General features: G+C 43.7%; 1 protein-coding gene and 4 pseudogenes across 22 annotated transcripts; all 5 read left to right on the forward strand.

Moving 5' to 3' along the window:
- The first annotated feature begins 21,656 nt into the window (after positions 1 to 21,656).
- LOC147973187 (uncharacterized) lies at positions 21,657 to 22,902 on the forward strand (annotated as a pseudogene).
- A 5,209-nt stretch (positions 22,903 to 28,111) lies between these two features.
- Positions 28,112 to 29,096, forward strand: LOC147973188 (uncharacterized; annotated as a pseudogene).
- Positions 29,097 to 38,735: 9,639 nt separating this feature from the next.
- Positions 38,736 to 43,763, forward strand: LOC125546303 (uncharacterized). 22 transcript variants are annotated; one of them, XR_015602804.1, is made up of 6 exons: positions 38,736 to 39,169; positions 39,390 to 39,458; positions 40,062 to 40,148; positions 40,448 to 40,652; positions 41,709 to 42,464; positions 42,843 to 43,763. XR_015602804.1 is itself a non-coding variant. In XM_087521953.1 (5 exons), the coding sequence occupies exons 1-4, from the start codon at positions 39,113 to 39,115 to the stop codon at positions 42,444 to 42,446; spliced, it is 288 nt and encodes a 95-aa protein (XP_087378079.1). In that variant the 5' UTR covers positions 38,739 to 39,112; the 3' UTR covers positions 42,447 to 42,464; positions 42,843 to 43,763. The 22 variants fall into 22 exon arrangements, 1 of the variants encoding a protein (XP_087378079.1); XR_015602799.1 differs by having other exon boundaries at positions 38,737 to 39,169; positions 40,057 to 40,148; XR_015602808.1 differs by lacking the exon at positions 39,390 to 39,458 and having other exon boundaries at positions 38,739 to 39,169; positions 40,057 to 40,148; positions 41,709 to 41,804; positions 42,399 to 42,464.
- Positions 43,764 to 46,027: 2,264 nt separating this feature from the next.
- LOC147973189 (putative ripening-related protein 4) lies at positions 46,028 to 46,743 on the forward strand (annotated as a pseudogene).
- A 1,797-nt stretch (positions 46,744 to 48,540) lies between these two features.
- Positions 48,541 to 49,151, forward strand: LOC125532213 (putative ripening-related protein 4; annotated as a pseudogene).
- The last annotated feature ends 22,938 nt before the right edge of the window (positions 49,152 to 72,089 follow it).

The raw sequence follows: 72,089 nt of genomic DNA on the forward strand, positions 1-72,089 counted from the left end.
CCTCGAGTAGGTAAATGATAAAAACAGAATTTTTGATGTGGAATGCTACCTAACATACTTCTCTAAGTAATTCTTCTTTATTTTGGCATAAATGTTCAGATCCATAAGATTCAAGACAAAAGTTTAATATTGACATAGAAACAATAATACTTCAAGCATACTAACTAAGCAATCATGTCTTCTCAAAATAACATGGCCAAAGAAAGTTCATCCCTACAAAATCATATAGTTTGGTCATGCTCCATTTTCGTCACACAAGAATGCTCTCATCATGCACAACCCTGATGACAAGCCAAGCAATTATTTCATACTTTAGTAATCTCAAACTTTTTTCAACTTTCACGCAATACATGAGCGTGAGCCATGGATATAGCACTATGGGTGGAATAGAATATAATGAGGGGGTTATGTGGAGAAGACAAAAAGGAGAAAGTCTCACATCAACGTGGCTATATAATCAATGGGCTAGGGAGATGCCCATCAATTGATGTCAATTCAAGGAGTAGGGATTGCCATGCAACGGATGCACTAGAGCTATAAATGTATGAAAGCTCAACAAAAGAAACTAAGTGGGTGTGCATCCAACTTGCTTGCTCACGAAGACCTAGGGCACTCGAGGAGGCCCATTGTTGGAATATACAAGCCAAGTTCTATAATGAAAAATTCCCACTAGTATATGAAAGTGACAAAACAAGAGACTCTCTATCATGAGGATTATGGTGCTAGTTTGAAGCACAAGTGTGGCAAAGGATAGTAGCATTGTCCCTTCTCTCTTTTTCTCTCTTTTTTTGGGCCTTCTCTTTTTTATTCCTCACTTGGGACAATGCTCTAGAAAATGATGATCATCACACTTCTATTTATTTACAACTCAATGATTACAACTCGATACTAGAACAAAGTATGACTCTATATGAATGCCTCTGGCGGTGTACCGGGATATGCAATGAACCAAGAGTGACATGTATGAAATAATTATGAGCGGTGGCTTTGCCACAAATACTATGTCAACTACATGATCATGCTAAGCAATATGACAATGATGAATGTGTCATGATAAACGGAATGGTGGAAAGTTGCATGGCAATATATCTCGGAATGACTATGGAAATGCCATAATAGGTAGGTATAGTGGCTGTTTTGAGGAAGATATAAGGAGGTTTATGTGTGACAGAGTGTATCATATCACGGGGTTTGGATGCATCGGCGAAGTTTGCACCAACTCTCAATGTGAGAAAGGGCAATGCACGGTACCGAAGAGGCTAGCAATGATGGAAGGGTAAGAGTGCGTATAATCCATGGACTCAACATTAGTCATAAAGAACTCACATACTTATTGCAAAAATCTACAAGTCATCAAAAATCAAGCATTATGTGCATGCTCCTAGGGGGATAGATTGGTAGGAAAAGACCATCGCTCGTCCCCGACCGCCACTCATAAGGAAGACAATCAAATAACACCTCATGTTTCAAATTTTTTACACAACGTTTACCATACGTGCATGCTACGGGACTTGTAAACCTCAACACAAGTATTCCTCAAATTCTCAACTACTCAACGAGCACGACTTTGATATTATTACCTCCATATCTCAAAACAATCATCAAGTATCAAACTTCTCATAGTATTCAATGCACTCTATATGAAAGTTTTTATTATACCCATCTTGGATGCCCATCATATTAGGACTAAATTCATAACCAAAGCAAATTAACATGATGTTTAGGACTCTCAAAATAATATAAGTGAAGCATGAGAGTTCATCTATTTCTACAAAATAAAACCACCACCGTGCTCTAAAAGGATATAAGTAAAGCACTAGAGCAAATGACAAACTACTCCGAAACATATAAGTGAAGATCAATGAGTAGTCGAATAATTATGCAACTATATGAAGACTGTATAACATTTAAGAATTTCAGATCTTGGTATTTTATTCAAACAGCAAGCAAAACAAAATAAAATAAAATGACGCTCCGTCAAAACACATATCATGTGGCGAATAAAAATATAGCTCCAAGTAAAGTTACCGATGAACGAAGACGAAAGAGGGGATGCCTTCCGGGGCATCCCCAAGCTTAGGCTCTTGGTTGTCCTTGAATATTACCTTGGGGTGCCTTGGGCATCCCCAATCTTAGGCTCTTGCCACTCCTTATTCCATAGTCCATCGAATCTTTACCCAAAACTTGAAAACTTCACAACACAAAACTTAACAGAAAACTCGTAAGCTCCGTTAGTATAAGAAAATAAAATCACCACTTAGGTACTGTGGTGAACTCATTCTAAATTCATATTGGTGTAATATCTACTGTATTCCAACTTCTCTATGGTTCATACCCTCCGATACTACTCATAGATTCATCAAAATAAGCAAACAACACAATGAAAACAGAATCTGTCAAAAACAGAACAGTCTGTAGTAATCTGTAGGTTTCGAGAACTTCTGGAACTCATAAAATTCTAAAATAAATTGGTGGACCTGAGTAATTTATCTATTAATTATCTTCAAAAAGAATTAACTAAATAGCACTCTCCAATAAAAATGGCAGCAATTCTCATGGGCACTAAAGTTTCTGTTTTTACAGCAAGATCAGCAAGACTTTCCCCAAGTCTTCCCAAAGGTTCTACTTCGCACAAACACTAATTAAAAGCATAAACCACATATAAACAGAGGCTATATGAATTATTTATTACTAAACAGGAACAAAAAGCAAGGGACAAAAATAAAATTGGGTTGCCTCCCAACAAGCGCTATCGTTTAACGCCCCTAGCTAGGCATGATGATTTCAATGATGCTCACATAAAAGATTAGAATTGAAACATAAAGAGAGTATCATGAATAATATGACTAGCACATTTAAGTCTAACTCTCTTCCTATGCATAGGGATTTTGTGAGGAAACAACTTATGGGAACAATAATCAACTAGCATAGGAAGGCAAAACAAGCATAACTTCAAAACTTTAAGCACATAGAGAGGAAACTTGATATTATTGCAATTCCTACAAGCATATATTCCTCCCTCATAATAATTTTCATTAGCATCATGAATTAATTCAACAATATAACCATCACATAAAGCATTCTTTTCATGATCTACAAGCATAGCATTTTTATTACTCTTCACATAAGCAAAATTCTTCTCATGAATAGTAGTGGGAGCAAACTCAACAAAATAACTATCATGTGAGGCATAATCCAATTGAAAACTAAAATCATAATGACAAGTTTCATGGATATCATTATTCTTTATAGTATACAAGTCATCACAATAATCATCATAGATAGCAACTTTGTTCTCATAATCAATTGGATCCTCTTCCGGAATAGTGGATTCATCACAAAATAAAGTCAAGGCCTCTCCAAATCCACTTTCATCAATATCATCATCATAAATAGGAGGCATGCTTTCATCATAATAAATTTTCTCATCAAAACCTTGGGGACAAAAAATATCATCTTCATCAAACATAGCTTCCCCAAGCTTGTGGCTTTGCATATCATTAGCATCATGGATATTCAAGGAATTCATATTAAAAACATGGAAATCATGCTCATCATTCAAATATTTAGTGCCAAACATTCTAATGCATTCTTCTTCTAGCACTTGAGCACAAATTTCCTTCCCATCATACTCACGAAAGATATTAAAAAGATGAAGCGTATGAGGTAAACTCAATTCCATTTTTTATAGTTTTCTTTTATAAACTAAACTAGTGATAAAATAAGAAACTAAAAGACTCGATTACAAGATCTAAAGATATACCTTCAAGTGCTAACCTCCCCGGCAACGGCGCCAGAAAAGAGCTTGATGTCTACTACACAACCTTCTTCTTGTAGACGTTGTTGGGCCTTGACGGTGTCCTGGACTAGGGGGTACTCACCACGTCGTCTCCCGATCAGTTAGATTGGGCCGAGAACCCCCATGGCCATATACTCATGGGCCAGTTCGGACAGCTGCCGCATACAAGGAAGATTCCACAAGACTTGGTGGTCAAGACAAGGACTCCTCCCCCACCGGCGTATTTGGCTAGGACTCTTGTTATCCTAGGCCTCTGGTGCATTATATAAACCATGGCCAGGCTAGTCGATAGAGATAGAAACAATCATACCATAGGCTAGCTTCTAGGGTTTAGCCTCTACGATCTTGTGGTAGATCAACTCTTGTAATACTCATATCATCAAGATCAATGAAGCAGGACGTATGGTATTACCTCCATCAAGAGGGCCCGAACCTGGGTAAACATCGTGTCCCCCGCCTCCTGTTACCATCCGCCTTAGACGCACAGTTCGAGACCCCCTACCCGAGATCCGCCGGTTTTGACACCGACAATGGTGCTTTCATTGAGAGTTCCGTTGTGTGATCGACAAAAAGATCGATGGCTCGTCTGCAGGTCAACTGCGATGCCGGCATCTTCATCGCCGGCTCGACTGGTCACCTTGGCTCGACCGAGGACCGTGCTCCATCTCCGATCATCATGTTCGGATGAGGGCCTTCATCAACATCAACTCCGATCTCTATCAAGATCATGGAGGAATCATCCATGGAGCTCGGGGGCTCAACGTCAACATTGCCCTCGGGCAACCGTGTTGTTTTTCCGAACAGCAAACTTGTATCCGCTGCCACCACCTCTTAGAGCATCACTTTAACGATCCCTTTGGTGGAATTGTGCGGAATTAAGTCTAAAACAACCATGCAAAATTTCGTTGAGTTCCGATGAAGGAATCTCCGGCAATCTACGATATACCAGAGCCCTGTCAAATCTGGACGAGAATCTGGACGAGCTTAGGGCGTGGTCTCCAGCACCTAGCTCGGACGTCTTTTGGAAGATTCAACCGTTGATCGGCTACTGAATTTCTATATCTAACACCCCTCAAAATTTCAGCTCGACCCGACTGTCCAAACTCCGGGAACCTTCCGATTAGTGCATCACTTTCCGGGTCTGTTTTCTGCGCGAATACGGATCCGACCCGAATTCATGTTTCTTTATGAACGTGATATGGGACAACCTTCTTAAAGGAAATTTCTCCTAGGGTATTGTGCGTTGTTTTTAAACACGTGCCCATAAAATTTTAAGCCTCCTCTGAGGTAATCTTTACTATCATGCTGGTGTCAAACCAGTCCGGCAATACTGCTCCACGGCTACCGACTTGCGCTAGACACGTCGTCGCCTTTTGAGCCGAGCTCAACTTCTTCGGATCATCATGTCGGCGAGCGAATAAGAGTTTGGAATCACCAAGGATAAATCACCACCAACATCACCGCCCCACGGAATACACGGAGTGGGAACACAGGCATCCCCTCATGGTCACTTCATCAAACCGGCATTGACCGCGTCACAAGTTACGACCTGCGTCAGCATGGCCACACCGTTGCTTCTTCAAGCTGATGTCCATCACGCCGAACTGCTTCAACACCTCGGCTGACACGGCAGCTGCAACTTCTCCTTACCGACCTACTCCATCTCCTCGGCTAGATCAAGGGCTTCACCATCTCTTCATCAACTTACTTCGGAGACTTCGGCGTCACCAGCCGACCAGCTTCATCACATTAGCTGGACCATGGGATTTTCCTCGGCGAGCCAAACTTTGCTAGCATCACCATGCCACCGCTTCATCACCCATCAGGCAATGGGTGTGCGGATCGGGCCCAAATTTTGGGAGTAACCTTTCTCGAGATTGCTACAGCAGATAAACGAGGTGTTATTAATCCTAGTATTTTTTCTTGCTTGGGTTTATTTTTCCCAAGGAATTATTACTCCGGTTTGTTTCATCATCTATACATAGGTCTATCAAATGGTGGGCCGCATGGTGGTTTGGTCAGTTTTCATATACAGTTCGGCGAATGCTGCATCTGGAACTCAGACCGGCCTGCGAATTCAGGCTTGGCCACGCCTTCACCGCGTCACACCGACGCCCTGCATCGACATGACTTCGGCGCCAGGCCACATCTCTTTCAATAAATTATTTTTGCGAAAAGCGATTATCCTTTTTGGACCGCACTATTTTATGTGTGTAGGTGATTGACTTCGACTGCGTCACATGGTCTCTTTGGAAAGCCGACGCCGTCGTCACAATCGGCGTAAATAGGCCCGCGTGATCACCATGTTGGTCGTGTTGTCATACCGACGTGTTCGGTTGCCTCGGGGACTTCAGCGTCGCCGAGAGAGCTCTACCTCATCGAGTGTTCGGCGCACAGGCCATATTTATTTTATTACTCACCTTGCATAAATTATTGATTATGCAAAAATTTATTATTATTATTATTATTCCTATTATCTCTGGCTTGCACTATTTTCTGTGCACATGTAGATAATCCGGGCAGCGCTGTCACCGCGGCGTACCGACGTACCACGTCACCGCAGCTGACCGGGGGCTTCGTCATCACTTCATTAACACAAGCTGGGGGCTTTGGCGTCACACAGCCGGCCTGCTCCGTCGCCGCGGTCGGACTGGGGTTTTCACCTCGCCCATCGAATATGTTGTGTCACCACTTCATCAAGCCGTGTTCTTTACTCGGACATCTCGGGACCGGCTTGGGGGCTGGGATCACGTCCCGCCACAATCTCGGCCTGCGTCATCAACATCGAGCACATTAACCAGCTAAGTCGCTTTCATGATCAAAAACTTTTAGTTTTAAATTTTGTTTGGTTCGACCAAGCATTATACTTTTCGGCACAAAGTTGTTTGTGACAAAGTTCCTTGTCAAAACTTTGTTTTGACTCGCATATTTAAATACCCCATTTATTTGGGGGCTCCCTTGATGGAGCTTTTCCTCTTGCATATGATTATACTTGTACGACTTCGTTCCTTGTTCGTGTATTACGCCACAATATGCACCATATTGACCTAAGCGATTTGCAAGCTGGGTTGCCTCGCTCCTGTGTTTACCCCTACGTTCCCGATTGTTCGGCTAGGGAGTAAAGGGAGCACCTCTGCGATTGTCACGGCCGGGTCATCCGAGCTCTGACCTCAGACTGGGTGAAGCCGAAAGCTAGCGCTCTTATTGTTTTCAATCATGGTCGGCACACAACGGAACTCATGAGTACAAAAAATCTATTGCACAAGTCTCATAGTAATAATGAGCACCGAAGAAAGGTATCGGTGGGGGTACTATTTTCTTCGAAGATGCTTCTTACACTTCGTTATTAATATAGCATAAGTTCCCTGGGCGCGCTTTATCTGTTACAGCCTTATGGCCTGATTGCCTGGTCATCGGAAACACCGTCGATACTCTCGACAGGCGGAGTACATGACACTTTTCGGCCCTTGGCCGAAGAGGGAGAAGCCGACGGTTGGTTAAGACGCGTTTAAAGTTCGGGTGAACACATATATGATATAAGTACTTCGGTACATACAATCATTATACATAAAATTCTTTTACCCAAGTCACTTGGGGGCTCTTAAAATTTATATATGAGCTGTAAATGTGTTTTCTTCTTGGTCGTTGTCAAAACACGACAGAAGCACAATTTTTTCTTTCTCTTCCAATTTTCGGATTGGCACCGAACACTTGATCTTGTTCGGACGTCATGTTTTTACTGGCGTTTTTTGGTTTTCCAAGCTTTTGGCACTTTTAAACTATATGTGTGTTTTCAGCACAAGTCTCGCAGTGCAACGCCGGACACCTTTAGAGATTCGGCAAAAACATTCTCGGATATTGCTATGTATGCATCGGTTTCGAATTGTGTCTTCGGTCAATAGTTGGGTTGCCCGGCTCCTGTGCTTGCCTCCTACGTTCCGCTTTGTTCGGCTAGGTGTGCAAAGGGAGAACCACTGCGATTGTGCTTCCAACTCACATGGTTAAGCACCTCAGTGGAGAAAGCCAAAAACCGACTGTCACAATAAGCGTAAACTGGTCAGCGATCCGATGACTGTGTTAAATGATGGGCCATTCATAACATTGGCTGAAGTGTTTACGGCTTGACCTCGACTGTCGCCGAACACTACCGGGGGCTAGTAACTGGCCTCCCAAACTCAATATTTTGCTCTTACATTAGAGCTGAGGTTTCATGATCATGCTTAGCATGACAACCCAAAGAAAGGAACCGATAGCGGGACTATTTTCTTTGGAAGACCTTTCTTATGTTAAACAGTAATATAACATATCTCTCTGTGTACCTTTGTTTATAAAACCGTATGGCCAGATTGCCTTGTTTGTCGTAAGTCTTTGCCCTCATAAAGGCTTTATAAAGTAGGACAAACACTCCTCGGCTACTGGCCGAGGAGGTGGAAACCGATGGTTGGTCATCAAAGTTTTGTACAATGCGGATCCGAGCATTAATGACGTAAAGTACTTGGATACATAGAGTCATTACACATAATTTGTGATTTTACTATGGATATCGATCCTTAATTTCGTCACCCATGCCCGCATTAAGGCTCGAGGGCTACTGGGATTCGGGATTATTATTTACAAATATTAAAGGGGCACATCGATCCCCTGATCTGGTGTTGCCACCCGACCAGTGTCTCGGGGGCTACTGCATTGCCTGTCCAATGCATAAAATTTTAAGTGCAATACATTTTCCGAGGAGATTTTGATCCTCAGGTTGGTCGGCCGCACCCAACCTAAGTCTCGAGGACTAAGCACGCCGCTTTGTGTGTCCCGAAGTATTCTGCCGAGCTAGGACTTGATCCTAAGGCCGATTTTGCAAATCAACCGGAGTCTCGGCGGCTACTGGGATCAGCGGTCTTATGTCATCCTTTAGGTGCATCTCGGGTTTTAGACCGACACACACCTTGAGGGCTACTGGCTATATATCTCGGCAAAGAATAAATTGCACCAATCAAAAATATAGACAAAAAATCGGCCCACAGTCGGGGTGGTGCACCACCTCGGAAGCAGTTCGACATAAAGCTCGGGCGCTAGTGGCTGGCTCCATAGAGGGCATTTCCGGCATTAAGCTCATCTAAACTCCTTCAACTTTTTTTAACCAAGGTGATTCATGACACCTCGGATATAGTCCGGCGTTGGAGCTCAGATACAGTCCGGCGATGGAGCTTGGACATAGTCCGGCGTTGGAGCTCGATACATTCCGGCGTTGGAGCTCGAAAGCGGTCCAGCGTTGGTGCTCGTCTACAAAAGATACCACAAATATAGCCCGGCGTTGGAGCTCGGACACAAGAGGACGCTGCCGCCCGGGAAGTACTTCAAACCCGAGGTGTGGCATAAAAATAACAAGGCATTGATAAAGGCCAGAAACTTAAAGGGGCTCCTCGGATACCCGACGTATAAACTCTTCGGATGCACGTTGGTGATCCTCAAGATCGAAGAAGATTTGTTGAACCAGTTTTCAAGACCGACGACCGAAGATGAAGAACTATTCAGAAGAATCGAGGAGTGTCCCCAACTTGAAGACCGGTTCAGGGGGCTACTAACGGTGTCCTGGACTAGGGGGTACTCACCACGTCGTCTCCCAGTCAGTTAGATTGGGCCGAGGACCCCCATGGTCGTATACTCATGGGCCAATTTGGACACCTTCCGCATACATGGAAGATTCCACAAGACTTGGTGGTCAAGACAAGGACTCCTCCCCCACCGGCGTATTCGGCTAGGACTCTTGTTATCATAGGCCTCTGGTGCATTATATAAACCAGGGCCAGGCTAGTCGATAGAGATACAAACAATCATACCATAGGCTAGCATCTAGGGTTTAGCCTCTACGATCTCGTGGTAGATCAACTCTTGTAATACTCATATCATCAAGATCAATCAAGCAGGACGTAGGGTATTACCTCCATCAAGAGGGCCCGAACCTGGGTAAACATCGTGTCCCCGCCTCCTGTTACCATCCACCTTAGACGCACAGTTCGGGACCCCCTACTCGAGATCCGCCGGTTTTGACACCGACAGGCCTACAAGTGCAGAGGTTTGTAGGACAGTAGCAAATTTCCCTCAAGTGGATGACCTAAGGTTTATCAATCCGTAGGAGGCGTAGGATGAAGATGGTCTCTCTCAAGCAACCCTGCAACCAAATAACAAAGAGTCTCTTGTGTACCCAACACACCCAATACAATGGTAAATTGTATAGGTGCACTAGTTCGGCGAAGAGATGGTGATACAAGTGGTATATGGATGGTAGATAAAGGTTTTTGTAATCTGAAAATATAAAAACAGCAAGGTAACTAATGATAAAAGTGAGCACAAACGGTATTTCAATCTGTTGAAACAAGGCGTAGGGTTCATACTTTCACTAGTGCAAGTCCTCTCAACAATAATAACATAATTGGATCACATAACTATCCCTCAACATGCAACAAAGAGTCACTCCAAAGTCACTAATAGCGGAGAACAAACGAAGAGATCATGGTAGGGTACGAAACCACCTCAAAGTTATTCTTTCCAATCAATCCGTTGGGCTATTCCTATAAGTGTCACAAACAGCCCTAGAGTTCGTACTAGAATAACACCTTAAGACACAAATCAACCAAAACCCTAATGTCACCTAGATGCTCCAATGTCACCTCAAGTATCCGTGGGTATGATTATACGATATGCATCACACAATCTCAGATTCTTCTATTCAACCAACACATAGAACCTCAAAGAGTGCCCCAAAGTTTCTACCAGAGAATCATGACGAAAACGTGTGCCAACCCCTATGCATAGGTTCATGGGCGGAACCCGCAAGTAGATCACCAAAACATACAGCAAGTGAATCACGTGATATCCCATTGTCACCACATATACGCACGGCAAGACATACATCAAGTGTTCTCAAATCTTTAAAGACTCAATCCAATAAGATAACTTCAAAGGGGAAACTCAATCCATTACAAGAGAGTAGAGGGGGGAAGAAACATCATAGGATCCAAATATAATAGCAAAGCTCACGATACATCAAGAGCGTATCACCTCAAGAACACGAGAGGGAGAGAGATCAAACACATAGCTACTGGTACAAACCCTCAGCCCCGAGGGAGAACTACTCCCTCCTCGTGATGGAGAGCACCAAGATGATGAAGATGGCCACCAGAGAGGGATTGCGCCCTCCGGCAGGGTGCCGGAACGGGTCTAGATTGGCTTTCGGTGGCTACGGAGGCTTCTGGCGGCGGAACTCCCGATCTATTGTGCTCCCCGATCGTTTTAGGGTATATGGAGAGATATATAGGCGGGAGAGATACGTTAGGGGAGCCACGATGGGCCCACGAGGGTGGAGGGCGCGCCCTCCTGCCTCGTGGCTTCCTCGTTGCTTCCCTTACGTGGACTCCAAGTCTCCCGGGTTGCTTTCCTTCCAAAAATAAGTTCCGTGAAGTTTTAGGTCAATTGGACTCTGTTTGATTTTCCTTTTCTCCGATACTCTAAAACAAGGAAAAAACAGAAACTGGCACTAGGCTCTAGGTTAATAGGTTAGTCCCAAAAATCATATGAAATAGCATATAAATGCATATAAAACATCCAAGGTTGATAATATAATAGCATGGAACAATCAAAAATTCTAGATACGTTGGAGACGTATCACGTATCTGTTTTTCCTGTTTCCAATCTTTACTATCAACTCTTGCAATTGTTAGTAAACGATTCTTACTCTCAGATGTACCATGATAACAACTACACTAGTACAAAATAGGATGTAGATAGACAAAAGATGGTTTATAGTATTTGTTCTTATGAAGAAAGAAAGAGTTGCTATAGAAAAGTACATGATCGCAGTCACCACTTAGTAGTGTGAAGTCATCTGCAATTAGAACTCACTGGCTAGTGCACTGCTTTAAGAAGATTGCAATTTTTGCTCATATTTGATTTTAATCTACTTGGAGACTTTGGAGGTGTCTATGCCATTGAAGCCCATGTAATCTTGGTGTGTCGTAGCAACAAACTTCTCAGCCCATGTAATCAAAGCCTAGGAATGGAATGAGCGGTGCGGCCCATAAAAGAACTAGCATTCAGTTTAGGCTACAAATGTTTGCAGCAAACATTCAGTTGCATATAGGACGTGTCTCTTTTGTTCCTACCATTGTTGTATCTTAATATTTCTTTCATTTACTACATCCTTGTAATCTAGGGAACCATATCTGCAAGCTTGAGTTTAGGCTATATATTTTTGCAGAGTTTATAAATCTATGTAGAATAATTAGGATTCAACAAGCGTAAACCTGTTACTTCCCTTGCCAGTTGAGGGAGTCCTGGATTAGGGGGTGTCCGGATGGCCGGACTATACCTTCAGCCGGACTCCTGGACTATGAAGATACGAGATTGAAGACTTCGTCCCGTGTCCGGGAGGGACTTTCCTTGGCGTGGAAGGCAAGCTTGGCGATACAGATATGCAGATCTCCTATCATTGTAACCGACTTTGTGTAACCCTAACCCTCTCCAGTGTCTATATAAACCGGAGGGTTTTAGTCCGTAGGACAACATACACAACAACAATCATACCATAGGCTAGCTTCTAGGGTTTAGCCTCTCTGATCTCGTGGTAGATCTACTCTTGTACTACCCGTATCATCAATATTAATTGAGAAGGACGTAGGGTTTTACCTCCATCGAGAGGGCCCGAACCTGGGTAAAACTTCGTGTCCCTTACCTCCTGTTACCATCCAGCCTAGACGCACAGTTCGGGACCCCCTACCCCAGATCCGCCGGTTTTGACACCGACATTGGTGCTTTCATTGAGAGTTCCTCTGTGTCGTCGCCGTCAGGCTTGATGGCTCCCACGATCATCAATGGCGATGCAGTCCAGGGTGAGACCTTCCTCCCCGGACGATCTTCGTCTTCGGCGGCTTCGCACTGCGGGCCAATTCACTTGGCCATCTGGAGTAGATCGAAAGCTATGCCCCTGGCCGTCAGGTCAGATTTGGAAGTTTAAACTACATGGCTGACATCCGCGGAGACTTGATCTTCGACGGATTCGAGCCACTGCCTAGCGCGCCGCACTGTCACGACGAGCATCATCTAGCTCTGCCGCCGAACAGTGCCCTGGAGGCCGCACTCGCATCGGCTTCAACCCTTAATTCGGAGCCAACTGCGCTGATCGAGGATGGTGGTTGGACGCCACCTCGGGGGCTGTGATCCCAATGGCGATTGAGCCGAACACTAGCCCCGTACTCTGCGAGACTCGTGACTCCAAGGAGCCGGACTCCGAACCCTCTGCGCCCCTGTCGATCGAATCCGATTAGGCGCCGATCATGGAGTTTACTGCCGCGAACATCTTTCAGCACTCGCCTTTCGGCAATATTCTGAAGACACTTAAGTCTCTCTCTTTATCAGGAGAGCCCTGGCCGGACTACGGTCAGCAAGGTTGGGGTTCGGACGATGAAGAAATTCAAAGCCCACCCACCACCCACTTTGTAGCCACTGTCGACGACTTAACCGACATGCTCGACTTCGACTCCGATGAAGGAGACGATGAAGAACCAGCGCCTATCAGGCCTTGGAAAGCCACCTCGTCATACGACATATACATGGTGGACACCCCAAAAGAAGGAGATGGCGATGGAACAGCGGAGGATGACCCCTCCAAGAAACAGCCTAAGCGCCGGCGTCAGCGGCACCGCTCAAAATCCCGCCGAAACAAATACGGTGATTCCAGCACGGGAGATTATAATACTCCGAAAAGTGCCGAAGAAAACCCCCTCCAGCAAGATTTAGCACAGGAGGATGGAGAAACCAGCCCTCATGAGAGAACGGCAGACGGAGAGGCCGAGGACGATAATTATATGCCTCCCTCCGAAGACGAGGCAAGCCTCGACGACGACGAATTCGTCGTGCCAGAGGATCCCGCCGAGCAAGAGCGTTTTCAACGCAGGCTTATGGCCACGGCAAGAAGCCTCAAGAAAAAACGGCAACAGCTTAGAGCTGGTCAAGATTTGCTAGTCGACAGATGGACTGAAGTCCTTGCGGCCGAAGAGCATAAACTCGAACGCCCCTCCAAGAGCTACCCAAAGCGCAGGTTGCTACCCCGATTAGAGGAGGAAGCACTTGATGCGGCCGACCGGCCACCTCATGGCCGCGACAGAGAGGCCTCTCGGCCCTCCACTCAAGTCGCACCCCGTACCAAGGCACGGGAATATGCGCCGGACTTACGAGATATGTTGGAGGACAAGACAAGGCAAACAAGATCGATCTACGGATCGCGTGGGCGCCCCACGGCTCGAGACGATAACCGTCACGCCGGCCACAAATTCGGCAGGGCCAAACACAGTAGACAAAGCTCATTGGAGCTACGTCGTGATATAGCCCAGTACAGAGGCACCGCACACCCACTATGCTTCACAGAAGAAATAATGGATCATCAAATCCCCGAGGGTTTCAAACCCGTAAACATCGAATCATATGATGGCACAACAGATCCTGCGGTATGGATCGAGGATTATCTCCTTCATATCCACATGGCCCGCGGCGATGGTTTCCACGCCATCAAATACCTCCCACTCAAGCTTAAAGGACCATCTCGGCATTGGCTTAACAACTTGCCAACAGGATCAATCAGTTGTTGGGAGGACCTAGAAGCCGCATTCCTCGACAATTTCTAGGGCACTTATGTGCGACCCCCAGATGCCGATGACCTAAGTCACGTAATTCAGCAGCCAGAGGAATCGGCCAGGCAATTCTGGACACGGTTCCTAACAAAGAAAAATCAAATAGTCGACTGTCCGGACGCTGAGGCCCTAGCAGCCTTCAAGCACAATATCCGTGACGAGTGGCTGGCCCGGCACCTTGGACAGGAAAAGCCGAAATCTATGGCAGCACTCACGACACTCATGACCCGCTTTTGCGCGGGAGAAGACAGCTGGCTTGCTCGTAGCAACAATATGACCAAGAACCCTAGTAATTCGGACACCAGGGACAGTAGTGGCAGGTCGCATCGGAACAAGCAGAAGCGCCGCATTAATGGCGACAATGCTGAGGATACGGCAGTTAATGCCGGATTCAGAGGCTCTAAATCCGGTCAGCGGAAAAAGCCATTCAAAAGGAATCCTAGGGGCCCGTCCAGTTTGGACCGAATACTCGACCGCTTGTGCCAGATACATGGCACCCCCGAAAAGCCGCCCAATCACACCAACAGGGATTGTTGGGTGTTCAAGCAGGCAGGCAAGTTAAATGCCGAAAATGAAGACAAGGGGCTGCATAGAGATGACGACGAGGAGCCCCGGCCGCCGAACAACAGTGGAAAGAAGGGTTTTCCCCCACAAGTGCAGACAGTGAACATGATATACGCAACCCATGTCCCCAAAAGGGAGCGGAAGCGCGCATTAAGGGACGTATACGTGGTAGAGCCAGTCGCCCCAAAGTTCAACCCATGGTCCTCCTGCCCGATCACCTTTGATCGAAGGGACCATCCCACTAGCATACGTCATGGCGGATTCACCGCATTGGTTCTTGACCCAATTATTGACGGATTTCATCTCACTAGAGTCCTTATGGACGGCGGCAGTAGCCTGAACCTGCTTTACCAGGATATAGTGCGGAAAATGGGCATAGATCCCTCGAGGATTACGCCCACCAAAACAACCTTTACAGGCATAATACCAGGTGTAGAGGCCAACTGTACAGGCTCAGTCACACTTGAAGTGGTCTTCGGATCTCCGGATAATTTCCGAAGCGAGGAGTTAATCTTCGACATAGTCCCGTTCCGCACTGGTTATCACCCACTGCTCGGGCGAACCGCATTCGCCAAGTTCAATGCGGTACCGCACTACGCATACCTTAAGCTCAAGATGCCAGGCCCTCGAGGAGTAATTACGGTCAATGGAAACGCCGAACGCTCCCTCCGAACAGAGGAGCACACGGTGGCCCTTGCAGCGGAAGTACAAAGCAGCCTCTCCAGGCAGTTCTCCAGTCTGGCCACTAAACGACCGGACACCGTCAAGCGCACCCGGAGTAACCTACAACAAGACCGCCTGGCACGATTCGAGCAGGCGTAGCAATGCGGCCCCAACTCCAACCCTCGCAAAAAGGCGACGCCACTACTTCGCGTACATAACTACGCTCTAGAGATACCATGGGTACAGGGGGAGGGGCACCATCACGGCACGCCCGAAACACGGCTTAAACCATACCAGGGGCTGCCGATTTTTTAATTTTCTCTTACTTTCAGGACTCCATCCTTCGGAAGGCCTGTTTGGCAGTTCAATTGCCGCATAAACGATGCAAGAACCAGGGAAGCAGACAAGCCACGCCGCATTACTGAACTCCCAGGTGGTCTCTATCACGAGCAGTATACCTGTTCCGCATACTATTCCGCAGCTTGCCCCTGGAACGGACATGTTAACTAGTCCAACCTTTCACTTATCGCATTATTTGTATCGTTCTGCTTTGATCGCAGCCCTTTTTACTAAACAATGCATAGCTTTCGTCTATTTTTGCATTACCTTTTTTCTTTATATGTTCCTTAACGACATGTTGCACCCGTACACGTTGGTACGGCCAAAATACGCCAGGGGCTTTAGTACCCCTCAATATGGTGTGAGAAGTCCGAACACTTTAACAAGTGCGACACCCCGAACTTATAGCATTATATGCATCGGCTCCGAATCATGTCTTGGGTCAATAGTTGGGTTTGCCCGGCTCCTATGTTTTGGTGCCTTACGTTCCGTTATATCGGCTAAGGTAGCACTAGGAGAACCACTGCGATTGTGCCCCAGTTGAGCTGGGTCGAGCACCTCAGTGGAGAAAGCTAAAACTGACTGTCATGATGAAGCGAGAGCTGGTCGCTGTTCGAGAGGTTTTTTGAGTCCCTAAAGACTTATGCCGCTTAGGGCGAGGAGCCAGCTCTGTCCGGCCAAGGCGTGGATAGCGCCCCGAACTCGGTCTTCCGAATACCAGGGGCTTCGCCGAAATTTAAAATTATAGAATTCTATGGCTAAGTGAGAGTGTTCACGCATTATAGTCTGATTGCCTTGTATGTTGGGCTGAGCACCTCCCTCGAAGGACCCAAACATGAGAAAAAGAGCGCTCAGGTTTATCCCCGAACACCCCAGCACTAGCGGCACGGGGGCAGAAGCCGATGACTCGCCATCTCTCAGAATTGATAAACAGCCGCACAGAAGGTAATATTTTAAATTCGAACAACATTGCTTAGCGCATATGAACAAGTTTTCAGCGCACAAGACAAAACGAGCAAGTTTCACTCAAAAATTACATCCCTCGAACATTCATCCGCCACAAGGCAGGCACCCTTCAGAACATCCTTATAGTAATTCTCGGGCTTGCGATGCTCTTTCCCCGGCAGTGGCCCGTCCTTCACAAGCTTCTCAGCATCCAGCTTGCCCCAGTGCACCTTAGCACGGGCAAGGGCCCTACGGGCACCTTCAATGCAGACGGAGCGCTTGATGACTTCGAGCCTTGGACAGGCCTCCACCAGCCGCCGCACCAGCCCGAAATAGCTCCCAGGCAGAGCCCCTCCAGGCCACAGCCGAACTATGAGGCCCTTCATGGCTTGTTCGGACGCCTTGTGGAGCTCGACCAGTTGCTTCAGCTGGTCGCTCAGGGGCACGGGGTGTCCGGCCTCAGCATACTGAGACCAGAACACCTTCTCTATCGAGCTGCCCTCCTCGGCTCGGTAGAATGCGGCGGCATCGGACACACTCCGGGGAAGATCTGCGAACGCTCCTGGAGAGCTCCGGATTCGGGTAAGTAACAAGTAACTCACGTTTATATGTTTGCTTTGCATAAAGAATGCCTTACTCGCCGCTATCTTCTTCACCTCATCCAACTCCTGGAGGGTCTTCTAGGATTCGGCCTTGGCAGACTTGGCATTTTCAATAGCCACCGCGAGCTCGGACGCTCGCGTCTTTGAGTCAAGCTCCAAACTCTCATGTTTTTCCATGAGAGCTTGGAGCTCTTGCCGTACCTTGCCAACCTCGGCCTCATACTTCTCCCGCTCGGTGCGCTCTGTGGCCGCCCTCTTCTCGGCCTCGACCAGCGCTTGCTTAAGGGTCGCCACCTCAGACGTGGCCCCTACAATAGCCACGGTAATCCTGTTATTTTTTGCAATTGCACCTTTTTATATATATTTAAAAACAAGGTATTTCTTACCTTCATTGTCCTCGAGCTGCTTCTTGGCACGCCCGAGCTCTTGCTCGGACTGCTCGAGGTTCTGCTTTAGTGTGTCCACTTCCATAGTCAGTGCGGCGGACGCAAGCAGAGAAGCCTGCATACGCATATTGACTCATTTTTGTTAGACTCCTGTGAATTTTATTTGATCCTCTATTCGGCTTTTCTTCCCGAACGCCAAACAGAGCATCAGGGGCTACTGTATATGCGGTAATATTATTTACACATTCTTTACTTACCTCAAAGCCTGTTAAAAGGCTAGTACAAGCTTCAGTCAGTCCGCTCTTGGCGGACTGAACCCTCTAGACCACCGCACTCATAATGGTGTGGTGCTCCTCGTCGATGGAGGCGCCTTGGAGTGCCTCCAACAGATTGTCCGGTGCCTCCAGTTGGACGGGGGTCACCGGCACGGTGGGCTTGCTCCTCTTGGAAGGAGATCCCCCGCCGGACTCTGGAACCTTTGAAGGTTCCGGAGCGATGTCCGGCCTAGAGCCGGACTTGGAGCCCTGGGGGGTTTCATCCCCTTTACTCCTGGAGTCCGGGAGGTCGCCTTGCGGCGCCTCCAGGACCACCTCCTCCCGGCTTGGAACCTGTTGGGACAAAACTTCGGTGTCGTCCGTAGGGCGCGGGGAGGAATCCGTCAGAAGCGAGTTCACATCCGACGAGTCCAGTGGGCCGCTCGATGACGCGTCGAGCCGGTCTTTGGGTGGGCTGCATAAACATATTCGACATAAGGGAAAGCTGTGCAATAAACGAATACTATGAATTACTCTAGTATCTGGATACTTATGATTTTGCCAGGGGCTTGGCCCTGGGCAGCCACTCCTCTCCACCGTCGTCGGCGTCGGTGGAGTAGTCCGGAGGAAGGGTTTTCCCCTTCTTGGACCCTCCGGCCTCCCCAGAGAGGGCGGCCTTCCTTTTCTTCTCTCCTCCCACTGGAGGGGGAGAGGTCTCTTCTTCTTGCTCCTCGTCTTCACGGGAGGAATGCGCCTCGGAACCGTCGGATGACGGATCCGACACCTCCTGGCGCCGGGCACTCTTTCGAGTCCCCGTGGCCTTTTTCTTGGCCTTATTCTCTGGCACCACATAGGGTGCCTGAACCAGCAGCTTCGCCGAGTGAGCGTCCGCTGGGCCTTCAGGCAAAGGAGCCGGACAGTTGATCTGTCCGGACATCACCTGCCAATCCTGTCAAAGGTAAGGGAGCTTAGATCCTGCATGGAGTCAAACTATGAAAAACTAATACCCTGTAAAAGGAAAAAACAGCTTACCATGAGAGCGTGACGCTGCGCACTGAATCCGCGATCCTCGGTAGCGGATGCGGGTGCCTCGGTGCCCTTGAAAAGCACCTTCCAGGCATCTTCGTACGTCGTGTCGAAGAGCCTACTCAGAGTTTGGTGCCACGCCGGGTCGAACTCCCACAGGTTGAAAGCTCGTTGTTGACACGGGAGGATCAAGCGGATGAGCATAACCTGGACTACGTTAACAAGTTTGAGCTTCTTGTCCACCAGGGTTTGGAAGCATGTTTGGAGTCTGGTCAGCTCTCCTTTTTTACCCCATGACAGGCCCGTCTCCTTCCAGGAGGTGAGCCGCGTAGGGGGTCTGGATCGAAACTCGGGGGGTGCAACCCATTCGGCGTCGCGCGGCTCGGTGATGTAAAACCACCCCGGTTGCTACCCCTTTAGGGTCTCCACAAAGGAGCCCTCGAGCCATAGGACGTTGGCCATCTTGCCCACCATGGCGCCTCCGCACTCCGCCTGGTTGCCGCGCACCACCTTCGGCTTGACATTGAAAGTCTTGAGCGATAGGCCAAAATGGGGGCGGATGCGGAGGAAAGCCTCGCACACGACGATAAACGCCGAGATGTTGAGGACAAAGTTCGAGGCCAGATCATGGAAATCCAAGCCGTAGTAGAACATGAGCCCCCGGACAAATGGGTGGAGAGGGAAGCCCAGTCCGCGGAGGAAATGGGGGAGGAACACCACCCTCTCATGGGGCCTAGGGGTGGGGATGAGCTGCCCCTTTTCGGGAAGCCGGTACGCGATGTCGTTAGACAGGTATCCGGCCTTCCTCAGCTTTTTGATGTGTCCCTCCGTGACAGAGGAGACCATCCACTTGCCTCCCGCTCCAGACATGGCTGGAGAAGGTTGAGGTGTGGAGTGCGGACTTGGGCGCTGGAGCTCGAGTGCGCAAGAATGGATAGGTGAAGGAGGAAGAAGGCGTAGGTGAAAAGGGGATCCTTATCCCCTTATATGGGTGGACGCAACTACATGTCCCCACCAGCCTGATAAAACTCGCTTATCTCCAAGCGCCGTAATCAATGGCGCGGTTGGGTTACCCACGCCCGTATTGATGAGAATCCCGGAATAAGGGGACACGATCTTTGCTTTAACAAGACGTGCCAGGGAAACCGCCTCGCATGACGCGCTGAGGTGGGATAATGAAGCGACTCGGATAAAGGCTTGGTCGTGGTGTGTCACATTACGGAATACGTCAGCAGATTAGATTTGTGTAAATATTACTCTCTACGGCAATATGTGGAAACTTATTTTGCAGAGCCGGACACTATCTTTGTGTTCAAAATCTTCTATGAAGTACTTGGAGGAGGAACCCGCCTTGCAATGCCGAAGACAATCTCCGCGCCGGACTCATCGTCATTGAAGCCTGGTTCAGGGGCTACTGAGGGCGTCCTGGATTAGGGGGTGTCCGGATGGCCGGACTATACCTTCAGCCGGACTCCTGGACTTTGAAGATACGAGATTGAAGACTTCGTCCCGTGTCCGGGAGGGTCTTTCCTTGGCGTGGAAGGCAAGCTTGGCGATACGGATATGCAGATCTCCTACTATTGTAACCGACTTTGTGTAACCCTAACCCTCTCCGGTGTCTATATAAACCGGAGGGTTTTAGTCCGTAGGACAACATACACAACAACAATCATACCATAGGCTAGCTTCTAGGGTTTAGCCTCTCTGATCTCGTGGTAGATCTACTCTTGTACTACCCATATCATCAATATTAATCAAGAAGGACGTAGGGTTTTACCTCCATCGAGAGGGCCCGAACCTGGGTAAAACTTCATGTCCCTTACCTCCTGTTACCATCCATCCTAGACGCATAGTTCGGGACCCCCTACCCGAGATCCGCCGATTTTGACACCGACACCAGTGAATTGACCGAATGAAATGAATGTAGTTTATATCTGATTGCTGTTGTTTATTCAAGGGAAAAGTCTCTTTGATTTTGGTCTTGATTCTAATTTTCCATCTTCTGCATGTATTGGAACGAACCATCCTACGATGTTTCTATTCAAATGTGTGTGTCGTCAGATTAAAATAATGATGAAATTCTGGTACTTATAATACTTATGATGAAATGTGTTTGACTCTTATTTTCATAGCCTGCCGCTTGGATCCTTGTTGGGGTGGACGAGTTACCTCCTTCTTGGGAACCTATTGCCACGCCAAACTTCGGTAAGCTACATAAGCTTCTTGGCATCTTGAGCTTGTTTCTTTACCGAAGTAGTATATCATACTTGATAGCTCTTGGTCATTGCACATCTTGGCACACTGATGATATAATATTCTAGATCATTATGTATGTCTTATGAATAGAGTTCTTATTTGTTCCTTGTTTACTCTGGTTTTAGTGCCAAGATGAACTCCGAGATTATCATAGAATTAGGAAGAGGAGAAGTGAGGATGATGAAGATATGATGTCCTTTATTCTGCCTGTATTGCATCGAATGCGTAATAGAGGGCCAGTCGAGAGAAAATAGCGACATAGCTCTATCCTATATGGCAAGAAGCGTGTTGACGATATCCTTAGAGGGCATGTTAAGAATTGCCTCGTAGCTTATAGGATGGAGCCACGTATCTTTCGGGCTTTGGCATCTTATCTTAGAAGAGAAAATTTGATATCCGATACAAGAATTAAGGTGGAGGAGAAGTTAGCCTTTTTCCTGTACATGGTGTCTCACAACGCGTCTTATGAAGATCTCCAGCTAGAATTTCAGCATAGTGGACAAATATTTCATGAGTACATCAATGAGTTCTTCAACATCGTCCCTGTCTTAGCTAGTCGATTTCTGAAGCCTCTGAACATTGATGAGCCACATCCAAAAATCTCCACCGACACAAGATTTTATCCTTACTTCCAGGTTTCCATTTTTAACGCTTCCACAATTCCTTTTCTTATCTAACTAAATAGTTCTTTATTGACCTGCAATCTTTGCTTCTAGAACTATTTAAGAGCCATTGATGGGTCACATGTTCCTATAACCGCAACACCTGGGATTGCAGCTCCATTTCGGAATAGGAAGGGTACCTTGAGTCATAATATTATGGTTGCATGCGACTTCGATTTAAAATTCACTTTCATATCATGTGGCTAGGAGGTTCGGCTACGGATGCGAGGGTTCTTCATTCAGCAATGAGCAAGGGATTTAATGCACCTGAGGGAAAGTTTTACCTAGTTGACGGGGGTTATGCAAACACTCAGTCATTTCTCGCACCTTATCGGGGTGTCCGGTATCATTTGAAGGAATTTGGTCATAGACATCCTCGGCCACAAAACCACAAGGAATTGTTCAATCATCGGCATGCTGTTCTAGGGAACCATGTGGAAAGGTCCCTAGGAATTCTTAAAAAACGCTTCCCAATTCTTCATGTCGGCACACTGCATTCAATCGAGAACCAAGTGAAACTTCCCGCAGCTGCCGCAGTTCTTCACAATATCATCAAAATGGAGGATGGTGATGAGACTTGGCTTGACAACCAGCCCGATAACATAGCGCCAAATGCTTTTGTTGATCTCCCGAATGGCGACGAGAATAACTATGGGAACAATGACTTAGGGACACTCTAAGGGATGAAATCGCAATGCAAATGTGGGAAGCATACCATCCTGAATAGCCAACACGATGGTGTGTGTTTTTATGATATATATACATATACTAATTAATTAACTTCTCTTGTCTTCATCATCTAATAATGAGTGTGTGTTGAAATGCAGATATGTATCCAAAGGGGTCCCCAAAGTACAATCTCATGAAAACAAGTGGGAAAAAAAGCTTCACACGGTGCCAATAAGCCATCACCCAAAATTAAAAAGACACCTCCAAGAGGTATTTGGTCTACTTAATCTCCATTTCTCAGATCTTGCCAATTAAGTTCTGTGCTTGCTGTTATGTTTGGTGAATGATAGCTTTCAATACTACATGTAGTGGTGCATTATAGCAGAAACAAGTCTATAACAGGAGTATATAGACTACTAGAGTGTCACGACCGGTTTTCCGGGTATAAATTTCCAGAAAATGGCCGTTGTGCTCACCAGCCCCAGGATTACTATTAGCTGATGAGGCACCAACTTGATACAGAAATCCCAAGCGAAAATACAAAATATGCAGTACAAGACCATTCTGGCCTGTGAGTACAACAATTGGGTTTCTAGTGGTCGATGGCGGAAGTGGTTTGTGAGTCGTCAGTGTCTATGGGACTCCATTTCCCACAGGAACAGTTGACCAGGTTAACTCCTATCTTCGCGAGGCTGCTATCACCGTTGCTTAGGTCCGAGGCTGTCATCGCCACGCTCCTCTCCAAGCAAGCAATCTGGCCAAGACAATAGCCAGGGACAAGCCAGTGAGTATTTTGAATGTACTCGCAAACATTAAGAACACAGGTATAATATAATTGATCAACATACACTGAAATATTCTATGATCACATCGTCAGTCATAAATAAAATCTTGATGCATGCAAGCAGGTTATTTATATGCAACCGGAATATGCAATGGCAGAATAGAAATAAAAGGCACCGATCGGATGTCTGAAGCGACGTCTCGAAAGGATAGTAAAAGTGAGCATGCCTCAGTCGGGCGTCTTAGCGACACCACGTAAGGGGCTTATAAAGTAAATAAAATAACAAGCATGCCACAGTCGGGCGTCTGAGCGACGCCACATGAAGGGCTTATGAGAAAATGAAATAACAAACATGCCTCAGTCGGGTGTCTGAGCGACGCCACATAAAGGGCTTAGGAGAAAATGGAATAACAAACATGCCACAGTCGGGCGTCTGAGCGACGCCACATAAAGGGCTTATATGAAAATGAAATAACGAACATGCCACAGTCGGGCGTCTGAGCGACGCCACATAAAGGGCTTATGAGAAAATGAAATAACGAACATGCCACAGTCGGGCGTCTGAGCGACGCCGCATAAAGGGCTTATAATCATAGTGAATATCTAGGAGGTGGTACCGCCCCAGGGATATTCATTATTTCAAACAATGCAAACGGTTAGTCCATAATGATAACAATCATAACCATCATATATCACAAGTCATAATCAATATTCGGGTTAGTAGTTTCTCCTCCGAAGACCGACACTAAGACCAACACTTAACCCATCCCAGACTGTAATCCTTAACCATGGACACGCCTATTCGAATAGGTTTAATCTCTGCAGAGGGTGTACTCTTTACCCACGAGTAACGGATTCCTTTAGTCCATCGGGACTAATTCCGTCTACGGCCTTTTAGTTGAAAACACGCCTAACTTGCACACACCAGCTTAACTCATCGGTGTCTGGAATCACCCACGACACTTGTTAAGCAAAACTCTAAGTGGGGAGGCTACAACCTCGCATAGCATGGGATCAAATTTATATCGCGCGCTCTAAGGGGTGGCCTCCCCTCTCGGTCCCAACCGGAAACACCCATGCCCCCGGACCAGGTGGCCTGCCTACCGGCTACAACCGGTATCTTCCACCATGGCCTCTCTATACGGTGTGTGCTTGAAAGGGGTTGACGACTTACTGAACCGTACCCTACCTGCGGCAGGGACGAGTGGTAGTACGAGGCAAATATGGGGGTTACTGGAACAAGACTCGATCTACGACCGACTCTGGAGGCTTATAAGTTCCCTGCATGACATGTATATCAAATATATTTTAACCGACAAAGTCACCACCCATTATACCTTACTATGACATACCGGACATAACCGTCCCGACGGGGACCGGCGACAAGCTCACTCCTACCCAAGGCAGAGGCTTTCCCAGATTCCTTTCTGGCATGCATGCAAGGCACATGAGGATGATTACCATCACAAGTATATTCATTTCCAACAGCAAGGAAATCACTAATATGCCTTCATGCAAATGATCGCATCGCCACATAAAATAACGAGTTCTCCGAAATGAGATGGTGTTATAAACGAGTCAACTAACACACCAAAAATATTATGCCGGGGTTCAGAATGCTTGCCTTCATGGTGTGGAAGGGCAGGGTGCACTCCAAATCTTTTGAAAGCTTTCTTCTCTTCCAAAATCCTATTTTCAAAAATATGCAAATAACACATATTTCAAAAACAGTACAAAAAAGTTGTTTGGAAAATTTTCAAATAAATCTTAAAATAAACTAGACAGAATTTGAGAGATGTAGGAAAAAGAATCAATTCATTTGGAGTTATATTTAAAAAGTTATAGACAGTCAAAGCTCTGGTCAAAATCTGTTTTTAAAAGAAAATCCAGAAAAGAAAACGGTTCGAATGGAATTACGCTTTCGCACAGAGAAGACGTACTTGATCCTTTACGCCTCCACTTATCCAGCGTGGGCGGCGCGTGAGTCACTGACAGTGGGCCCGGGGGACCCAATGGTCAGGTTTGACTAGTCGACCTCCCTCCTCTTCCTCTGCCCTGAGAGGAGGCGGGACTCCGGCGATGCTCGTTGGCGAACGGCGGCATCATTCGGGAAACGGAGGTCACCCGTGGGCTCAGGGGATCGAGACGGTCACTCTGGTAGTCGTTACGGTCTCGAGGGTGGACGGAGCTGCCGGCGGCGAGCTTCGCGGCGGACGGTGGCCGTCGGGCAAAGTGATTTTGGGGCTACGGTGGTTCCCGATCAAAATCGAGTAGGGGGAATGGTTCACGGGAGGAAGAGGGAGTTCTTGGTGAAGAGAACGGAAAGGGGGAGGCCCTGGTGGTGCCGGAATGAACGAGGCAGTGGCGGCGGCCGTGGTTGCCGGAGATGGGGAAGGAGACCTCTCTGGGTCGATTAGCTGCCTAAGGGGGTCCTAGGGTGATGGCTTGGAGCTGCCTGCGTGCGGAGACGAGCTCGGGGCTCCTTAAATAAGTGTTCGGGGTCGGTTCCATGGCGGTGGATGAGGATGCCGGCGAACCGCCTCTCTGTAGTTTGCAGGGCGTCGTGGAGGCGACGAGAGCTAGCCGACGAGCGAGGAGATAAGCTCGCGCGGCTCCCAGGGGCAGGTGGCGAGCCGGGGTGGCTTGGGGCGGCGCCGACCGGGGCTGGAGCCACTGCGGACGCCGGCGTGCCGCTAAGAATGCCCTGACAGCGGCGCTGTAGCGTGCCAGGGTGGTCGGGGTGGCGTGGCGGTGCAAGAGGATACGTGGCGGCTAGCTGCTGATGGCCAAGAGCCGGAACGGGTGCGGGGCGAGACGCGGCGGCTCGGGCGCACGTGCGTGCCAAACGCACGCCCAGAGCGCGCACGGAACGTGCTCGACGGAATGCCATTGCATGATAGAGGTCTCCAAACTACAAGAGGTTAGCAGGGTGTGGTTAAAGGCTAGGGCAAAACCATTGGACAAGCTGGTTTGGTCAGGGGATCAGGTTCACAGTGCAAACCAAAAACTCATGCCAAAATAGAACATGCCCATAAGGTGTTTGACAAAATGCCAAGGGCACTTAGGCAAGTCTTGGAGTGGTCAAAAACTCCAGATGGTGGTCTCTTTAGATGAATAAGAGGGTGGTGAGGTTAGTTTGTGAAAAGCACAAACTTGTTAGTGCAAGTTTTGCAAAACTACAATTCTGGACAGGAGATAAATGGCATTATTTCATGAACCAAAAATATTCAAATGGGTGCATGCTCCTGGACTTAAGGGTTTTGCAGGGAGGACTACAAGTAGGAAAAAGAATCAAGAGCCAAGGAGCAAGCAAAAGTATGGTTGCTGTACAAACCATCAAGTTGGTCCAGAATGAAAATGGGGTTGATACACTCAAATTTTTCAAATAACATCACTGGGTTTTTGCATAAAGTTGAATAATATGCTACTACCAACATCCCATAATTTTGGTGGAGGCTAGAAAGAGATATTTTAATGGGTTGTAGTGCAAATTTGCACTCTGGACCAGAGAAGAAAAATTGATGCAGAGCTCAAAATATTACATGAATAAAAGATATTTTTGTATAAAAGTGATTTAAAAACATCACATGACATCTCCAAATTTTGGTTAGAATTTTAGGTGAATTTATCAAATGGTTGTAGTTCAATTATGGCCATATAACCTTGGAAAACCATTTTTCAAGAAAATAAAGATCAAGCAAATTAATTAGGTAATTAGTTATACTGATAAAAGAAAAGTTTTTCTTGAGAGGTTAAACAAGTCCAATAACATATTTGAAAGGTTTTCACTTTAGGGAACAACTCAATGATAATAAGAAAGGAAATGTTTCAAAAAATCAAAAGGGAGTCCAAAAAAATCAAAGTCTTAATTCCTGGCAAAAAATTTAATTTAATAAAACAAGGCCAAAATTTTGGGGTGTCACATAGAGTATTATTTAGCTGACAGTTTTCCCAAAAGAAGTACTGCTCACTTATTATGTTTCATCAATGGTATGACACAATCACTAGTAGAGTATAAATTAGAGAATAAAGTAGCAGATGTAGGTCACACAACTCACTCTACTATAGATAATGAATAACTCACTCTTATCATGTTGTTGGAAGTTTTCACTAGTCCTCCTAAAGTTTATCACTATTTGTTTTCAAATTGAATGGTAGCAACTCCTCTTATCATGTTGAGCATTAAGTTTGAACAATGTAAATTTGTGTTGGTGTAGTTAAAAAGCCAAGAGCTCAATGGAACCCAGCTTTCGAAAAGGGCTTGGTTGAGATACTTCAGGAGCACAACACTCCATACCAAAGGGGATAGAATGGTTGGTCAACTGAAGCGTGGAATAGGATGGCTGATTTTTCATGAAAGATATGGCCACACTAATTTTACAAAGATATAGATTCAGGAAAAGCAGAAAGACTTGAAAGCTCAATACCGACTTATTAAGGATGCTCGCAAACAGAGCGTGTCAGCTGGAACTATCATACACACATGATAGATGTTGACGCGCATCTTTGGCAAAACTTGATGACTGTAAGTTCTAGTGTAGTGCATTTTTTCTTTGCAAAACTTGATGACTTGTATTCCATTCTTTTGTAATCAATCTTGTTTTCGAGCAATCTAAGTTTGATAAATCATTTCTTTTATATATAAAGACGTGGCCAGAAATAGCTAAGTTCCAGAATAAGCCCTTTCCCCTCTACGATAAGCTTGGTGATCTATATGATGGTGAGTTACTAAGTTGAATGGATTTTCATTTCCTCTCTTTTTGTTGACCTTTATAATGAATTTTCATTGTTGTGTGGCCTTTAATGATAACTTGGGTGTTTGTGTAGGGCATATAGCAGAAGGTAACTTCAATTTCACATCAACTGAGGTTACACAAGTGAGTGATGGTGATCCCGAAGTTGAAAGAGAGAAGACCGCCTTCTCTTTTGACCTGAATCAATACAATGATGATTTACACATGTATGATGATCCAAGAGATGTCGCCCCAAGTGATGGTCCAAGAGATACTGCCCCAAGTGATGGTCCCAGAGATGCTGGCCCAAGTGATGGTCCAAGAGGTGATGGTCCAAGAGGTGATGCCCCAAGTGATGGTTCAAGAGATGCTACACAAAGAGGTGGTGTTGCTGCTTCAAATAACAAGCATGTGAAGTAATCAAAGAAGGGTAAGAAGCGTGATGATCCTATGGTGGAAGTGATGGCACAATATGTGGAGATCAAACGGAAGCAAGCGGAGGAGGAGTCTGCTCTATTGGCCGGGGCAAAAAATGCCCAAGAATTCTCCATTAGCAAGTGCATTACTGTTTTGCACAAGATGGAAAGCATCCACCGCGATGAAAGAGCCACTGCCTACAAAGTGTTCAAAAGTGCTGAGAACCATGAGATCTTTCTTAATTCTGCCACCGAAGATGAAGAGAGTGTTGCGGTGTTTCTTCGAAGCGAAATGGCAGAGTTGACTCAACGTATCTAAGGTAACAATCTTCTGCATCCCCTTCTTCTTTGTGCTACATGTCAAGAACTCAAGATTTAGAGCATGATGTAGTTATGGGGGGATCAAGATTCAGAGCTGTGTGACAATTCATAGCTACTTTTAATTGTTGTTGGCTGGCTCGTCGTCGAGTACTTATTAGATTGTGCTAGTAGTTACATGATGGAGTCAAGTCAAGTGGCGCTGTGTTTTGAACCATTTGTTTTTACCATGGAAATCGTTAGGTTTGTTAGTTCATCTTGGTTTGGTCTGTTATGCAACCTTTGCTCTGAATTGTGAATGCGGTCATATGCAAATCACTGCAGCCAACGACACTGAACTTGTTTGGCAATAAAGAAACAGCGATGATGTTTCTAGCAAGTTTCCTTGTTTATCTATAGTAGTACTAGAAATCGTCTGTTCATCCATCCAGCCACTAGAAATCGTCTGATTATAAATACAAAGATCTTGTGGTATCTCACCAGCCACCAGGTGACCTGACTGGTCCATCCATCTTCGGCCCATCAAGTTGCATCTTGCGTGTCACATCAGATTCTTCTTGCTTTTGTGTTTATTACAATTTAATTTAATCTAAAAGTAGTTCTGTACCTCTTGATGTAGCTCTAACAAGGCCATGAAATAATTCATACTATTTCTTCATTGTAATTTTCCCTTTGCAAACAGTCTAGAGCCTCTGAAGTTGAACAAATCTTGCCTTTGTTCTCTTTTTAATTTTGTATTTTGTGCTCTTAATATTCCTTGAAATATACCTGATCGTTGTTGTTTATGCAAGGGAAAAGTATCTTTGTTTGCTGAGACGAATTTTGGTATCCTCCAGGTCCTACTGAACCAGATTGAGAAGTGGAACAAGCAGAGGCAGAAGGAGACGTTTGCAAGGCCCCTCGAAATCGTCTGTTTGAGAGTCTCCTCGGTTGCTTTTGTGTCTGCGCTACTGCTGACTTGTAGTTGGAATTTATGCTCCTGTCATGTACTCTCTTCCAACAATCATTGCGGAATATCAAGTGATGCTTTTCTCTATGTTGCATAAATAGATCGGCATGGTTATTTATTCTCAGCATGTATGCATGTCTTGCCTGGGACTTGTGAATGCCGAGAACCTATGAGACATTTTTGGTTCTAAGTCATGCTGATGTGAGAGAATATGATGTTGTTATGTGTATGTGATGATATATTGATTCCAAGTCAATAGAATTATGTTGTTCATGTGAAGAACTGTTGCAAGATTAGATTTTTTAACTATTTTACACTATTTTAATTCAATATGGCAATCCCTTCCTATCAAACGTTGTTTTGTACAGAGGAGGATTTGAAGGATGTGTGGCTAGAGGGGGATTTGAGGTTTCAAGGGGATAGGGTGGAAGAGGGGGATTCACCAAATCCCCTGGAATCCTCTCCTCCCAAAACCTCCACAATCCCTTGCTGTCAAACAAGGCCTGAAGAGGAAAGGGTGATGCAGTAAAGCAGCGTAAGTATTTTCCTTAGTTTTGGAGAACCAAGGTATCAATCCAGTAGGAGATCACGCTCAAGTCCCACGCGATAAAGGGGTTACCAAGCCCTTCTCGATCACTTACGAGAGTGAGATCTGATAGATATGATAAGATAATATTTTTGGTATTTTTATGATAAAGATACAAACTAAAATAAAAGGCAAAAGAAATAACTAAGTATTGAAAGATTAATATGATGGAAGATAGACCCGGGGGCCATAGGTTTCACTAGTGGCTTCTCTCAAGAGCATAAGTATTACGGTGGGTAAACGAATTACTGTTGAGCAATTGATAGAATTGAGCATAGTTATGAGAATATCTAGGTATGATCATGTATATAGGCATCATGTCCGAGACAAGTAGACCGACTCCTGCCTGCATCTACTACTATTACTCCACACATCGACTGCTATCCAGCATGCATCTATAGTATTAAGTTCAAGAGAACAGAGTAAGGCTTTAAGGAAGATGACATGATGTAGAGGGATAAACTCATGCAATATGATATAAACCCCATCTTTTTATCCTCGATGGCAACAATACAATACGTATCGGTTCCCTTTCTGTCACTGGGATCGAACACTGCAAGATTGAACCCAAAGCTAAGCACTTCTCCATTGCAAGAAAGATCAATCTAGTAGGCCATACCAAACTGATAATTTGAAGAGACTTGCAAAGATAAACCGATCATACATAAAAGAATTTAGAGGAGAATCAAATATTGTTCATAGATAATCCGGATCATAAACCCACAATTCATCGGATCTCGACAAACACACCGTAAAAGAAGATTACGTCTAATAGATCTCCAAGAAAATCGAGGAGAACTTTGTATTGAGATCCAAAGAGATAGAAGAAGCCATCTAGCTAATAACTATGGACCGGTAGGTCTGAAGTAAACTACTCACACATCACCGGAGAGGCCATGGAGTCGATGTAGAGGCCCTCTGTGATCAATGCCCCCTCTGGCGGAGCTCCGGAAAAGGCCCCGAGATGGGATCTCTCGAGTACAGAAGGTTGCAGAGGTGGAATTAGGTTTTCGTGGTGCTCCTGGATGTTTGGGGGTACGTGGATATATATATATATAGGTGGAAGAAGTATGTCGGTGGAGCAACGGAGGGCCCACGAGGGTGGAGGGCACGCCTACCCCCCTGCCCCCTGCCTTCCTCCCTAGTTTCTTGACGGCCAGTCCAAGTCTCCTGAATCACGTTTGTTGAGAAAATCACGTTCCCGAAGGTTTCATTCCGTTTGGACTCCATTTGATATTCCTTTTCTTCAAAACCCTAAAATAGGCAAAAAAACAACAATTTGGGCTGGGCCAACGATTAGTAGGTTAGTCCCAAAAATGATATAAAAGTGTAAAATAAAGCCCATTAACATCCAAAATAGACAATATAATATCATGGAGCAATCAAAAATTATAGATACGTTGGAGACGTATCAAGCATCCCCAAGCTTAATTCCAGCTCGTCCTCGAGTAGGTAAATGCTAAAAGAAGAATTTTTGATGTGGAATGCTTTCTAACATATTTCTCAATGTAATTTTTCTTTATTGTGGCATGAATGTTCAGATCCATAAGATTCAAGATAAAAGTTTAATATTGACATAAAAATAATAATACTTCAAGCATACTAACTAAGAAATTATGTCTTCTCAAAATAACATGGCCAAAGAAAGTTATCCATACAAAATCATATAGTCTGGCTATGCTCTATGTTCACCACACAAAATATTTAAATCATGCACAACCCCGATGACAAGCCAAGCAATTGTTTCATACTTTTGATGTTCCCGAACTTTTTCAATCTTCACGCAATATATGAGCGTGAGCCATGGATATAGAACTATATGTGGAATAAAATGCTGGTTGTGGAGAAGACAAAAAAGGAGAAGATAGTCTCACATCAACTAGGCGTATCAACGGGCTATGTAGATGCCCATCAATAGATATCAATGTGAGTGAGTAGGGATTGCCATGCAACGGATGCACTAGAGCTATAAGTGTATGAAATCTCAACAAAAGAAACTAAGTGGGTGTGCATCGAACTTGCTTGCTCACGAAGACCTAGGGAAATTTTGAGGAAGCCCGTCATTGGAATATACAAGCCAAGTTCTATAATGAAAAATTCCCACTAGTATATGAAAGTGATATCATAGGAGACTCTCTATATGAAGAACATGGTGCTACTTTGAAGCACAAGTGTGGAAAAAGGATAGTAACATTGTCCCTTCTCTCTTATTCTCTCATTTTTTATTTGGTCCTTCTTTCTCTTTTTTTTCTTTGGCCTTCTTTTTTTCGTCCGGAGTCTCATCCCGACTTGTGGGGGAATCATAGTCTCCATCATCCTTTCCTCACTTGGGACAATGCTCTAATAATAATGATCATCACACTTTATTTACTTACAACTCAAGAATTACAACTCAATACTTAGAACAAAATATGACTCTATGTGAATGCCTCCGGCGGTGTACCGGGATGTGCAATGATGCATGAGTGCCATGTATGAAAGAATTATGAACGGTGGCCTTGCCACAAATACGATGTCAACTACATGATCATGCAAGCAATATGAAAATGATGAAACGTGTCATAATAACGGAACGATGGAAAGTTGCATGGCAATATATCTCGGAATGGCTATGGAAATGCCATAATAGGTAGGTATGGTGACTGTTTTGAGGAAGGTATATGGTGGGTTTATGGTACCGACGAAATTTGCGTGATACTAGAGAGGCTAGCAATGGTGGAAGGGCGAGAGTGCGTATAATCCATGGACTCAACATTAGTAATAAAGAACTCACATACTTATTGCAAAAATCTACAAATTATCAAAGCAAAGTATTACGCGCATGCTCCTAGGGGGATAGATTGGTAGGAAAAGATCATCGCTCCTCCCCGACCGCCACTCATAAGGAAGACAATCAATAAATAAATCATGCTCCGACTTCATCACATAACGGTTCACCATACGTGCATGCTACGGGAATCACAAACTTCAACACAAGTATTTCTCAAATTCACAACTACTCAACTATCATGACTCTAATATCACCATCTTCATATCTCAAAACAATTATCAAGTATCAAACTTTTCATAGTATTCAACGCACTTATATGAAAGTTTTTATTAATGCAATGTTGTTCTAGAGGACTCTCAAAATAATATAAGTGAAGCATGAGATAACAATTGTTTCTATAAAACAAATCCACCACCGTGCTCTAAAAGATATAAGTGAAGCACTAGAGCAAAAAACTATATAGCTCAAAAGATATAAGTGAAGCACCTAGAGTATTCTAATAAATTTCAATTCATGTGAGTCTCTCTCAAAAGGTGTGTACAGAAAGTATGATTGTGGTAAACTAAAAAGCAAAGACTCAAATCATACAAGACGCTCCAAGAAAAACACATATCATGTGGTGAATAAAAATATAGCTCCAAGTAAAGTTACCGATAGACGAAGACGAAACAGGGGATGCCTTCCGGGGCATCCCCAAGCTTAGGATTTTTGGTGTCCTTGAATCTTACCTTGGGGTGCCATGGGAATCCCCAAGCTTAGGATCTTGCCACTCTTTGTTCCATAATCCATCAAATCTTTACCCAAAACTTGAAAACATCACAACGCAAAACTCAAAATAGAAAATCTCGTGAGCTCCGTTAGCGGAAGAAAACAAGACACCACTTCAAGGTACTGTAATGAACTCATTATTTATTTATATTGGTGTTAAACCTACTGTATTCCAACTTCTCTATGGTTTATAAACTCTTTTACTAGCCATAGATTCATCAAAATAAGCAAACAACACAAGAAAAACAGAATCTAACAAAAACAGAACAGTCTGTAGTAATCTGTAGCTAAGGCAAGTTCTCGAACCCCAAAAATTCTAAAATAAATTGCTGGACGTGAGGAATTTATCTATTAATCATATTCAAAAATAATTAACTAAATATCACCTTCCAAATAAAAATGGCAGCAGTTCTCGTGAGTGCTAAAGTTTCTGTTTTCTACAGCAAGATCAAAAAGACTTTCCCCAAGTCTTCCCAACGGTTCTTCTTGGCACAAACACTAATTAAACACACAAAACACAACCAAAACAGAGGCTAGATAAATTATTTATTACTAAACAGGAGAAAAAAGCAAGGAATAAAAATAAAATTGGGTTTCCTCCCAACAAGCGCTATCATTTAACGCCCCTAGCTAGGCATAAAAGCGAAGATAGATCTAGGTATTGCCATCTTTGGTAGGTAATTCTTCAATGAGACACTTATAATTCTTAGGAGTTTCTTCCTTTTTATTAATTATCAAACTCCTAGGCACAAAATCAAGAAAATCATTTGTAGCAAATGGTTCCTTAATGATAGCAAAAAGATTAGGATGAACACTTATTGATTTTAAATCCGCGGTTTCCTTACTAGAGGATTCACCCTTATTTTTAGGAACATAAACAAGCTTGGCAATTTTAGTAGGAGGATTTAGAGTATTTGTAACAGAAGAAAAAGCGGATCCCAAGTTGGTGATAATTCCCTCAAGTTTATCGATTCTAGTAGAATCTTGATCTATTCTTTCTTTAACTATGGGTTCCTTTTCCTTAAAAAAATTCAAAGTAACTCCCACTTTAGATCCATATTGGGTAATTTGGTTGTGGATCTTTTTATCCAAATTCTCAATCAACCCTACGGTAGCAACTTTATTCTCAATAATTTCAAGCCTTTGCATCACATGTTCCAAAGTTAACATAGTTCCATTAACCAAAAGAGGTGGTGGGCCAAACAAATCTATCATAGCATTATAAGAATCAAAAGTATGGCTACCCAAGAAATTTCCTCCGATAATGGTATCAAGAATATAACTATTCCAAGGAGTGATACCTACATAAAAATTGCGAAGAAGAACGGAAGTAGATTGCTTCCTAGTAGATTTATTTTGAGCATTGCAAATTCTATACCAAGCATCTTTTAGATTTTCTCCCTCCCTTTGTTTAAAATTAAGAACTTCATTCTCGGGAGACAAAGGAGTAGAGAAAGGACTAGCCATAATGACAAGGCAAGAAATCCAACACACAACTAAACAAGGAACGGGTAAACGAGGCAAATAGGGAAAGAGAAGGGGAACGGAAAGAGAGGGAGAGAGGAAGAGAGGGCGAATAAAAACGGCAAGGGTGAAGTGGGGGAGAGGAAAACGAGAGGCAAATGGCAAATAATCTAATGCGAGGGATAAGAGTTTGTGATGGGTACTTGGTATATTTTGACTTGGTAATGGTGCCAGAAATGACTCGTTGTGGGAGTCAAATCTTGACTTGACTTGGCGCGAATCTCCCCGGCAACGGCGCCAGAAATCCTTCTTGCTACCTCTTGAGCACTGCGTTGGTTTTCCCTTGAAGTGGAAAGGGTGATGCAGCAAAGCAACGTAAGTATTTCCCTCAGTTTTTGAGAACCAAGGTATCAATCCAGTAGGAGATCACGCTCAAGTCCCATGCACCTACACAAACAAATAAGAACCTCGCAACCAACGCGATAAAGGGGTTGCCAAGCCCTTCTCGGTCACTTACGATAGTGAGATCTGATAGATATGATAAGATAATATTTTTGGTATTTTATGATAAAGATGCAAAGTAAAATAAAAGGCAAAAGAAATAACTAAGTATTGGAATATTAATATGATGGAAGATAGACCCAGGGGGCATAGGTTTCACTAGTGGCTTCTCTCAAGAGCATAAGTATTACGGTGGGTAAACGAATTACTCTCGAGCAATTGATAGAATTGAGCATAGTTATGAGAATATCTAGGTATGATCATATATATATATAGGCATCACGTCTGAGACAAGTACACCGACTCCTGCCTGCATCTACTACTATTACTCCACACATCGACCGCTATCAAGCATGCATCTAGAGTACTAAGTTCAAGAGAATAGAGTAACGCTTTAAGGAAGATGACATGATGTAGAGGGATAAACTCATGCAATATGATATAAACCCCATCTTTTTATCCTCGATGGCAACAATACAATTCGTATTGGTTACCTTTCTGTCACTGGGATCGAACACCGCAAGATTGAACCCAAAACTAAGCACTTCTCCCATTGCAAGAAAGATCAATCTAGTAGGCCAAACCAAACTGATAATTTGAAGAGACTTGCAAAGATAAACCAATCATACATAAAAGAATTCAAAGGAGAATCAAATATTGTTCATAGATAATCTGGATCATAAACCCACAATTCATCAAATCTCGAAAAACACACTGCAAAAGAAGATTACATCAAATAGATCTCCAAGAAAATCAAGGGAAACTTTGTATTGAGATCCAAAGAGAGAGAAGAAGCCATCTAGCTAATAACTATGGACCCGTAGGTCTGAAGTAAACTAATCGCACATCACCGGAGAGGCCATGGAGTTGATGTAGAGGCCCTTCGTGATCAATGCCCCCTCCGGCGGAGCTCCGGAAAAGGCCCCGAGATGGGATCTCTCGAGTACAGAAGGTTACGGCGGTGAAATTAGGTTTTTGTGGTGCTCCTGGATGTTTGGGGGGTACGTGGATATATATAGGAGGAAGAAGTACGTCGGTGGAGCAACAGAGGGCCCACGAGGGTGGAAGGCGCGCCCCTTCCTCCTGCCTTCCTCCCTTGTTTCTTGACGGCCGCTCCAAATCTCCTGGATCACGTTTGTTGAGAAAATCACGTTCCCGAAGGTTTCATTCCATTTGGACTCCGTTTGATATTCCTTTTCTTCGAAACCCTAAAATAGGCAAAAAAACAGCAATTTGGGCAGGGCCTCCGATTAGTAGGTTAGTCCCAAAAATGATATAAAAGTGTAAAATAAAGCCCATTAACATCCAAAATAGATAATATAATAGCATGGAGCAATCAAAAATAATAGATAAGTTGGAGACGTATCAACCACACATCTCCCGCACAGGCCGACGTGCTAGGAGGCCGCGCGCAGCAGCCTGCAGCCTCACCGCCGCCGACACATGGCGGGTAGTGATCCAAGCCGGAAGCAGTGATAGCAACGGCGGAAACTTGATCTGCTGGATGGGGACTACCGAGGGAAGCGGTAATGGCGACGACGGGAACTTGATCTGGTGGATTGAGACTCCCGCTGGCGCAGTCGATGTGAGGCCGGAGTTGACCGGCGGTGGCTGCTACAGTGGAGCGCGGGGCGTGGTGGAGGCCGCCAGGAGCGGCGGCTCCCACTGTAGCCAGGGCGGGGCGGTGGTGGCGGTGGATGGCAGCTACAGCGGCTGCTTTAGCGGCCCGGCGAGTGCGGCGGGGACGCCCTGGGGCAGCGGCTGCTACGATGGAGCGCCGGGCGCGGTGGAGACCGCCAGGAGCGATGGCTGCAATTGCAGCCAGGGCGGGGCGGTAGGCGCCAGCTGCAGCGGCCCGATGAGCGTGGCGGAGGCCGCTTGGTGCAGCGGCTGCCATGGCGGCGCAGCCGGGTGTGGCCCGTAGGACCCGGTCAAGAACAGGCGGATCTCCTGGACCACTTGGGTTAGGTCCCGCAGCGCCCCGGACACCTCCTCCGGGGTGAGGACGGCGGGAACGGGCGCGATGGAGGATCCCGGCGTGGGAAGGAGGGGGGGCGATCGTGGTGGTCGCCGGAGGCGACGAGGTGACCGTCAGCGGAATAAATGAGTTGGGAGGCGGTGAAGACTTGATCGAACCGAAGCTAGTTGATACAAAATTGTTATGGCGCTGCTAGAAGGAGGGCGCGAGAGGGCCGGCCGGGGGCCTTTTTCCCATGGCCGGAAAAGATGGAAGGGATTTCCTTCTTAATTCTTACTTGATTAAATTGATACATCTTCTCTCTTTATATAGAGAGGTTTACTTGACCCCTTAGCAAGCGATACTTTGAACATATAAATCCAGCTACCCAACCCGCCATTCTAGCGCCATCCCCGTTTCAAATTCATCCTAAACACTCGATTTGCCTCGCTGGCCAGCGACGTCGTACCTTTCATCGTGATGGTAAACATCCGGTCGCTCGTTCTTCTGTACTCCAAGTAACCGGGCTAGAGCGACTAACACATGGGCCAGCCTTGCGCGCGGCCAGCCTCGCAGCGGCCGGTGTGTGCGTGCTTCTGTCCGGGTAAAAAGCAGGGCGAATCGATCGTGGGTTGGCAGGGTGTTTTTTTACAGTCATCGTTTGCACCCAGCGGCCACCCGTGAAAATATCTCCTCTCCCTTGCCTTCTCTCACGTGCTCTCCCCTCCCCTGATCCCCTCCTTCCCTACCGTCACGCCGCCGGCTCCACGCAGCGGCCGACGCGGCCTTCTCTCCCCGGCGCTTGAGGTACAGCAGCGGCTGCGGCACTTCTCGGCCCAGCCGGATCCGGTGCAGGTCGCCGGCATCACGCGCCGCGTGCCGTGATTCTGGATCGGGCGCAGATCTTGCCACCTATCCTCCTCTCTCTCTCCCATGTCGCCATTGTTGCAAGGAGCAGGGGAGATAGGTGCCGAGGACAAGAAGCAACGGGTTGGTCAGGGTGGGCTTGAGCTGCTGGGGAGATGGAGGAGGCCGTCGTGGTTCGTCATGGAGGCGGCGCCGCCGGCAAGCTGGTTGAGGTACGTGTCAGATCCGTTGGTCCTTATAGTTGTTCGTTCTCCTAATCTCCTCACAGACCATGTGTTTCCCCTTTCTTCCCTCAATGTGACGGGGAATACATCGTTCCTACCTATATTACTACTGGCTTGCAAGCTTTAAGGAGATTTTAATATGTTTGTCATTCATATATCTGGCCTTGTGTGACGATTTTTTTTGTTAATTGCCAATGCTTTATTTCAGAAAACCAAATCTGCACCATGCCGCCTCACCCTCTCAGATTACTGTTTCATCCCTTTGATAGTTTTCTAGGTTTGTCCTTGTCCTTCTTCCCTTAGCGCTGCACTTTTCTACCCTATATTGTTTACTGCTTATTATCGTGTTAATTCCTTTCTATTCCTGGTTTTTCCAGGTGTCGTGTTTGTGTGTTTGTTTTTGTGGTGCTGCTTATATGTGTGACTACCGTATGATCGTATATATATGCTGAAAAGTAAAATGATTTTTCCTTTGCACAATACATAATTTGCAGTGAGATGGTAGTACATCAGTGTATTTACAGGAAAAAACGATGGTCGTATATATGCTGAAAAGAATTAAGGCTGAAAAGAAAGAACATTCATCTACTATTTCTTCATGTATGCTATCGTATATTGCTTCTCTACTTGCTCAAAATCAAATTTGCATCTATGAAAAGGTAAGAAATTAAGGCCAGCGAGATGGCAGTAGATTGGCATGTTTACAGAAAAAACAAATAGCCATGCAAGTTTGAAAGAACATCTTTTTACTATTCCTTGCTATATGCATATTTCCCATCTTCTTCCTTGAGAATCAAATGTGCCTACTAAAGGATAAGAAATGAAGGCTGCAATCTAAGAATACTTTTATTTGCCATTCTGAATTTCTATCACAGCACAGAGGAATGAGGAATGGATACATGAGGCATGGCGTAAGCGTAGGGGTCAGCCAGGGCACGACGCAAGAGTCTGCCCATCTCCTCTCAAAGTTAGTTCTTGCTCTGTCCCCACTACCTCGCCTGCCAACTCTCTGATAGAGTATTTTATTTCTGCAATGTATTATATTCTTTGAAGCAATTGCAAATTTTCCATAGCTTCTTGGCATACTATGGATTTAATTCTTTGCGAGAACAAGCAAAAGATAGTAGCAGTTTCTTTCAGATACAATTTCGGAAAGGTTTGCCGACTAAATGTACAAATATGAGCAAAAGGGGCCATGCTAATTAATGTTGGCCAGGCTCAGGAGTAAAGTTATACAGATTTTGATTTGCAAGTTATTTTGTCCAGCACGAAAGGCACTAATGCGTCCCGAAAACCTAGCGCACAAAGGACCAATCCTTCCCTTCCTCGAGCCCCATTCGAGTCCGCGCCGTTCAGCATCTCCAGCCTCCCCTGCTCCTCGACCCTCCGGCCCCACGGCCTCTCGCGCCGCCGCCTTCTTCCCTGGACGTCTTCCCCGACGCTCGTGGTGCAGCAGTGGCCATTGCAGTAGGTTAGTTAAGCTTGCTTGCCTAACCTGCTATGGATGAATGGTGTGTCTCACCAGGAAACATTAGATTAATGAATTACTTGGCCTCTACAAATTTCGAAATATTGGTTCGGGATATATTAATTTCCACTCCTTATTGTTCATGGCATAAACAAGCACTATAAAAGGTCACAAGTAGAAACTTAGGTCAAGTTATTGCTGGATGTAGCCTGCTTTGTTCAATTGAAATATATTTGCAACATGAGCTGGTTGTTGATCGTTACTCTCGATTGAGGAATGGGAAAAAATCACATCTTGTGGTGTTTACTACTTTTTGCATTGTCAAATTGAAAATGTTCTGCAAAAAAATAGTAGGTTTCCCTTTCAATAGTTCATTTTGTCAGTCCAGTTGTATCGACAGTTCAATTTTTGTTGGTCTGGGCATAGCAAGGGAGGTCCCCCATATTTGATGAGTGGCTTGAAGCTGAACTTCTGTATTTACCTGTACTTCCTATGCATCTAATATGACCTATAAATTTAAACAGAATTTCATGAGTTGCAAGTTGCAGCTTATTTTCTTGTACAGTCTTGCTATTTGATTATTCTCCTTATGCCTCCACCCTGTAATATTCTCCCAATGGCCGATCCATGAACTCACAGAAAACATTAGGTTCTATGCCAAGTTGTTGGCACCGTATATATACTGAAAGTGGAGTGGTAATAGTTGAACTTTTTTCTTCCCCTTGTAGTAACACATACGTCGGTAGCAGGAGAGAGTATGTGACTTGGCTGAGTCAACCAAGAAATATGGTGGTACAACGCACATATTTCCTTCGATGCATGTCTCCGGCGACCCTGAGTATAAATACTGCTATCATTTCTTACTGCACACTCTTTATTCAGAGGTGCTCTGAATTAGAACTCCCCATTGGCATATCTGCAGTTCCATGCTATACATCCCCCAAATGACGAAAATTAAGTTCAGGGGCATGTTTTTTTATATATGCTTGACTTAACTGGAGCTTAAATTTGTCATTTGTTTAATTACCAATCTGGTTTATTCTTGACTCTTGATTGCAGCCGCTGGAACTGATGGATATTGACATGGGTAACAAAATAGTTGAAAGATTTTGTACCGACGAGGCTCTTGAGACTACAAACATTTCTTCACTCCTTGTACGAAAGGATTCTAGGACTAAGTTATAGGATTTTATATTTTAGTCGGATATTCCTTCTGTTAATATGTGCTCCTGTGCAATTTTTCATAGGCTTCTCTTTCCTTTTTCTGGTTACGATTTACAAAGCTGAGCAATAGTTTCTCTACTAATATAGCTTGTGTGAAAAAACATCCGTCTTTAGGATGCTTTTGCGGCATGTGTAACTGCCTCACATTAGCCTATGCTTCTATCCGAGTTGTTTACTACTAAGACCATAATGGATCATGCTTTTTAACTGGCATATAAGTGTTGATGGAAAATGATGTCTTATTTTTTGCCTGGTAAATTTTAATTGGCGCATGCAATCCATGCTTCCCAGTCTTTGGTGACAATGTTGTCAGGCCTAAAAATAGAAGTTTTCGATTTCCTCTCTCTGGTTTTTAGTTGGTTAGATGTTAATGCGTGGAAATGTATATGCTGATTTTTTTTCTTGTTTTAATAAATTGCTAATACGTGGATCTTGTCTGCTTTGCATGGACTATAGTATATATTCACAGACTTTGTCTGCTTGCTTCAAAACTAAAATGTGACTTTTACTTGCCTATTACCAAAGAAGATTTCATGCATGCCACATCAAGTCGCCATAGATGCCTCCAAGTGAAATTTCAGCGACGACAAGGTATATTTTCCCCAACACCTGATCTTCTTTAATCAGACTACCGTTCATTATTGCGTATAGGCTTCTTACTCTGTGCCTGAATAAGTGATTGGTATCCACATGTTTGTTTCCATGTGTTCTACTGTCTTTCTGGTACTTGAAGCATAGTATGTTCATGTGTGCGACTACAGTTCCAGCGAGTTGGAAGTCCTGTTGTTCTCAAAGTTTGCATCATATGCCCTTTAGAGAAATCTTTATTGAACATTTTAATTTTCCTCATACATGCTTATCATTTGGCATCATGTTATTTTGTGACACAGTAACTGAATATGCACACAAGAGGATCCCTCTGGATGTGTAGGGGGTATGAAGTAATAGCCTTTTTTTTTCTCTGTGTAGATTTGGCATCATATTGCCCAGTAACTGAATATGCACGCAGGAGGATCACTCTGGATGATGGAAAATGCATTATCCGTGGTAAGAAGCTAACGGTGTCGCCCCATTTATACCACATTTAGGCATGATAATTAAATTAGCCTTCAAATTAAATAGATGTCCGCATTCATGGGTACATAGATGAGCTGAGCTACTATTTTCTTGTTTGGGAATGAGGTAACACTATACAAACAGCATGTTGACACTCTGAACAGCTTAATACTAGACGGAAACAAAATTTCTCTTCCTACTATGTCTGTACCATGAACAAGATGTTCGCAACAAGTGGTCAACAAATGGTATTCTGTTCCTGTCCTTTCTCCTTTTTATGAATCTTCATAGCTGCATCTTAACCATGCTTAATATCTATTGCAGTACTTTTCCACTCACTTCACACAAAAATATCTCAAGGGGAACATGCATGAAGAGCATACTAATTTGCTGATCAAAGCTGGAAACAGACCTGCCATCGTCATTGCTCGGCTTATCATACAATCATAAGAAGCTGGACTCAGTTCTTTGACATCGCAAATATGAAAGGAGTGTCATATGCATTTGCCTTTGAGGAATTGGCGGGAGAACTCATATCATCGTGCACTCCCTTTGATAGCGTCATGAACTCATAATATAGCTCAGGTTCAAGACCTAGGTCATGCACTACTTTTCTCGGCCATGTAATGTGCTCTGCGTCACCTTATCCTTTCAGCTCCAGTACTTCATAATATAGAGTAGATGAAACATCTTTTTAAATTGGTGCGGAAATACCAATGCAGATGGAGCTATGTAATCCAGCTTGCTTTCTATCATGAGTTGGTCTCATGACTTTGTTTTTGGCCATCTTGGTACCATGCAATGGAATATATAACACTATGTTTGAACATCGTATCTAAATATTATCTAAACACTCTTGCTTGGTTCCCTCTCGCCCTTTGCACCATCGGCACAACGGGTAAACCAATGTATGCTATTATCAAGCGATCTTATTACTTCCTTTTAGTCTATCATGGTATCATCTATATTGTAATTAATGGGATATAAGTATCCATGAAGTTGGTTCAAAATCAGTCACATGTGCATGGGCTTGATCTCGCTTTTTGCGCCATGGGCGCAACTGGTCATCTAGTATCTCTAATTAACCCTAAGACTAACGGGCTATACCGTCAGTCCAGGCCATTAGGCCCATTACGTACTCTAACAGTGGACGAGTTAGTTTATGCGTTTCCACCGGTGAGCCAACCTATCCATGCTTTGGGCATCCTTTGATTGAGCTGAACCCCAGGCCAATGCAAAATATATATAGCAGTTGGGAATTTTTCACATAGCCCGGGCTTAGGTCCTGGGTAGCCAGGGCCCAGCTCCACTCTCAGGGTCTACTGGTGTGCTTCTAAGAATAAAGAGGGTTTGGCTCTGCTGTTCCCCGAGCACCAAGGCATCGATGTGCTTCAAGTCTGCCTCCTCGATTTGTCCGCCATCGAGTTCCAGTCTTCCTCTATGAGATTTCCGCAGTTTGGCGCAGGGCGCTACTGAATATCTATAGCGAAATCGATGCGGTCGCACGCGCCCGTATCATCAGCCAGAGTGGCTTCATTTGGGCGAGGCGCGAAGCTTCACCTTCTTGTCAGTACGGTGGGACATGTCTTAATATAGATTTTCATGAAACTAACAGAGGTGGAAAATCATGGTGGTTGTGATCTGAGGTTGGTATTGGCAGCGGGGGAACTAGTTGTGTTGAAGACAACACGACACAGGTTAACCCTGTGTATCGGGTGTTTGGCGACTTGCAGCAGCAGCATTGGCAAGCGGGGGTGGCAACATAGGTGGATTGCATTCCTGGTGGCGCTCCTCAAGTATCGGGCAATGATTTCCAAGGTGTAAATCCAAGGTCAGGTCTTCATTGGTTGTAACTGACAATGGCTTTCTTAGAAGCATTGTTTTGAAGCTCGGACATTCGCCAGGGTGAAAACCCAAGATCTTGCTAGGCTACACCTTAATCTTGGCAGATTCCCTCCTAGATATAATATAAGAAATTAGGAAATGTATGTCACTCATACAGATAGTCTAATCTAGTTAATTAGTTGCACTAATTTCCTATGAATTTCATTCACTCGGATGTTCACAAACGCTATTAATGGAAGCCCCATGCCAAAATTCCATTCACTGAAACAAAGAAGGGGGTTGTTTAAAAATATTTGTTGCACACCCAAATGTTACAATCCCGAAGGTTGTAGAACACCAACCATCTGTTGGTTGCAAAACCGAAGAATGAGACTGAATTAGTGCAAAAGGAAGTCAAGTTTATTGAAAAAAAAATTCAAAACATTTGTGACTTATTATTATTATTATCATTATTATTATTATTTTAAATATGAGGTGTATATACAACCAGGAAACTAAAGGGTATTTCCCACCGGGATATGCTCTGCCATATTTGATGATTTACAGGTTACATACTTATATATGTACCCAATAAAATAGAATTCAAAATTCACTTGAATTCTTTGGGTGGTAAAACACCAAGATTTCTGATTTTTTCCGAAAAATGATTGTTCCGGTGCCTAAAAAAAACACTTGGTATGGAGAAGGGCATGGAAGGTAGCTGCTGGAATTACAAAGCGCTTTGAGTAACACCAAATAGAAAATTACAAGCAAAATTAGATACAAGGTTAATCACAAGTGAGTTACATTTGTAACAATTCAACCTGTCTTTATATTATTTTGATGTTATCGAGCTAGACCTAGATATAATACAAGTAGGAAACGTACATCACTCTTGATACAGATAGTCTCAACTAGTTAATTACACTACTTCATTGTGCATATCATTCACTCGGATGTTCACGCATGTCTCCACCTCAACTATTAATGGAAGCTCCATGCCAAAAGTTCTTTCACTAAAATAAAGAAGAGACGGTTGTTTAAAAGTATATGTTGCACGCCCAAGTGTTACAAGCCCGAAGGTTGCAGAACATCTACCATCTCTGGGTTACAAAACGGAAGAAATGAGACTGAATTAGCGTACCCGGTTACATGAGCAGTTGATGTTCCTTGGGGCTTGGGCCCTATATAAAGAACATGGATCAACCAATATATCCTCACAAACGAACAAGCACAAATTGCAGATTTGCAAGCAATGTGAGTACCTCACGGACATGGCTAATTTGAAGATAATACTAGCTATGTTTGCTCTCGTGATGTTCCTGTCACACCTCCGCGTCCATGGCGTCTCCGTGTCCGTGGGCAGCAGCACGAACGTTACTACAGAGACAAGCCACCACCGCGGCAGGTGCCACATCAATGGCTTCTTGCATGGCAAATCCGGCGACTGCAACAGGGATCACGGCTCGGTCTGCTGTAAAGACGGTCACTGCTACCCGCAATTCAGGTGCTCGCCCCCGGCGTCGGCCGACACGCCGGTGATCCTAACTCTGGACAGTTTCGCACGAGGTGGAGACAGCGGCGGCAAATCGTTCTGCAACAACCGCTTCCACAAGGACACCGAGCTGGTGGTGGCCCTGTCCACGGGGTGGCTGCGCCTGGACGGCAAGCGCAGGTGCAACAAGATGATCCGCATCAACGGGAACGCGCGTGCCGTGCTGGCCAAGGTCGTCGACGATGCGACTCGGTGTACGGCTGCAACGCCGAGCACAACTTCGAGCTACCGTGCCCATACAACGACGTAGACGCGTCACCGGCCGTGTGGAAGGCGCTGGGGCTCAAGGAGGAGATTGGAGTTTTCAAGATCACTTGGTCTGATGTGTGAGGTATGCCATGAAAACCTTGCATTAAGCTATGTACACGCAGACATGCGGAAGCATAGATATGTGCGTTATTCTCTTGGTGGTGGAGTTGCTGCTAATTAAAATAAGCTACCACTCGCTTCTATTTGATATTTTCTCAACTTTATGTATTTGTCCTGTTTTGTTGCTATATTTATCATTCACATCTATACAATATTTTCCTTGATTTATTTATCTAATTACCCTGTTTCAGTGCTATATATACATATATGTATTATTTACGTGTATTTAATATTTTTCGAGATTTATGTATTTTCCCAGTCTAGGTACAATATGAAATTAAATTGGCAAATACATCAATTTTTAGTTCAACAAGACCTTGCATATATGACTGAGTACCCACACACACACTAGCATATGTGATGTTATGCAGGTCATAGACATATATTTCACTATTTATGCACAAAAACATTGAATTCTCCGGGCGGTAAAACTCGATGATTTCTGAGTTGGTCCAAGAACCGGTTCTTTCAGCGCCTCCTGGAAAGAAACACCGGTATTGAGAAAAAAGAGAACCCTAAACGATGTGGAGGAAGCTGATGAAATTAAAAAGTGCTTTGAGTACCACGAAACAACAAATTGCAAGGGAATTAGATACAAAGGTAAACTCTAGTGAGTTACATTTGTGATAATTTAATCCGATGGTGTATTACTTTGATGTTGCCGAGCTACACCTTAATCTTGGCGGAATACATCCCATATATAATATAAGAAATTTGGAAACGTCTGTCACTCCTACGGATAGTCTAAACTAGTTAGTTAGTTGCACTACTTTCTCGTCAATTTCATTCACTCGGATGTAGACAAATGACTATTAATGGAAGCTCCATGCCAAAATCCCATTCACTGAAACAAAGAAGGTGGTTGTTTAAAAATATTTGTTGCACACCCAAATGTTACAAGCCCGAAGGTTCCAGAACACCAACCATCTGTTGGTTGCAAAACCGAAGAAATAGACTGAATTAGTGCAAAAGAAAGTCAAGTTTATTGTAAAAGAAACATCCAAACTTTTGTGACTTAATATTATTATTAATATTATTAATTTCTATGTGAGGTCTATATATACACCCAGGAACTAAAGAATATTTCCCACCGGGGCATGATCTATCATATTTGATGTTTTTTACAGGTTACATACTTATATTAATACCCAATAAAATAGAATTCAAAATTCATTTGAATTTTTTGGGCGGTTTAAAATCGAGATTTTCGAGTTTTTCCAAAAACCGATTCTTCCAGTGCCTCCCAAAAATAACACCTGGTATGGAGAAGGGCGTGGAAGGTAGCTGCTGGAATTACAAAGCGCTTTGAGTAACACCAAATAGAAAATTACTTGCAAAATTAAATACAAGGTTAATCACAAGTGAGTTATATTTGTAACAATTCAATCTGTCTTTATGTTATTTTGATGTTACCGAGCTAGACCATAATCTTGGCGGCTTCCATCCCCCAGATATAATACAAGTAGGAAATGTACATCACTCCTGATCTAGATAGTCTCAACTAGTTAGTTACACTACTTCACACGGTGCATGTCATTCACTCGGATGTTCACGCATGTCTCCACCTCGACTATTAATGGAAGTTCCATGCCAAAAGTTCATTCACTAAAATAAAGAAGAGACGGTTGTTTAAAAGTATATGTTGCATGCCCAAATGTTACAAGCCCGAAGGTTGCAGAACATCAACCATTTCTGGGTTACAAAACCAAAGAAATGAGACTGAATTAGCGTACCCAGTTACATGAGCAGTTGATGTTCCTTGGGGCTTGGGCCCTATATAAAGAACATGGATCAACCAATATATCCTCACAAACGCACAAGCACAAATTGCAGATTTGCAAGCAACGTGAGTACCTCAAGGACATGGCTAATTTGAGGATACTACTAGCTATGTTTGCTCTCGTGATGTTCCTGTCACACCTCCCCGTCCATGGCGTCTCCGTGTCCGTGGGCAGCAGCGCGAACGTTACTACAGAGACAAGACACCGCCGCGGGAGGTGCCACATCAGTGCCTTCTTGCATGGCCAATCTGGCGACTGCAACAGGGATCACGGCTCGGTCTGCTGTAAAGACGGTCACTGCTACCCGCAATTCAGGTGCTCGCCCCCGGTGTCGGCCGACACGCCGGCGATCCTAACTCTGAACAGCTTCGCACGAGGTGGAGACGGCGACGGCAAATCGTTCTGCGACAACCCCTTCCACAAGGACACTGAGCTGGTGGTGGCGCTGTCCACGGGGTGGTTGCGCCTGGACGGCAAGCGCAGGTGCAACAAGATGATCCGCATCAACGGGAACGGGCGTGCCGTGCTGGCAAGGTCGTCGACGAGTGCGACTCGGTGTACGGCTGCGACGCCGAGCACAACTTCGAGCCACCGTGCCCATACAACGACGTAGACGCGTCACCGGACGTGTGGAAGGCGCTGGGGCTCAAGGAGGAGATTGGAGTTTTCAAGATCACTTGGTCTGATGTGTGAGCTATGCCATGAAGACCTTGCATTAAGCTATGTGCACGCAGACATGCGGAAGCATAGATATGTGCGTTGTTCTCTTGGTGGTGGAGTTGCTGCTAATTAAAATAAGCTACCACTCGCTTGTATTTCATATTTTCTCAACTTTATGTATTTGCCCTGTTTTGATGCTATATTTATCATTCACATGTATATGATATTTTCCTTGATTTATTTATCTAATTACCCTGTTTCAGTGCTATATATACATATATGTATTATTTATGTGTATTTAATATTTTTCGAGATTTATATATTTGCCCAGTTTAGGTACAATATGAAATTAAATTGGCAAATACATCAATTTTTAGTTCAACAAGACCTTGCATATATGACTGAGTACCCCCACACACACTAGCATATGTGATGTTATGCAGGTCATAGACATATATTTCACTTTTTATGCAAAAAAAAAAACATTGAATTCTTCGGGCGGTAAAACTTGATGATTTCTGAGTTGTTCCAAGAACCGGTTCTTTCAGCGCCTCCTGGAAAGAAACACCGGTATTGAGAAAAAATAGAACCCTAAACGATGTGGAGGGAGCTGATGAAAATAAAGAGTGTTGTGAGTACCACGAAACAACAAATTGCAAGGGAATTATATACAAAGGTAAACTCTAGTGAGTTACATTTGTAATAATTTAATCTGATGGTGTATTACTTTGATGTTGCCGAACTACACCTTAATCTTGGCGGATTACATCCCATATATAATATAAGAAATTTGGAAACCGATGTCACTCATACGGATAGTCTAAACTAGTTAGTTAGTTGCACTACTTTCCCGTCAATTTCATTCACTCGGATGTTAACAAATGACTATTAATGCAAGCTCCATGCCAAAATCCCATTCACTGAAACAAAGAAGGTGGCTGTTTAAAAATATTTGTTGTACACCCAAATGTTACAAGCCCGAAGGTTGCAGAACACCAACCATCTGTTGGTTGCAAAACCGAAGAAATAGCCTAAATTAGTGCAAAAGTAAGTCAAGTTTATTGTAAAAGAAACATCCAAACTTTTGTGACTTAATATTATTAATTTCTATGTAAGGTGTATATATACACCCAGGAATTTCTATGTAGAGCCACCGTGCCCATACAACGACGTAGACGCGTCACCGGACGTGTGGAAGGCGCTGGGGCTCAAGGAGGAGATTGGAGTTTTCAAGATCATTTGGTCTGATGTGTGAGCTATGCCATGAAAACCTTGCATTAAGCTATGTACACGCAGACATGCGGAAGCATAGATATGTGCGTTGTTCGCTTGGTGGTGGAGTTGCTGCTAACTAAAATATGCTACCACCACTACAAAAAAAGACACATTCGTTACATTTTGGCTGAACGAAATTTTTTCTGTCATACATATGACACTTCTATGACGATAATTGTGACAAAATCCGGTATCATCATAGATGTGGTGGGCTCCTATTTTTATGACAAAAATTCATGACAGAAAATGGGCTTTTCGTCCTGATCGGGCCGGAGATGTAGCTACATTAAATTCTTTGGACCGTCCATGACGGAAAATACCGTGGTAGAAGCGAGGGGGAGGAAAATTTCGGGGAGTTCCCGGTTACGGTGGGAGGTCGGGGGCCGAGCGATGCGCGTTTCTCTCATACACGTACTTGCGTGTGTGCGAGGCGTTGGCTCTAAATGAACCCGAGCGAGGCGTTGGGCTCTAACTGAACCCGAGCAATTGCACTACAGGCTACGCGTTAATGAACCCGAACGATCGATCGATGGCTGTTAACTGAACCCGATCGAGCGATTACTTCGCTACTGCTGCTAACTGAAACCGATCGATTGGATAAACAGTGAGCGTTGTGTGTGTGTGGGGGGGGGGGGGTTGGATGAACAGTGAGCGGTGGCATTGCCTCTAGATGAACAGGACCCCATGGTGTCACTACACCACAACACTATATTCCTAGCACCCAAGTTGGTTGGGAAAATAGCTTTCGTCAACACACAGTCGGTCGGGAAAGACTATTGCCGACCGATCAGGTCTGTTGGGGAAAGTCCAGACGGGAAAGCCCTTTCCCGACCGACATATCTTTCCCAACCGACTGCTTGACGGCTATGCTGTATCTTTCCCGACCAACAATCTTTTGGGCCTGCCATGGGCTTTTCCCGACCAACAGTCCGTTGAGGTAGCTATGGGGCGTTCCCGACCAACTATCAAATGGGAATTCTTTCCCGACCAACATTCTGTTGGGCCTGGTTTTAGCCTTTCCCAGCCGACTGTGAGGCAGGGTTTGTTTTGCCGACCAACAGTCAGACGGTGTTTTATTTTGCTATCAACAGTTCATTAACATTTTGTTTATCCAATCACAGCTTTAATTAAACAAATGGTACTAATTGTCACATACATATACTTTATGTGTTCTAAGCATAATCACCAAGACATCATACATCAGGTGCACCAAACATTTTTTATTCCATTAACTAATGGTCACATACATACACTTCAGTCTGTCACTAGTAGAAAAGGGGGCTTTGGTCCAGGCCGGGTAAGCCCATTAGTCCCGGTTCAGTCCAGAACCAGGACCAATGGGTGCATTTATCTCGGTTCGTGCGGCTAAGGCATTATCCCGGTTCACCTGGGCCCTTTAGTCCCGGTTCGTGCCACGAACCGGGACTAAAGGGTGCGATGCCCATTAGTCCCGGTTGGTGGCACCAACTAACCTTTAGTCCCGGTTGGTGGCACCAACCGGGACTAATGGGCTTTGAGGCATTAATCCTCAAATTTGTAGAATCCTCAAATTCCAAAAGGAAAAAAAGTTATGCTCAAATTTCAGTTTTTTTAAATTTTCATTAAATCTGGTCAAACTATGGTCAAACTACTTATTCAAGAAGTATTAGTGTTACTAAATAATTATTCAAGAATATTAGTGTTATTAAATAATTATTTTAGTTTTTTTTGAATTTTGGTCAAATCTGGTCAAACTATGGTCAAACAATGGTCAAACTACTTATTCAAGAAATGTTAGTGTTACTAAAAAATTATTGTTTTTTAGAACAATAGTTTCAAACTCAAACAGTGAAATGTGTGACTTCATGCTCAAGCTAAACTCCTGAGGGTTAATAGGATTGACATCTTACTATTGTCAGGAAAACAACGAGTGCAGACTTGGAAACGAGGGAGAATAGAACCCGGAAGTTAAGCGTGCTCAGGCTGGGGGAGTGGGAGGATGGGTGGCCGTCCAGGAAGTTAGATGATTTGGAATGATGAGGGGTGTTTAGAGATTAAATTGAGCAGTGATGAGGGGTGATTAGAGATTAGAGGTTAAAATAATTCAGAAATTTGAAAATAAAAAAATTCAAAAAAAAATTCAAAAGAAACTTCAAAAAAAATTCAGAAAATTTCCTTTAGTACCGGTTGGTGTTACCAACCGGGACTAAAGGTGGACCGGCCACGTGGAGGGCCTTTAGTCCCGGTTCTGGTTTGAACCGGGGATAAAGGGTCCGGGCATTAGTACCGACCCTTTATTCCCGGTTCAGGAACCGGGACTAAAGGCCCTTACGAACCGGGACAACAGGCCCTTTTTCTACCAGTGTGTTCCAAACATAACCACCAAGACACCATACATCAGGTTCAACAAAGGACAGCGAAAAGACTGCAACTATGAGACATCAGTTGTACAAAATGAAAACTAAAACATCCATTTGATGCAGATCGCTGGCTTCATGGTTCATTGTGAGTCGAGTCCTTATGTTTGCTTCCTACAAAAGTTAAACAAGTCTCAATTAATACAAGTATCAATTAATTTATGAAATTGAATGCAGGCGGAATTCACATGTGCTCTGTGCACACAACAGCAGAAAATGAAGAATACACTTGCCTAATCTACAAAACTAGCATTTCTGCACGTGAAGACCTCCAATCAACTTCCAGCAATAGCCATGGATGTGGCAAAGAAGCCCTCGGTCCACCTTTTGTCTATCTATTTGAAAGAAAACACATCATTTAATTACTTTGTATGATTGCTGATCATATAGTCTCCTGGGGATATACTTAAGTTACTGTACATAGGTATGAGAAGCCAATATTCCAACACTTATTTGCAAAGAAAATAAACATACAACTTTATAGATAGTGAATACAGTGAGTAAACAAGATTGGGGTCTAGCCTTGTTCTTGAGCCGACTCCAGAGTGATTTCCCCTTTTCAGGCATGGGTCTCACCTTGACTTGTGGTAGTTTCTACAACTCTACATTCACACATTTTGAATTAGCAAGGTGAAAGTACTAACAAGATCAAAAAATGTGGATCCAAATCCTCTAAACTCTTGCCGATTTTTACATGAATTGAGTTTTGACTTTTGAGGCTTTGTAGTCAGATTTAAAGTTTCAGGTAACAGAGAAGACCAAAGGCCCAAACTTCTCGATCAAACTCCATAGTGGAGTAAGAGATCGAAGGCTTTTGCATAAAAGTGGCCAAGGATCCAGATAATGTACGTCAAGTGAAGTAATCCCGTGCAGACATTCAGATTAGCTTCTCCTATAACACCATTCATTTAGACTGAAAACTGATTCATTTGGGCTTCAGGATTTCGGACCTGTTATTAGTTTAATCCTCTAATTCAAGGGTACTTTTCAAAGTTTTCAGTGCCCAAACTAATAGGTCCAAAATTAGTGGATTAAAGGGTACTCGTCAAAGTTCCACGGAAAGCAGTAAAAGTTGGAGCCAGCTATATATTTATGGCCAGAAACATATATACATACATAAAACACATATCATAAGGAAAGTATCTATCAAGTACATGGAAACCCAGGTCACTGCCAAAGAAATAGTAGTGGGGATAAGTGGTGGATTTGAAGGCATTTGTATCTTCTCCTCGCCAGTCGCCACAAGAAAATAGAGGTGGATTAGGTGTGGTGTATATGCATATTTCCTGGTACACTTCGGCTCATTTACCTCCATGGCAAAGCAGGACGGCGTAGACCATCAGGAGTTCATCTTCGCCTGCAACCTAGGAGAATCCGCAGGAGAGGAGTTAAAACGAGAAATAACCTAGAAGATATAAGAACGTGTGTGATTACACACTCCAATACTAAAAGGCAGCAAACCAACAATGTTGTAAACAAGTAGATGAAACTACTTGCAAGAAACTATAACATCACAATAATATGTTCCCCTCCTTTTAACTACCACCAAACATATTGTACACAATGTTTCCTCCAACAGCAATAATCCTTATCATGCATGATTTCACTTGACATAACAATCAATTAAAGCCTAAGCTTTATGCAGAATGCATATTACTGGACCCCTTTTGCAGCTAATAAACTGGAGATCCGAAAGAATCTAAATAAAAATAAAAAGGTAGTGTACAACTCAGGTGGATAAACAATTAACGGTGTACCGACTGCCAGCAGCCAAAAAAGTACAGTCGTAAAAGAATCGAGCGACCCATACTGCTGCGTCACGACAATGCCTCCAAAATGGCGGGTTGCCTAGCGTGATTTATATGTTCGATGCTCCAGGATCTATAGCTTCCTCCATTGCTTGATGATGGATTGAAATTTTTTCTAACTTCATATCTGAAACCATATCCTTTCTTGTCTAAGTGCCCCTGACATAGCGGAGGTAAGAATATATTTGGTGCTTTTGTTTTTTGTAAAGATGGAAAGATATAGGAATACCAGTACAGCGACAATAGATGTACATATATAATATAATATCAATATAATCTCATGTTTTTGTTTGCCTTAGAATGTATTATTGCCACACAAGCATGATCCTGCAGGGATAACTATACCATGTGTATATATTTGGTCCTGCAGGTATGGCTTAATAGCCAAACAAAGCATAATAACCCACCTTTCAGAATTCGAAGCATCATTCAAAGCTTTAAAAGAGAGATTGTACTAGACGAAACTGCTAGTTCAGATGTCACATGTAGGTAAAAACAACTTGCAATACTGTTAAAGTAATCTACTTCAGCAATCAACATCCACGATCGGTGTTTGAGAAAAAAAAATCCAAAGTGTGAAAAGACATTGTATACATTCATGACATCCACAAACAAGGAGGGCCTGTAGAAAAAGTTATGCTCAAATTTTAGTTTTTTTAAATTTTCATTAAATCTGGTCAAACTATGGTCAAACTACTTATTCAAGAAGTATTAGTGTTACTAAATAATTATTCAAGAATATTAGTGTTATTAAATAATTATTTCAGTTTTTTTGAATTTTGGTCAAATCTGGTCAAACTATGGTCAAACTGTGGACAAACAATGGTCAAACTACTTATTCAATAAATATTAGTGTTACTAAAAAATTATTGTTTTTTAGAACAATAGTTTCAAACTCAAACAGTGAAATGTGTGACTTCATGCTCAAGCTAAACTCTTGAGGGTTAATAGGATTGACATCTTACTATTGTCAGGAAAACAACGAGTGCAGACTTGGAAACGAGGGAGAATAGAACCCGGAAGTTAAGCATGCTTAGGCTGGGGGAGTGGGAGGATGGGTGACCGTCCGGGAAGTTAGATGATTTGGAATGATGAGGGGTGATTAGAGATTAAATTGAGCAGTGATGAGGGCTGATTAGAGATTAGAGGTTAAATAATTCAGAAATTTGAAAATAAAAAAAATCAAAAAAAATTTCAAAAAAAATCAGAAAATTTCCTTTAGTACCGGTTGGTGTTACCAACCGGGACTAAAGGTGGACCGGCCACGTGGAGGGCCTTTAGTCCCGGTCCTGGTTTGAACCGGGACTAAAGGGTCAGGGCATTAGTACCGACCCTTTAGTCCCGGTTCAGGAACCGGGACTAAAGGCCCTTACGAACCGGGACAACATGCCCTTTTTCTACCAGTGTGTTCCAAACATAACCACCAAGACACCATACATCAGGTTCAACAAAGGACAGCGAAAAGACTGCAACTATGAGACATCAGTTGTACAAAATGAAAACTAAAACATCCATTTGATGCAGATCGCTGGCTTCATGGTTCATTGTGAGTCGAGTCCTTATGTTTGCTTCCTACAAAAGTTAAACAAGTCTCAATTATTAGAATGCTCAATTAATTTATGAAATTGAATGCAGGCGGAATTCACATGTGCTCTGTGCACACAGCAGCAGAAAATGAAGAATACACTTGCCTAATCTACAAAACTAGCATTTCTGCACGTGAAGACCTCCAATCAACTTCCAGCAATAGCCATGGATGTGGCAAAGAAGCCCTCGGTCCACCTTTTGTCTATCTATTTGATAGAAAACACATCATTTAATTACTTTGTATGATTGCTGATCATATAGTCTCTTGGGGATATACTTAAGTTACTGTACATAGGTCTGAGAAGCCAATATTCCAACACTTATTTGCAAAGAAAATAAACATACAACTTTATAGATAGTGAATACAGTGAGTAAATAAGATTGGGGTCTAGCCTTGTTCTTGAGCCGACTCCAGAGTGATTTCCCCTTTTCAGGCATGGGTCTCACCTTGACTTGTGGTAGTTTCTCCAACTGTACATTCACACAATTTGAATTAGCAAGGTGAAAGTACTAACAAGATCAAAAAATGTGGAGCCAAATCCTCTAAACTCTTGCCGATTTTTACATGAATTGAGTTTTGACTTTTGAGGCTTTGTAGTCAGATTTAAAGTTTCAGGTAACAGAGAAGACCAAAGGCCCAAACTTCTCGATCAAACTCCATAGTGGAGTAAGAGATCGAAGGCTTTTGCATAAAAGTGGCCAAGGATCCAGATAATGTACGTCAAGTGAAGTAATCCCGTGCAGACATTCAGATTAGCTTCTCCTATAACACCATTCATTTAGACTGAAAACTGATTCATTTGGGCTTCAAGATTTCAGACCTGTTAGTTTAATCCTCTAATTCAAGGGTACTTTTCAAAGTTTTCAGTGCCCAAACTAATAGGTCCAAAATTAGTGGATTAAAGGGTACTCGTCAAAGTTCCACGGAAAGCAGTAAAATTTGGAGCCAGCTACATATTTATGGCCAGAAACATATATACGTACATAAAACACATATCATAAGGAAAGTATCTATCAAGTACAAGGAAACCCAGGTCACTGCCAAAGAAATAGTACTGGGGATAAGTGGTGGATTTAAAGTCATTTGTATCTTCTCCTCGCCAGTCGCCACAAGAAAATAGAGGTGGATTAGGTGTGGTGTATATGCATATTTCCTGGTACACTTCGGCTCATTTACCTCCATGGCAAAGCAGGACGGCGTAGACCATCAGGAGTTCATCTTCGCCTGCAACCTAGGAGAATCCGCAGGAGAGGAGTTAAAACGAGAAATAACCTAGAAGATATACGAACGTGTGTGATTACACACTCCAATACTAAAAGGCAACAAACCAACAATGTTGTAAACAAATAGATGAAACTACTTCCAAGAAACTATAACATCACAATAATATGTTCCCCTCCTTTTAACTACCACCAAACATATTGTACACAATGTTTCCTCCAACAGCAATAATCCTTATCATGCATGATTTCACTTGACATAACAATCAATTAAATCCTAAGCTTTATGTAGAATGCAGATTACTGGACCCCTTTTGCAGCTAATAAACTGGAAATCAAAAAGAATCTAAATAAAAATAAAAAGGTAGTGTACAACTCAGGTGGAGAAACAGTTAACGGTGTACCGACTGCCAGCAGCCAAAAAAGTACAGTCGTAAAAGAATCGAGCGACCCATACTGCTGCGTCACGACAATGCCTCCAAAATGGCGGGTTGCCTAGCGTCATTTATATGTTCGATGCTCCAGGATCTATAGCTTCCTCCATTGCTTGATGATGGCTTGAAATTTTTTCTAACTTCATATCTGAAACCATATCCTTTCTTGTCTAAGTGCCCCTGACATAGCGGAGGTAAGAATATATTTAGTGCTTTTGTTTTTTGTACAGATGGAAAGATATAGGAATACCAGTACAGCGACAATAGATGTATGTATATAATATAATATCAATGTAATCTCATGTATTTGTTTGCCTTAGAATGTATTATTGCCACACAAGCATGATCCTGCAGGGATAACTATACCATGTGTATATATTTGGTCCCGCTGGTATGGCTTAATAGCCAAACAAAGCATAATAACCCACCTTTCAGGATTCGAAGCATCATTCAAAGCTTTAAAAGAGAGATTGTACTAGACAAAACTGCTAGTTCAGATGTCACATGTAGGTAAAAACAACTTGCAATACTGTTAAAGTAATCTACTTCAGCAATCAACATCCACGATCGGTGTTTGAGAAAAAAATCCAAAGTGTGAAAAGACGTTGTATACATTCATGACATCCACAAACAAGGAGGGCCTGTAGAAAAAGTTATGCTCAAATTTTAGTTTTTTTAAATTTTCATTAAATCTGGTCAAACTATGGTCAAACTACTTATTCAAGAAGTATTAGTGTTAGTAAATAATTATTCAAGAATATTAGTGTTATTAAATAATTATTTCAGTTTTTTTGAATTTTGGTCAAATCTGGTCAAACTATGGTCAAACTGTGGTCAAACAATGGTCAAACTACTTATTGAAGAAATATTAGTGTTACTAAAAAATTATTGTTTTTTAGAACAATAGTTTCAAACTCAAACAGTGAAATGTGTGACTTCATGCTCAAGCTAAACTCCTGAGGGTTAATAGGATTGGCATCTTACTATTGTCAGGAAAACAACGAGTGCAGACTTGGAAACGAGGGAGAATAGAACCGGAAGTTAAGCGTGCTCAGGCTGGGGGAGTGGGAGGATGGGTGACCGTCCAGGAAGTTAGATAATTTGGAATGATGAGGGGTGATTAGAGATTAAATTGAGCAGTGATGAGGGGTGATTAGAGATTAGAGGTTAAAATAATTCAGAAATTTGAAAATAAAAAAATTTCAAAAAAAGATTTCAAAAAAAATTCAAAAAAAATTCAGAAAATTTCCTTAATACCGGTTGGTGTTACCAACCGGGACTAAAGGTGGACCGGCCACATGGAGGGCCTTTAGTCCCGGTTCTGGTTTGAACCGGGACTAAAGGGTCAACCGGGACTAAAGGCCCTTACGAACTGGGACAACAGGCCCTTTTTCTACCAGTGTGTTCTAAACATAACCACCAAGACACCATACATCAGGTTCAACAAAGGACAACGAAAAGACTGCAACTATGAGACATCAGTTATACAAAATGAAAACTAAAACATCCATTTGATGCAGATCGTTGGCTTCATGGTTCATTGTGAGTCAAGTCCTTATGTTTGCTTCCTACAAAAGTTAAACAAGTCTCAATTATTAGAATGCTCAATTAATTTATGAAATTGAATGCAGGCAGAATTCACATGTGCTCTGTGCACACAACACCAGAAAATGAAGAATACACTTGCCTAATCTACAAAACTAGCATTTTTGCACGTGAAGACCTCCAATCAACTTCCAGCAATAGCCATGGATGTGGCAAAGAAGCCCTCGGTCCACCTTTTGTCTATCTATTTGAAAGAAAACACATCATTTAATTACTTTGTATGATTGCTGATCATATAGTCTCCTGGGGATATACTTAAGTTACTGTACATAGGTATGAGAAGCCAATATTCCAACACTTATTTGCAAAGAAAATAAACATACAACTTTATAGATAGTGAATACAGTGAGTAAACAAGATTGGGGTCTAGCCTTGTTCTTGAGCCGACTCTAGAGTGATTTCCCCTTTTCAGGCATGGGTCTCACCTTGACTTGTGGTAGTTTCTCCAAATCTACATTCACACATTTTGAATTAGCAAGGTGAAATTACTAACAAGATCAAAAAAATGGAGCCAAATCCTCTAAACTCTTGCCGATTTTTACATGAATTGAGTTTTGACTTTTGAGGCTGTGTATTCAGATTTAAAGTTTCAGGTAACAGAGAAGACCAAAGGCCCAAACTTATCGATCAAACTCCATAGTGGAGTAAGAGATCGAAGGCTTATGCATAAAAGTGGCCAAGGATCCAGATAATGTATGTCAAGTGAAGTAATCCCGTGCAGACATTCAGATTAGCTTCTCCTATAACACCATTCATTTAGACTGAAAACTCATTCATTTGGGCTTCAGGATTTCGGACCTGTTATTAGTTTAATCCTCTAATTCAAGGGTACTTTTCAAAGTTTTCAGTGCCCAAACTAATAGGTCCAAAATTAGTGGATTAAAGGGTACTCGTCAAAGTTCCACGGAAAGCAGTAAAAGTTGGAGCCAGCTATATATTTATGGCCAGAAACATATATACATACATAAAACACATATCATAAGGAAAGTATCTATCAAGTACATGGAAACCCAGGTCACTGCCAAAGAAATAGTAGTGGGGATAAGTGGTGGATTTGAAGGCATTTGTATCTTCTCCTCGCCAGTCGCCACAAGAAAATAGAGGTGGATTAGGTGTGGTGTATATGCATATTTCCTGGTACACTTCGGCTCATTTACCTCCATGGCAAAGCAGGACGACGTAGACCATCAGGAGTTCATCTTCACCTGCAACCTAGGAGAATCCGCAGGAGAGGAGTTAAAACGAGAAATAACCTAGAAGATATAAGAACGTGTGTGATTACACACTCCAATACTAAAAGGCAACAAACCAACAATGTTGTAAACAAATAGATGAAACTACTTCCAAGAAACTATAACATCACAATAATATGTTCCCCTCCTTTTAACTACCACCAAACATATTGTACACAATGTTTCCTCCAACAGCAATAATCCTTATCATGCATGATTTCACTTGGCATAACAATCAATTAAAGCCTAAGCTTTATGTAGAATGCAGATTACTGGACCCCTTTTGCAGCTAATAAACTGGAAATCCAAAAGAATCTAAATAAAAATAAAAAGGTAGTGCACAACTCAGGTGGAGAAACAATTAACGGTGTACCGACTGCCAGCAGCCAAAAAAGTATAGTCGTAAAAGAATCGAGCGACCCATACTGCTGCGTCATGACAATGCCTCCAAAATGGCGGGTTGCCTAGCTTGATTTATATGTTCGATGCTCCAGGATCTATAGCTTCCTCCATTGCTTGATGATGGCTTGAAGTTTTTTCTAACTTCATATCTGAAACCATATCCTTTCTTGTCTAAGTGCCCCTGACATAGCGGAGGTAAGAATATATTTGGTGCTTTTGTTTTTTGTACAGATGGAAAGATATAGGAATACCAGTACAGCGACAATAGATGTACATATATAATATAATATCAATATAATCTCATGTTTTTGTTTGCCTTAGAATGTATTATTGCCACACAAGCATGATCCTGCAGGGATAACTATACCATGTGTATATATTTGGTCCTGCAGGTATGGCTGAATAGCCAAACAAAGCATAATAACCCACCTTTCAGGATTCGAAGCATCATTCAAAGCTTTAAAAGAGAGATTGTACTAGACAAAACTGCTAGTTCAGATGTCACATGTAGGTAAAAACAACTTGCAATACTGTTAAAGTAATCTACTTCAGCAATCAACATCCACGATCGGTGTTTGAGAAAAAATTCAAAGTGTGAAAAGACATTGTATACATTCATGACATCCACTAACAAGGAGGGCCTGTAGAAAAAGTTATGCTCAAATTTCAGTTTTTTTAAATTTTCATTAAATCTGGTCAAACTATGGTCAAACTACTTATTCAAGAAGTATTAGTGTTACTAAATAATTATTCAAGAATATTAGTGTTATTAAATAATTATTTCAGTTTTTTTGAATTTTGGTCAAATCTGGTCAAACTATGGTCAAACAATGGTCAAACTACTTATTCAATAAATATTAGTGTTACTAAAAAATTATTGTTTTTTAGAACAATAGTTTCAAACTCAAACAGTGAAATGTGTGACTTCATGCTCAAGCTAAACTCCTGAGGGTTAATAGGATTGATATCTTACTATTGTCAGGAAAACAACGAGTGCAGACTTGGAAACGAGGGAGAATAGAACCCAGAAGTTAAGCGTGCTCAGGCTGGGGGAATGGGAGGATGGGTGACCGTCCAGGAAGTTAGATGATTTGGAATGATGAGGGGTGATTAGAGATTAAATTGAGCAGTGATGAAGGGTGATTAGAGATTAGAGGTTAAAAAAATTCAGAAATTTGAAAATAAAAAAAATTCAAAAAAAATTCAAAAAAAATTTCAAAAAAAAAATCAGAAAATTTCCTTTAGTACCGGCCACGTGGAGGGCCTTTAGTCCCGGTTCTGGTTTGAACCGAGACTAAAGGGCCAGGGCATTAGTACCGACCCTTTACTCCCGGTTCAGGAACCGGGACTAAAGGCCCTTACGAACCGGGACAACAGGCCCTTTTTCTACCAGTGTGTTCCAAACATAACCACCAAGACACCATACATCAGGTTCAACAAAGGACAGCGAAAAGACTGCAACTATGAGACATCAGTTGTACAAAATGAAAACTAAAGCATCCATTTGATGCAGATCGCTGGCTTCATGGTTCATTGTGAGTCGAGTCCTTATGTTTGCTTCCTACAAAAGTTATACAAGTATCAATTAATTTATGAAATTGAATGCAGGCGGAATTCACATGTGCTCTGTGCACACAACACCAGAAAATGAAGAATACACTTGCCTAATCTACAAAACTAGCATTTCTGCACGTGAAGACCTCCAATCAACTTCCAGCAATAGCCATGGATGTGGAAAAGAAGCCCTCGGTCCACCTTTTGTCTATCTATTTGAAAGAAAACACATCATTTAATTACTTTGTATGATTGCTGATCATATAGTCTCTTGGGGATATACTTAAGTTACTGTACATAGGTATGAGAAGCCAATATTCCAACACTTATTTGCAAAGAAAATAAACATACAACTTTATAGATAGTGAATACAGTGAGTAAACAAGATTGGGGTCTAGCCTTGTTCTTGAGCCGACTGCAGAGTGATTTCCCCTTTTCAGGCATGGGTCTCACCTTGACTTGTGGTAGTTTCTCCAACTCTACATTCACACATTTTGAATTAGCAAGGTGAAAGTACTAACAAGATCAAAAAATGTGGAGCCAAATCCTCTAAACTCTTGCCGATTTTTACATGAATTGAGTTTTGACTTTTGAGGCTTTGTAGTCAGATTTAAAGTTTCAGGCAACAGAGAAACCAAAGGCCGAAACTTCTCGATAAAATCCATAGTGGAGTAAGAGATCGAAGGCTTTTGCATAAAAGTGGCCAAGGATCCAGATAATGTACGTCAAGTGAAGTAATCCCGTGCAGACATTCAGATTAGCTTCTCCTGCAACACCATTCATTTAGACTGAAAACTGATTCATTTGGGCTTCAGGATTTCGGACCTGTTAGTTTAATCCTCTAATTCAAGGGTACTTTTCAAAGTTTTCAGTGCCCAAACTAATAGGTCCAAAATTAGTGGATTAAAGGGTACTCGTCAAAGTTCCACGGAAAGGAGTAAAAGTTGGAGCCAGCTATATATTTATGGCCAGAAACATATATACATACATACATAGAACACATATCATAAGGAAAGTATCTATCAAGTACATGGAAACCCAGGTCACTGCCAAAGAAATAGTAGTGGGGATAAGTGGTGGATTTGAAGGCATTTGTATCTTCTCCTCGCCAGTCGCCACAAGAAAATAGAGGTGGATTAGGTGTGGTGTATATGCATATTTCCTGCTACACTTCAGCTCATTTACCTCCATGGCAAAGCAGGACGGTGTAGACCATCAGGAGTTCATCTTCGCCTGCAACGTAGGAGATTCCACAGGAGAGGAGTTAAAACGAGAAATAACCTAGAAGATATAAGCACGTGTGTGATTACACACTCCAATACTAAAAGGCAGCAAACCAACAATGTTGTAAACAAATAGATGAAACTACTTCCAAGAAACTATAACATCACAATAATATGTTGCCCTCCTTTTAACTACGACCAAACATATTGTACACAATGTTTCCTCCAACAGCAATAATACTTATCATGCATGATTTCACTTGACATAACAATCAATTAAAGCCTAAGCTTTATGTAGAATGCAGACTACTGGACCCCTTTTGCAGCTAATAAACTGGAAATCCGAAAGAATCAAAATGAAAATAAAAAGGTAGTGTACAACTCAGGTGGAGAAACAATTAACGGTATACCGACTGCCAGCAGCCAAAAAAGTATAGTCATAAAATAATCGAGCGACCCATACTGCTGCGTCACGACAATGCCTCCAAAATGGCGGGTTGCCTAGCGTGATTTATATGATCGATGCTCCAGGATCTATAGCTTCCTCCTTTTCTTGATGATGGCTTGAATTTTTTTCTAACTTCATATCTGAAACCATATCCTTTCTTGTCTAAGTGCCCCTGACATAGCGGAGGTAAGAATATATTTGGTGCTTTTGTTTTTTGTACAGATGGAAAGATATAGGAATACCAGTACAGCGACAATAGATGTACATATATAATATAATATCAATATAATCTCATGTTTTTGTTTGCCTTAGAATGTATTATTGCCACACAAGCATGATCCTGCAGGGATAACTATACCATGTGTATATATTTGGTCCTGCAGGTATGGCTTAATAGCCAAACAAAGCATAATAACCCACCTTTCAGGATTCGAAGCATCATTCAAAGCTTTAAAAGAGAGATTGTACTAGACAAAACTGCTAGTTCAGATGTCACATGTAGGTAAAAACAACTTGCAATACTGTTAAAGTAATCTACTTCAGCAATCAACATCCACGATCGGTGTTTGAGAAAAAAAATCCAAAGTGTGAAAAGACGTTGTATACATTCATGACATCCACAAACAAGGAGGGCCTGTAGAAAAAGTTATGCTCAAATTTCAGTTTTTTTAAATTTTCATTAAATCTGGTCAAACTATGGTCAAACTACTTATTCAAGAAGTATTAGTGTTACTAAATAATTATTCAAGAATATTAGTGTTATTAAATAATTATTTCAGTTTTTTTGAATTTTGGTCAAATCTGGTCAAACTATGGTCAAACAATGGTCAAACTACTTATTCAATAAATATTAGTGTTACTAAAAAATTATTGTTTTTTAGAACAATAGTTTCAAACTCAAACAGTGAAATGTGTGACTTCCTGCTCAAGCTAAACTCCCGAGGGTTAACAGGATTGACATCTTACTATTGTCAGGAAAACAACGAGTGCAGACTTGGAAACGAGGGAGAATAGAACCCGGAAGTTAAGCGTGCTCAGGCTGGGGGAGTGGGAGGATGGGTGACCGTCTAGGAAGTTAGATGATTTGGAATGATGAGGGGTGATTAGAGATTAAATTGAGTAGTGATGAAGGGTGATTAGAGATTAGAGGTTAAAATAATTCAGAAATTTGAAAATAAAAAAATTTCAAAAAAAATTTCAAAAAAAATTCAGAAAATTTCCTTTAGTACCGTTTGGTGTTACCAACCGGGACTAAAGGTGGAGCGGCCACGTGGAGGGCCTTTAGTCCCGGTTCTGGTTTGAACCGGGACTAAAGGGCCAGGGCATTAGTACCGACCCTTTAGTCCCGGTTCTGGTTTGAACCGGCACTAAAGGGCCAGGGCATTAGTACCGACCCTTTAGTCCCGGTTCAGGAACCGGGACTAAAGGCCCTTACGAACCGGGACAACAGGCCCTTTTTCTACCAGTGTGTTCCAAACATAACCACCAAGACACCATACATCAGGTTCAACAAAGGACAGCGAAAAGACTGCAACTATGAGACATCAGTTGTACAAAATGAAAACTAAAACATCCATTTGATGCAGATCGCTGGCTTCATGGTTCATTGTGAGTCGAGTCCTTATGTTTGCTTCCTACAAAAGTTAAACAAGTCTCAATTATTAGAATGCTCAATTAATTTATGAAATTGAATGCAGGCGGAATTCACGTGTGCTTTGTGCACACAGCAGCAGAAAATGAAGAATACACTTGCCTAATCTACAAAACTAGCATTTCTACACGTGAAGACCTCCAATCAACTTCCAGCAATAGCCATGGATGTGGCAAAGAAGCCCTCGGTCCACCTTTTGTCTATCTATTTGAAAGAAAACACATCATTTAATTACTTTGTATGATTGCTGACCATATAGTCTCCTGGGGATATACTTAAGTTACTGTACATAGGTATGAGAAGCCAATATTCCAACACTTATTTGCAAAGAAAATAAACATACAACTTTATAGATAGTGAATACAGTGAGTAAACAAGATTGGGGTCCAGCCTTGTTCTTGAGCCGACTCCAGAGTGATTTCCCCTTTTCAGGCATGGGTCTCACCTTGACTTGTGGTAGTTTCTCCAACTCTACATTCACACATTTTGAATTAGCAAGGTGAAAGTACTACAAGATCAAAAAATGTGGAGCCAAATCCTCTAAACTCTTGCCGATTTTTACATGAATTGCGTTTTGACTTTTGAGGCTTTGTAGTCAGATTTAAAGTTTCAGGTAACAGAGAAGACCAAAGGCCCAAACTTCTCGATCAAACTCCATAGTGGAGTAAGAGATCGAAGGCTTTTGCATAAAAGTGGCCAAGGATCCAGATAATGTACGTCAAGTGAAGTAATCCCGTGCAGACATTCAGATTAGCTTCTCCTGCAACACCATTCATTTAGACTGAAAACTGATTCATTTGGGCTTCAGGATTTCGGACCTATTAGTTTAATCCTCAAATTCAAGGGTACTTTTCAAAGTTTTCAGTTCCCAAACTAATAGGTCCAAAATTAGTGGATTAAAGGGTACTCGTCAAAGTTCCACGGAAAGCAGTAAAAGTTGGAGCCAGCTATATATTTATGGCCAGAAACATATATACATACATAAAACACATATCATAAGGAAAGTATCTATCAAGTACATGGAAACCCAGGTCACTGCCAAAGAAATAGTAGTGGGGATAAGTGGTGGATTTGAAGGCATTTGTATCTTCTCCTCGCTAGTCGCCACAAGAAAATAGAGGTGGATTAGGTGTGGTGTATATGCATATTTCCTGGTACACTTCAGCTCATTTACCTCCATGGCAAAGCAGGACGGTGTAGACCATCAGGAGTTCATCCTCGTCTGCAACCTAGGAGATTCCACAGGAGAGGAGTTAAAACGGGAAATAACCTAGAAGATATAAGAACGTGTGTGATTACACACTCCAATACTAAAAGGCAGCAAACCAACAATGTTGTAAACAAATAGATGAAACTACTTCCAAGAAACTATAACATCACAATAATATGTTCCCCTCCTTTTAACTACCACCAAACATATTGTACACAATGTTTCCTCCAACAGCAATAATCCTTATCATGCATGATTTCACTTGACATAACAATCAATTAAAGCCTAAGCTTTATGTAGAATGTAGATTACTGGACCCCTTTTGCAGCTAATAAACTGGAAATCCGAAAGAATCTAAATAAAAATAAAAAGGTAGTGTACAACTCAGGTGGAGAAACAATTAACGGTATACCGACTGCCAGCAGCCAAAAAAGTACAGTCGTAAAAGAATCGAGCGACCCATACTGCTGTGTCACGACAATGCCTCCAAAATAGCGGGTTTCCTAGCGTGATTTATATGTTCGATGCTCCAGGATCTATAGCTTCCTCCAATGCTTGATGATGGCTTGAAATTTTTTCTAACTTCATATCTGAAACCATATCCTTTCTTGTCTAAGTGCCCCTGACATAGCGGAGGTAAGAATATATTTGGTGCTTTTGTTTTTTGTACAGATGGAAAGATATAGGAATACCAGTACAGCGACAATAGATGTACATATATAATATAATATCAATATAATCTCATGTTTTTGTTTGCCTTAGAATGTATTATTGCCACACAAGCATGATCCTGCATGGATAACTATACCATGTGTATATATTTGGTCCTGCAGGTATGGCTTAATAGCCAAACAAAGCACAATAACCCACCTTTCAGGATTTGAAGAATCATTCAAAGCTTTAAAAGAGAGATTGTACTAGACAAAACTGCTAGTTCAGATGTCACATGTAGGTAAAAACAACTTGCAATACTGTTAAAGTAATCTACTTCAGCAATCAACATCCACGATCGGTGTTTGAGAAAAAAAATCCAAAGTGTGAAAAGACGTTGTATACATTCATGACATCCACAAACAAGGAGGGCCTGTAGATGGGGTGGAGAAACTCACCGAAGTGATTGCCTGGATATTCAGCTCATAAATTTTATAAAAAAATATATGTTTGCTAGCCACCATTTCCTACTCTTTTTATCATTTTAGGTATTCACGCCAGTTTTGAATTGAAGTGCCAGCCTCCGAGCTACTAAATCACAACAGCAATCGTATACTTAAAGAAAAAAACTGGACACACCACATCTTAAGAACAAAATTCATCTAAGACGGAAATTACTTCGAGTCAGCATATACCAACAGATCTGACGAAATTGTTTTCTAAGCAAAGAACAACCTCATACAGCGCACTAAATCGCAGACGAAGAAAGATAATGTTGAAGGATTTTTCAAAGAGAGAGAGAGAGAGGCCATCAGGACTCGAGGCAGAGAAACTCACCAGAGTGTCATCCCGCGTAAAATGGATATGGTCTCTTGAATATGAACGGCAAAAGTTTGGCCTTCTGAAGAAGAAAGAAACCACCAGTGCTGATTTGTTCCGATCTGGGAGATGAATTCGGTTGTCAGGTGAGAGAGAGAGAGGTTGCCTCACCATGGGAAATCGCCGGCGGCGGCAGCAGGGAGTACGTGGCGACGGCGGGGAGCAGGGTTGTGTGGGGGCACTGGTGGAGAGGCAGGACGACGCGGGGGCAGCGATGGAGAAGCGAGATGGCATGGAGCAGTGCTCCGCCACGGACGACAAGAGCTTCCGGCACAGGTTGAGCCTGGTCTTTGCCGGGATCTGCCCGGTGCCCAGGACGACGACGACGCCGGTGTTCTTGGTGACGAGGTGGGGATGGAGCAACTTGGCGGAGGAGAGGGTTTGAGCTCGTGGGGGATGGGTGGTGTGGGGCGGCGGGAGGGTTTGAGGACGACGGAGCGGTGCAGTGGCCGGCCGGAGAGAGCAGTGAGCGTCGCGATGTTGACGGCGGTGCAAGTGGCGACTTGTGGTGGGGAATTAGGGATTTCAAGGTACCTCAAGGGAAAGAGGAGTGAGGTTCGCGGGCTGGGCCAAAGTTTAGCGCTAAAAAAATTCGCCTGCGCGTGCTTGGCCCATTTAGCCACAGGCGGTCGGTCGGCGTTATTTACCGACTCACGATTCGATGGGAATAGGAGAAATCCCGACCGACTCGATGGCAAATATGCATGCATTCCCGACCGATAGTTTGTTAGTGTATGAAAGTTTTTCCAACCAACAGTCTGACGAGAGTTTTTCCAACCAATGATCGGTCGGTAATAGACATCTTTCCCAACACACGTCGGTAGGGAATACAATACCGTGGTGTAGTGTGGAGGGCTGGATGGACAGTAGACGGTGGAGGGGTGCCCGTGGAGGGGTGGTTGAACAGGACCCCGTGGTGTGGAGGGCTGGATGAACAGTAGGCGGTGGAGGGGCGCCCGTGGATGGGTGGTTGAACAGTAGCCGGTGGAGCAGCGCGCGGTGGAGGCTGGATGAACATGAGCCCATGGAGGCTGGAGGAGGTCGACGGTAGCCCGTGGAAGCTGGGGGAGGTCGACGGTGGAGATGAACAGTATCCCGTGGAGTCCCGTTTTGCGGTAGGCCACACCCCTCCCGATGAGAAGTACCCCTGTTTCGACCGTAGGAGGTCCGTTCCGTCCGTTTTGCGGTACGCCGCACCACTCTCGATCAACAGGACCCCCGTTTTGACCGTAGGAGGTCCGTTTCATCCGCTTTGCGGTATGCCACACCCCTCCCGATCAACAGGACCCCTGTTTCGACCGTAGGAGGTCTGTTTCCTCCGTTTTGCGGTACGCCACACCCCTCCCGATCAACAGGACCCCGTTCCGAACGTAGGAGGTCCGTTTCCTATGTTTTGATGTACGCCAGGCCTCGTTTTCATCGCCTGTTCCGTCGAAGCCCTCCCGATGAACACGACCACGCATTCCGTTCCGATCCAGACGGTTGGCTCCCACGCGTTTCGTTTCCTCCCGATGAACATGACGCATTACTTTGCCTCCCCATGAACACGACGCATTCCGTTGCCTCCTCATGAGCACGACGCATTCCGTTGCCTCCCCATGAACATGACGACGACGTTGTTTCTCCATTCCGACCCAGCAATGTACACGAGCCCTGGCCGTATGTATGCGCGAGTAGGCATTCGAGATCCTGCCCGTATGTACACATACGTGGCTGTATTTTCTTTCTTGCACCCTAGCCGTTGTACGTACGTGTACATGCTACGTGCGCGCCTCTACTACGACATGTACGCACCTCTACTACGACACGTGCGCGCCTCTACATCCACCAGTATATATGTAAGTACACGTTCGCGACCAGAATGACAACGCTATGTATGCTTCGACCAGGTGGGTCCCGACTGTCAGGCACTTCCTTGCATGTGAAGATGTAGCTGGTGGGTCCCAGCAGTCAGGGGCGCGAATCGTTTTTTTTCCGAACGCACTTCCTTGCGTGCAAAGATGTAGCTGGTGGGTCCCAGCAGTCAGGGGGTGAATCGTTTTTTTGCCCGGACGCACTTCCTTGCGTGCGAAGATGTAGCTGGTGGGTCCCAGCATCAGGGGAAATGTTTTTTCGCGAAATATGGTGGCCCGTCCAGTGGGTCCCCGCTGTCAGGTGGAGGAATCATTATTTTGCGCGTAATAAGGAGGCACTTCCTTGCTGCGGCCGTGGACCCAGCCTCTCCACATACAGTCCACGTCCAATGGAAGTCGTTCCTTGACCACGTTGACCGCGCCGCGCCGAGAGCACCACAGCGGTGGATGACGGCGGGGACTAGGAAGGGGATGACTCGGAGCCGGGGAAGACGCAGCAGTGGATGCCCACGCGAAGAGGAGTACGAGGGTTGACTGGTTCGGCTACGGTGTGAGGCTGATGTCGCCGCAGAATAACAGGGAGTGTGGGTGAGTAGAGGGATGACCTGGCCAGCGGTGGGAGTAGTAGGGGCGGTGAGGCCTCCGCGGCATCATAGCTGGCCACGGGAGGCAGGAGCACGCGGCACGACCGGCGCTGGTTTGGGCGGCTGGAGCAAGAAGACCAGAGGTTGAAGAAGCACTACGGCCGTTGGATGAACATCGTACGGTAACAGGAGCTAGAATCGTTCATATTGACTAAGTTGACAAAGCCCTCCATCCCCGTCAACTTGGTAGGCCCACAAGTCAGCCTCTCACTATGCTGGGTTCCAGCTGGCAGGGGGAATATTCATTTTTTTGTGCGTAACAAGGAGGCACTTCCTTGCGTGCGAAGATAGCTGGTGGGTCCGACATGTCAGCGGGGGGCACGTTATTTTCGCGAAATACAGAGGCCCTTCTGGTGGGTCCCAAATGTCAGGTGGAGGAATCATTATTTTGCACGTAATAAGGAGGCATTTCCTTGAGTGCGGCCGTGGACCCAGCTGTTAGCCTCTCCACGCACAGTCTACTTCCGATGGTGTCATTCGTTGACCATGTTGACCACGCCGCGCTGAGCGCAAGGTGTGGTGGACGAGGCGAGGCCCCGGACAGCAACGAGCCAGAGATGGGAAGACGCGGGAGTAGAGTCGCAGACGGAGAGGTGTACGAGGGTTAACTGCTTCTAGTGCGGTGTGGTTCGGCAGTCGATGGAGAAGAACAGGAGGTGTGGAGGGGTGGAGGGATGGCCTGGCCAACGGTGGAGTAGCGCTTCATAGAGAAGCGTGCTAAGAAGAGCTGCTAGCAGCAGGAGGCGGGAGGTGGACCCGGCGGCGCTGGAGGAAGAAGATGAGAGATTGAAGATGGATGTCGGTCATTGGATGTAAATCCAACGGCTAACATGTCAGAATCATTGGTTGACTAAATTGACAATGACTTGCGTTGGCTTCGACCTATTGGCCCACATTT

Source organism: Triticum urartu, chromosome 5A (assembly GCF_056163025.1).
Source record: "Triticum urartu cultivar PI428250 chromosome 5A, HENAU_Tu73, whole genome shotgun sequence".
NCBI classification, from domain to species: domain Eukaryota; kingdom Viridiplantae; phylum Streptophyta; class Magnoliopsida; order Poales; family Poaceae; genus Triticum; species Triticum urartu.

Excerpts from the sequence above, each read along its gene's own strand:
- LOC125546303 (XM_087521953.1), top strand. The coding sequence starts at position 39,113 with ATGGAGGAGGCCGTCGTGGTTCGTCATGGAGGCGGCGCCGCCGGCAAG. Across the intron at positions 39,170-40,061 it reads CCGCCGGCAAGCTGGTTGAG|AGGAATGAGGAATGGATACA; the intron begins GTACGTGTCAGA and ends ATCACAGCACAG. Across the intron at positions 41,805-42,398 it reads CAAACATTTCTTCACTCCTT|AAGATTTCATGCATGCCACA; the intron begins GTACGAAAGGAT and ends CTATTACCAAAG.